Raw genomic sequence first — 72,089 nt, 5'->3', positions numbered from 1 at the left:
GTAAATATTTGGGGGTGAAAAGATCATTTTTGTGGAAAAAATATGATTTTTTATTTTCATGGCTCTACATTATAAACTTCTGTGAAGCAGTTGGGGGTTCAAAGTGCTCACCACACATCTAGATAAGCTCTTTGGGGGTCTAGTTTCCAAAATGGGGTTACCTGTGGGGGTTTTCTACTGTTTAGGTGCATCAGGAGCTCTGCAAATGCAACATGATGCCCGCAGATCATTGCATCAAAGTCTGCATTTTAAAACGTCACTACTTCCCTTCCGAGCCCCAATGTGTGCCCAAACAGTGGTCCCCCCCACACATGGGGTATCAGAGTACTCAGGACAAATTGTACAACAACTTTTGGGTCCAATTTCTCCTGTTACCCTTGGGAAAATAAAAAATTGGGGGCTAAAAAAATCATTTTTGTGAAAAAAAAATATTTTCTATTTTCATGACTCTGCATTATAAACTTCTGTGAAGCAGTTTGGAGTTCAAAGTACTCAACACACATCTAGATAAGTTGCTTTGGGGGTCTGGTTTCCAAAATGGTGTCATTTGTGTGGGGTTTCTACTGTTTAGATACATCAGGGGCTCTGCAAATGCTACATAACGTCCGCAGACCATTCTATCAAAGTCTGCATTCCAAAACGGCGCTCCTTCACTTCCGAGCTCTGCCATGCGCCCAAACAGTAGTCCCCCCATATATGGGGCATCAGCGTACTGAGGACAAATTGCTCAACAACTTTCATTGTCTAATTTCTCCTGTTACCCTTGTGAAAATAAACATTTGGGGGCTAAAAGATCATTTTTGTAGGAAAAATGTGATTTTTTATTTTCACGGCTCTACGTTATAAACTTCTGTGAAGCACCTGGGGGTTTAAAGTGCTCACCACACATCTAGAAAGGTTCCTTAAAGAGTCTAGTTTCCAAAATAGTTTCACTTGTGTTTTTTTTTACTGTTTAGGCACATCAGGGGCTCTCCAAACGCGACATGGCGTCCGATCTCAATTCCAGCCAATTCTGCATTGAAAAAGTCAAACGGTGCTCCTTCTCTTCCAAGCCCTGCCGTGCACCCAAACAGTGGTTTACCCACAAATATGGAGTATCGGCATACTCAGGACAAATTGCTCAACAACTTTCATGGTCAAATTTTTCCTGTTACCCTTGTGAAAATAAACATTTGGGGGCTAAAAGATAATTTTTGTAGAAAAAATGTGATATTTTTATTTTCACGGCTCTACGTTATAAACTTATGTGAAGCACCTGGGGGTTCAAAGTGCTCACCACACATCTAGATAAGTTCCTTAAGGGGTCTAGTTTCCAAAATGGTGTCACTTGTGGGGGTTTCCACTGTTTAGGTACATCAGGGGCTCTCCAAACGCTACATAGTGTCCGATCTTAATTCCAGCCAGTTCTGCATTGAAAAAGTCAAACGGCGCTCCTTCTCTTCCAAGCTCTGCCGTTCGCCTAAACAGTGGTTTACCCCCACGTATCGGAGTATTCAAGAGAAATTGCACAACACATTTTGTGGTTCATTTTCTCTTTTTACACTTGTGAAAATAAAAAAAATTGGTTCTGAAGTAAAATGTTTGCAAAAAAAGTTAAATTTTCATTTTTTCCTTCCACATTGTTTCAGTTCCTGTGAAGCACGTAAAGGCTTAATAAACTTCTTGAATGTGGTTTTGAGCACCTTGAGGGGTGTAGTTTTTAGAATCGTGTCAAGTTTGGGTATTTTCTGTCATGTACATCTCTCAAAGTGACTTTAAATGTGAGATGGTCCCTAAAAAAATGGTTTTGTAAATTTTGTTGTAAAAATGAGAAATCGCAGGTTAATTTTAACCCTTATACCTCCCTAACAAAAAAATGTTGTTTCGAAAATTGTGCTGATGTAAAGTAGACATGTGTGAAATGTTACTTATTAACTATTTTGAGTGACATATCTCTCTGATTTAAGGGCATAAAAATTCAAAGTTTGAAAATTGAAAAATCTTAAAAATTTTCACCATATTTCCATTTTTTTCATAAATAATTGCAAGTAATATCGAAGAAATGTTACCACTAACATGAAGTACAATATATCATGAAAAAACATTCTCAGAAACAGTGGGATCCGTTAAAGCATTCCTGAGTTATAACCTCATAAAGGGACAGTGGTCAGAATTGTAAAAATTGGCTCTGTCATTAAGTACCAAATTGGCTCTGTCACTAAGGGGTTAAGACAATTTTTAGGAAATTTTTTTCCCTAAATCACCCAAGCCTGATTGCAAACTCAGACTCTAAAGCATGTGGAATAATAAAGTATTGCATATACAACGAAATTTGCTAAAAATAGTAATCACCAACACCTAGTATTAATAAGCTTTTGTTACATGGAAAGATTCTGGCACATAATCTATTTATATGTAAGCACAGCTGTAATTTAGGAAATATGAGCAGTTTTTGTCCTGAAGACTATTCTGTCCTTTCAGCAAACAAGATCATGTTATGTGTTTAGATTAATTAAATTTGATTATTTTACTTTTTTCTTAGGAATAGTGCAAAACTATGTTGTTATGTCAACATCTAACCGAACAAATAAGAAAGCCAAACCTCTCATATTGCATGTGTTTCCAAAAAGAATTATGTTTTAGGAAATTATTTCATTGTTTCATGCAGACTGAAACTATCATGTTTAAATAATAATGTAAAGTAACCATAGATACAGTTCTACTTTTGCTTACAAATTTTGCTTAGAAATTGAGTTTAACCCCTCTCTGACCTTAGACGTACTATCCCGTCGAGGTGATCTGGGTCTATCTGACCCTCCATGGGATAGTACGTCATAGCGATCGGCTGCTCACGGGGGGAGCGCAGCTGATCACGGCCAGGTGTCAGCTGACTATCGCAGCTGACATCCGGCATTATGTGCCAGGAATGGTCACAGACCGCCCCCCGCACATTATCCCCCGACACACTGCGATCAAACATGATCTCAGTGTTCCGGCAGTATAGGGAAGCATCGCGCAGGGAGGGGGCTCCCTGCGTGCTTCCCTGAGACCCCAGGAACAACGCGATGTGATTGCGTTGCTCCGAGTGTCTCTTACCTTCTCCTCCCTGCAGCAGGCCCAGATCCAAAATGGCCACGGCATCCGAGTCCTGCAGGGAGGTGGCTTCACAGCGCCTGCTCAGAGCAGGCGCCGGGAAGCCTGGAGCTGTGCACGTCAGATCGCCGATCTGACACAGTGCACAGCAAAGTGTCAGATCAGCGATCTTACACTATAGCATGATGCCCCCCCCTGGGGCAATGTTATAGTGTAAAAAAAAAATTCCCCCCCCAAAAATGCAAATACATATATATATATATATATACTGTATATAAATATATATATATATATATATATATATATATATAGTTCCTATAAATACATTTCTTTATCTAAATAAAAAAAACAATAAAAGTACACATATTTAATATCGCCGCGTCCGTAGCAACCCGACCTATAAAACTGTCCCACTAGTTAACCCCTTCAGTGAACACCGTAAAAAAAAGAGGCAAAAAACAATGCTTTATTATCATACCGCCAAACAAAAAGTGGAATAACATGCTATCAAAAAGACGGATATAAATAACCATGGTACCACTGAAAACCTCATCTTGTCCCGCAAAAAACGAGCTGCCATACAACATCATCAAAGGAAAAATATAAAAGTTATAGTCCTCAGAATAAAGCAATGCAAAATAATTATTTTTTATATCAAATAGTTTTTATCGTATAAAAGCGGCAAAACAAAAAAATGATATAAATGAGGTATTGCTGTAATCGTACTGACCCGAAGAATAAAACTGCTTTACCCATATTACCAAACGCGGAACGGTATAAACGCCTCCCCCAAAAGAAATTAATGAATAGCTGTTTTTTGGTCATTCTTCCTCACAAAAATCAGAATAAAAAGCGAACAAAAAATGTCACGTGCCCGAAAATGTTAACAATAAAAACATCAACTCGTCCCGCAAAAAACAAGACCTCACATGACTCTGTGGACCAAAATATGGAAAAATTATAGCTCTCAAAATGTGGTAACGCAAAAAATATTTTTTGCAATAAAAAGCGTCTTTCAGTGTGTGACGGCTGCCAATCATAAAAATCCGTTAAAAAATCTGCTATAAAAGTAAATAAAACCCCCCTTCATCATCCCCTTAGTTAGCGAAAAATTAAAATATTAAAAAAATGTATTTATTTCCATTTTCCCATTAGGGTTAGGGTTAAGGTTAGGGCTAGTGTTAGGGTTAGGACTAGGGCTAGGGTTAGGGCTAGGGTTAGGGCTAGGGTTAGGGTTGGGGCAAGGGTTAAGGCTACAGTTAGGGTTGGGGCTAAAGTTAGGGTTAGGGTTTGGATTACATTTACGGTTGGGAATAGGGTTGGGATTAGGGTAAGGGGTGTGTCAGGGTTAGGGGTGTGGTTAGGGTTACCATTGGGATTAGGGTTAGGTATGTGTTTGGATTAGGGTTTCAGTTATAATTGGGGGTTTCCACTGTTTAGGCACATCAAGGGCTCTCCAAACGCGACATGGCGTCCGATCTCAATTCCAGCCAATTCTGCGTTGAAAAAGAAAAACAGTGCTCCTTGCCTTCCGAGCGCTCCCGTGCGCCCAAACAGGGGTTTACCCCAACATATGGGGTATCAGCGTACTCAGGACACATTGGACAACAACTTTTGGGGTCCAATTTCTCCTGTTACCCTTGGGAAAATTCAAAACTAGGGGCTAAAAAATAATTTTTGTGGAAAAAAAAGAATTTTTTATTTTCACGGCTCTGCGTTATAAACTGTAGTGAAACACTTGGGGGTTCAAAGTTCTCACAACACATCTAGATAAGTTCCTTGGGGGGTCTACTTTCCAAAATGGTGTCACTTGTGGGGGGTTTCAATGTTTAAGCACATCAGTGGCTCTCCAAACGCAACATGGCGTCCCATCTCAATTCCTGTCAATTTTGCATTGAAAAGTCAAATGGCGCTCCTTCCCTTCCGAGCTCTCCCATGCGCCCAAACAGTGGTTTACCCCCACATATGGGGTATCAGCGTACTCAGGACAAATTGTACAACAACTTTTGGGGTCCATTTTCTCCTGTTACCCTTGGTAAAATAAAACAAATTGGAGCTGAAATAAATTTTGTGTGAAAAAAAGTTAAATGTTCATTTTTATTTAAACATTCCAAAAATTCCTGTGAAACACCTGAAGGGTTAATAAACTTCTTGAAAGTGGTTTTGAGTACCTTGATGGGTGCAGTTTTTAGAATGGTGTCACACTTGGGTATTTTCTATCACATTTCTCCTGAGGCAAATATGTTTTATTTGCAAATTTTCCCCATAGACTTGAATGTAATGAGGAAAACTAACAGGTAAAAAATGCATTTGCTTTTTAAGTGCTTTGCCACAGTAGAAATACATATAATCCTCACATTAATTTATCAATCAAATTTTATTAAAATTAAGTAACAGGTAGTATTCAAAACAAAGCAGCTTTATTTGGAACATGACATAAAAAGAAATGAAATTAAAAAACAGCTGAAAAAATGTGATAAAAGCGGATGTATAAAAAAATCTGATTTTTTTTTTTTAAATCCGCAACATCAAAAGAGCACAGAACACTCATCGTGAGAACTTAGCCCAAAGTTTTTTCACATGGCAATAGCATATTGACACCAAAGAGAAATGTCTATAAATCAGGGAAGAAAGCCATTTACGAAGAGAAGCTCAGATCACTTCACTGACTTTTGATTCCTGGTTGATCTTTTATCTTTTATCCAACATTTTCAGCCTGCAATAGTAATTTCCCAGCAGTGTGTACTTTGTCTCCACAGCGATCAACAGATCACAAGGCCAGCTTACATTTTTAAAAGAGTTTTGTTTTTAGGATAGATCCCCTGAAGTACAGTTATAAAAAACATATTTTCACATTTCTGTACTGTATGTTTGAACTCCATGTTCTAATGATGTTTGAGCAATGGTTGGACTAAAGTTTGTATACGGAATGTGGGCTACAAAAATGTGCCCATATTACACTTGTATCTAGGTATGCACTAGTAGGGTTGAATGCAGACTAGGCTTTCTCAAAAAATACTCACATTATTTGCTATCTGACACTATTTGCAGCATAAGTGAAACCGTTATTCACAGCAATAGTTGTGTTTTTATACATTGTTCAATGAGATGTTAACAAGCAAATGAGTTATATGTGTCTTTTGGAAGCTGGTAGGTCCCAGATTAAACTCACCCTTAGCTGGTAATACTGAGCTTGCTGTCTTCTTTATTTATGTCCCCCTCATGCCTTTCCTTAGCAACAAGTTAGCCACTTTTTCTGGCTTCTTGGCCAGCACCATACTGCAGATGACATGATTAAATAAATCAACCTATTTGCTAAGCCCATTAAAAAGTCCAAGAGCCATTTATCATATTGGTAAAGTAAAATCACAAAGTTAGTGACTTATGCTCACATTTGCATAAGGATTTAATTCACAGCTTGAGAAATAATAGAAACATTTTATATAGGTTCACTATTCCGTATTACTATTTTAACTTTTAGCTCTTTACTTTAACCCCTTAGTGACAGAGACAATTTTGTTCTTAATGACCCGACCAATTTTTACAATTCTGACCACTATCAGTTTATGAGGATATAGCTCTGGAATGCTTCAACGGAACCCACTGATTCTGAGAATTGTTTTTCGTGACATATTGTACTTTATGTTAGTGGTAAAATTTATTCGATATGACTTGTGTTTATTTATGAAAGAAAACGAAATTTGGAAAAAAAATTGAAAATTTAGAAATGTTCAATCTTTTCATTTTTGTGCCCAAAACCACATTCAAGGAGTTTATTAACCCTTCAGGTGCTTCACGAGAACTTAAGCAATGTGGAAGAAAAAAATGAACATTTTATTTTTTTCACAAAAAATGTTATTTGGAGCCAAACTTTTTTATTTTCACAAGGGTATTAGGAGAAAATGGAACACAAAATTTGTTGTGCAATTTCTCCTTAGTATGCTGATACTTTGTATATGAGGGAAAGCCACTGTTTGGGTGCAAGGCAAAGCTCAGAAGGGAGGGAGCACCATTTGACTTTTTGAATGCAAAATTGGTTGGAATCAATGACAGGTGCCATGTCGTGTTTGGAAACCCCTTGATGTACCTAAACAGTGGAAACCCCCCAAATCTAACTTCAACACTAACACAGCACTAACCCCAACCCTAACCCCATCACACCCCTAAAGGTACCTTCACAATAAGCGACTTTACAACGATAACGATAGCGATCCGTGATGTTGCAGCGTCCTGGATAGCGATATCGTTGTGTTTGACACGCAGCAGCGATGAGGATCCCGCTGTGAGATCGCTGGTCGTTGCTGAAAGTCCAGATCTTTATTTCGTCACTGGATCTCCCGCTGACATCGCTGAATCGGTGTGTGTGACACCGATCCAGCGATGTCTTCACTGGTAACCAGGGTAAACATCGGGTTACTAAGCGCAGGGCCGCGCTTAGTAACCCGATGTTTACCCTGGTTACCATTGTAAAAGTAAAAAAAAACACATACTCACATTCCGGTGCCCGCTGTCCACTTCCCTGCACTCCTCCTGCATCCTGTGTAAGTGCCAGCCGTAAAGCAGAGCGGTGACATCACCGCTCTGCTCTGTGGGAGATGCCGGAGATGTTCGGCGCTGACACAGGATGCAGGAGGAGTGCTGGGAAGCGGACGCCGGGCACCGGAATGTGAGTATGTGTTTTTTTTTTTTTACTTTTACTGCGCTTAGTAACCCGATGTTTACCCTGGTTACCAGGGGACTTCGGCATCGTTGGTCGCTGGAGAGCCGTCTGTGTGACAGCTCTCCAGCGACCACACAATGACTAAACAGCGACGCTGCAGCGATCGGCATCGTTGTCTGTATCGCTGCAGCGTCGCTTAGTGTGAAGGTACCTTAAGCCTAATCCCAACCCTAACCATAACTCTAACCACAATCCTATCTCCAATACCACAACCCTAACCCTAGCCCCAACCCTAACCCTAGCCCCAACCCTAACCCTAGCCCCAACCCTAACCCTAGACCCAATCCTATTCCTAGCCCCAATCCTAATCCTAGCCCCAACCCTAACCCTATCTCTAAAATCCAACCCTAACCCTAGCACCAACCCTAATCTTAATGGAAAAATGGAAAGATAAATGTTATTATTTGTATCTAACTAAGGGGGTGATAAAGGGGGGTTTGATTTACTTTTTTTTTTTCATTTTAATCACTGTGATAGGGTCTATCGCAGTGATCAAAATGAACCAATAGGAGAAATCTATTGTTGCCGGGTGCCGACGCCAAGGGCCAGGGGACATCACCGGAGGGGATGCAGGAGGTGCCAGAGGTACCAGGGGCTTGGAGGACCCCATTTCTCTATCCTCTGATGTGCTAGATCATATCAGAATAGAGATAAATATATAGGAAATAAGACTTTTTTGTGGTCGCAACACTTTGGATGGTAAAAACCGACCCGAATCATGTTCTCCGGGGTCTCAGCTACCCCGGGTAACTGAGACCCTGGAGAATTTTCGATGCTTTGGGGCGCTATAACCATATTTCTCAGCACTGTTAAAAAGCAGCACTGAGGAATAATTACGCTTAACTGCCACCGTTAAAAGGCGTATTGGAGGTCGTTAAGGGGTTAAATCTATGTATCTCATATCTTATTTTTATATATACAGTATTTTAATAATACATAGGTCAACATATACACACACCAAACCAAATCCAGTGGATTTCAAAAGGTCTACACACTCCTTTTAAAAAATGGCCACAGTTAGAAGTGGATATGAAAGAGTGGATGACATAAAACAATGGCTTCTCAGTATCTACAAAAAGGATCATATATGAAGCCAAACATCTTGCTGCAGAGAAAAGCATTGAGGACTTCACTGGATCACCATCATGGTGTCACAGATTTATGAAGAGATGTGACCTTGCTATGCGCATGAAAACAATGATCACACAAAAAATGTCTATAGAATATGAAGCCAAGATTGTGTCTTTTCACAAATTTGTACTTGATGCCAGCAAGAAAAAATGATTTTAAATAAGCCAGATTGGGAACATGTATGAAGTACCATTAACCTTTGATGTTCCATCAAGCAAGATGATATGAAAAGTTGGCAAAGCCATAACCGTGAAAACCTCAGGGCATAAGAAAACCCATTAAAAGTTTGTGTTGTCCTGCTGTGCGAATGGTACCAAACTGTCACCAATGCTGATTTTCAAGAAAAAAGAACATGACAAAAGATGCAATCCCAAGAGGAGTTATTGTTCATGTTCATGATAAAGGATGGATGGACGAAAATGGCGTGAAGAAATGGTTAGAAAAAGTGTGGTCTAAACGACCTGGAGGGCTTCTGAAAAAAAGACTCCATTACTGCTTTACCAGTTTAAGGCACATATCACTGAAGCTATAAAATAGAGATGTAAAGAAGAGAAAACCCATCTGGCCATAATTTCTGGGGTGTCTTACCAGCCAGTTACAACCTTTGGACATTTCCATCAACAAGCCATTTAAAGTTTTCATAAGAGAAGAGTGGAACAAATGGATGGCTGCTGGAAATCCTAATCTGGCACTAACTGGCTGAATGAAGAGGCCCACTATCACCCACATTTGTGAGTGGGTGAAAACCGCATGGCAGTCATTTAAAGATGAAACCATTGTAAGCTCCTGCAAAGAATTTGTCTTCAGCAATGCCTTAGATGGCTCTGAAGATGATATCCTATATGAACAGAGGGAAGACAGTGATCCAGTCATTCTGAGGAACTGAGCTTCTTAAACGTGGACAGTAGTGACGAGGAGTTTTTGGGGTTCTCTTATGATTAGAGGAGTTTCCGTACTTAAAGTTTAAAGTAAGTAATAATGATGTTATTGCTGCTGTTGAGCTCTGTCTGCATTTACATTGTTGAAATATTGTTATTTATGTTATTCAATATTTTACCACATTTTTGCTTCAATTTTTTTTTTGCCTATTTTTCACCTCTAAAACTTGGCTGCTTCTCATGGTCTGGTGCGTCTTATAGTCGATAAATATGCAAATTGTCTCTTCAGACAGGAAGAGAGCTAGAACTCTAGTGCCACCTATTGGAAGGAGCATTGCGGCTTTAAGTCTCCTCTACTCGGCATGCTTAGCATGTCGATTTCCGCAAGGAGAAACAATACTTCTTGGATTATAGTCGATAAAAACATGTACATACGGTACCATTACAGTCTCCATGTTCGTTTAATTTCCAAATCCTACTTTATAAAACAAAATCGGCCCATTATTGAAGCTCTGATGATGATATTTCTTGTGGCTCAGTGGTTTTCAACATTACTCCAATAGTTAGGCCGGAGTAAAACTAGCGTATGAATCAGACGAGTGCAATATGATAAAAAATCGCATTGCACTCGGACAAATGTTATTCAATGAGACAATCCAGATCAGTGTTATTTTTCTCAGGTGTATTCGGCATGCGAGCAAAATCACAGCATGCTGCAATGTACACACATATTGAGTGAGACTCCCCAATGCAAAAAAAAAGGACGGCACACACGTATAGTGCGATAAATACACACTCTTCTCCACTAAGCCAGGAAATTGCTTTATTAAAGAACAGGCAGCTTGTCAAGTAGATTGCTTGGCTAACTATATTAAACCCAAATCACGCATCCAGTGTCCTAGTGCAGGAGAAACCCGAAATCTAGGACCCTCACGATGCCAACTATACAAAGCGCAATAAAAAGGATGCAGATGGACATGTACAGTACAGACCAAAAGTTTGGACACACCTTCTCATTTAAAGATTTTTCTATATTTTCATGACTATGAAAATTGTACATTCACACTGAAGGCATCAAAACTATGAATTAACACATGTGGAATTATATACTTAACAAAAAAGTGTGAAACAACTGAAAATATGTCTTATATTCTAGGTTCTTCAAAGTAGCCACTTTTTGCTTTTATTGACTGCTGTGCACACTCTTGGCATTCTCTTGATGAGCTTCAAGAGGTAGTCACCGGGAATAGTTTTCACTTCACAGGTGTGCCCTGTCAGGTTTAATAAATGGGATTTCTTACCTTATAATGGTGTTGGGACCATCAGTTGTGTTGTGCAGCAGTCTGGTGGATACACAGCTGATAGTCCTACTGAATAGACTGTTAGAATTTGTATTATGGCAAGAAAAAAGCAGCTAAGTAAATAAAAACGAGTGGCCATCATTACTTTAAGAAATGAAGGTCAGTCAGTCCGAAAAATTGGGAAAACTTTGAAAGTGTCCCCAAGTGCAGTGGCAAAAACCATCAAGCGCTACAAAGAAACTGGCTCACGTGAGGACCGCCCCAGGAAAGGAAGACCAAGAGTCACCTCTGCTTCTGAGGAAAAGTTTATCTGAGTCACCAGCCTCAGAAATTGCAGGTTAACAGCAGCTCAGATTAGAGACCAGTTCAATGCCACACAGAGTTCTAGCAGCAGACACATCTCTGCAACAACTGTTAAGAGGAGACTTTGTGCAGCAGGCCTTCATGGTAAAATAGCTGCTAGGAAACCACTGCTAAGGACAGGCAACAAGCAAAAGAGACTTGTTTGAGCTAAAGAACACAAGGAATGGACATTAGACCAGTGGAAATCTGTGCTTTGGTCTGATGAGTCCAAACTTGAGATCTTTGGTTCCAACCACCGTGTCTTTGTGCGATGCAGAAAAGGTGAACGGATGGACTCTACATGTCTGGTTTCCACCGTGAAGCATGGAGGAGGAGGTGTGATGGTGTGGGGGTGCTTTGCTGGTTGCACTGTTGGGGATTTATTCAAAATTGAAGGCATTCTGGACCAGCATGGCTACCACAGCATCTTGCAGCGGCATGCTATTCCACCTGGTTTGCATTTAGTTGGACCATTATTTATTTTTCAACAGGACAATGACACCAAACACACCTCCAGGCTGTGTAAGGGCTATTTGACCAAGAAGGAGAGTGATGGGGTGCTATGCCAGATGACCTGGCCTCCACAGTCACCAGACCTGAACCCAATCGTGATGGTTTGGGGTGAACTGGAGCACAGAGTGAAGGCAAAAGGGCCAACAAGTGCTAAGCATCTCTGGGAACTCCTTCAAGATTGTTGGAAGACCATTCCCGGTGACTACCTCTTGAAGCTCATCAAGAGAATGCCAAGAGTGTGCAAAGCAGTCATCAAAGCAAAAGGTGCCTACTTTATAGAACCTAGAATATAAGACATATTTTCAGTTGTTTCAAACTTTTTTGTTAAGTATATAATTTCACATGTGTTTATTCATAGTTTTGATGCCTTCAGTGTGGATGTACAATTTTCATAGTCATGAAAATACAGAAAAATCTTTAAATGAGAAGGTGTCCAAACTTTTGGTCTGTACTGTATATGCTGTCAGATATACCCCAATTATGAGGGCAGTACATGAGAGGTGCAGTAGAAAATAAGTAAGTAAAAAACATAAATATCATGCAATTGTGTCTGTGGATCAACAGAATTTTACACACACACACACACACACACACACACACACACATATATATATATATATATATATATATATGTATATATATATATATATATATATATATATATATATATATATATATACTGCTCAAAAAAATAAGGGGAACACTAAAATACCACATCCTCGATATCACTGAGGGAAATATTTCAGTTACAAATCTTTATTCATTACATAGTGGAATGTGTTGAGAACAATAAAACATAAAAATCTGGTGTTCTGGTACCTTCCCCTCTGCCTTCAAACATGCCACCATCACACCCATCCTCAAAAAAATTAACCTTGACCCACCTGCTATGCCCAGCTATAGCCCCATATCACTGCTCCCATTTGCTTCAAAACACCTTGAGCAGCATGTCCATGCACAACTTTCCTCCCACCTCTCATCTAACTCTCACCTTGACTTCCTCCAGTCCAGTCAGGTAAACAGCATAACACTCTCTCCCGCACCTGAAATCTGCTGCCTCGGGGTAACTCTTGACTCTGCCCTGTCCTTGAAACCGCACGTCCAAACTCTTGCCACCTCCTGTAGCCTCCAACACAAAAATATTGTCAGAATCTGTCCCTTCCTCAGCCCACAATCTACTAAAACTCTTGTGCATGCCCTCATTATCTCCTGCCTCGATTACTGCAACACCCTCCTCTGTGGCCTCCCCGCTAACTCTCGTGCACCTCTCCAGTCTGTCGTCAACTCTACTGCCTGGCTAATCCACCTCTCTACTCGCTACTCCGCTGCTTCTCCCCTCTGCAAATCCCTCCACTGACCCCCAATTCCCCAATGAATCCAGTTCAAACTACTAACACTGATCTGCAAAGTAATCCACAACCTGTCCCCTCCCTATATCTCTGAACTAATCTCCCAATATCTTCCCTCACGTAATCTTCAATCCTCCCAAGACCTCCTACTCTCCTCTACACTTATTCATTCCTCACACAACCACCTCCAAGATTTCTCCCGAATATCCCCCATCCTCTGGAATTCCATGCCTCAACACGTCCGATTATCTACCACCCTCGGATCCTTCAGATGGAACCTGAAAACCAATCTCATCAGGAAAGCCTACAGCCTGCAATAACCATTTTGCCGCCTCACCACCACCCGAGCTGCCACCTCACCACCACTCGAGCTGATGTGTCACCACCACCAGAGCTGCCGCCTCTCCACCACCAGAGCTGCCGCCTCACCATCACCAGAGCTGCCACACCCCGACCTTCTGTCTCTTCCCCATTATCCCATAGAATGTAAGTCCACAAGGACAGGGTCCTCTCACCTCTGTACCAGTCTGTCATTGTACATTTGTTTACTGTAAACGATATCTATAACTCTGTACGTAACCCCTTTCTCATGTACAGCACCATGGAATTAATGGTGCTATATAAATAAATAATAATAATAAAAATGATCAATGTAAATCAAAATGAATATCCCATGGAGGTCTGGATTTGGAATGATACTCAAAATCAAAGTGGAAAATCAAATTACAGGCTGATCCAACTTCAGTGGAAATGCTTCAAGACAAGGAAATTATGTTCAGTTGTGTGTGTGTTACCTCCATGTGCCTGTATTACCTTCCTACAACACCTGGACATGCTCCTGATGAGGCGGCAGATGGTCTCCTGAGGGATCTCCTCCCAGACCTGGACTAAAGCATCCGCCAACTCCAGGACAGTCTGTGGTGAAATGTGATGGTGGATGGGGCGAAACATGATGTCCCAGATGTGTTAAATCAGATTCAGGTCTGGGGAACGGGTGGGCCAGTCCATAGCTTCAATGCCTTCATCTTGCAGGAACTGCTGACACACTCCAGCCACATGAGGTCTGGCATTGTCCTGCATTAGGAGGAACCCAGGGCCGATTGTTGTGAATTCTGCTTTTGGGTTCCCTCCGGTGGTAGTAGGTGGTAATGCAGTTGTCCCTGGGTTGCAGTCCTGATCAGGTGTGTCTGCTGATTGCAGTTCTGACTGGGGTATTTAGGTGTGCAGGATTCATTAGTCCTTGCCAGTTGTCAATTGTTGTTGGGAGGTGTGGACCTCTGCCTGGTTCCTCCTGTCTTTCTGCCAAATCAGCAAGGATAAGTGTCTGGTTTTTTTTTTCCTGTGGCACACATGCGGTGTGCTTCACAATTCAGTGCTATTCTTTGTGTTTTCTTGTCCAGCTTAGATTGTGTCAGTATTTTCTCAGTCTTGCTGGATTCTCTGGAGTGGCAGATATACATTCCATGTCTTTAGTTAGATTGTGGAACTTTTTGTATTATCTGTTGTGGATATTTTTGGAAGGGTTTTAATACTGACCGCCTAGTAATCTGTCCTATCCTTTCCTATTTAGCTAGAGTGGCCTCTTTTGCTAAATCCTGCTTTCTACCTGCGTGTGTCTATTCTTCTCCTACTCACAGTCATTATTCGTGGGGGGCTGCCTATCCTTTGGGGGTCTGCTCTGAGGCAAGATAGCATTCCTATTTCCATCTATAGGGGTATTTAGTCCTCCGGCTGTGTCGAGGTGTCTAGGGTTTGTTAGGCACACCCCACGGCTACTTCTAGTTGCGGTGTTAGTTCAGGATTTGCGGTCAGTACAGGTTCCACCGACTCCAAAGAAAGTTTTCATGTGGCTCCAAGGTCACCGGATCATAACAGTACAACTGGCCAACAACAATTGACAACTGGCAAGGACTAATGAATCCTGCACACCTAAATACCCCAGTCAGAACTGCAGTCAGCAGACACACCTGACCAGGACTGCAACCCACGGACAACTGCATTACCACCTACTACCACCAAAGGGAACCCAAAAGCAGAATTCACAACAGCCGACTGCACCAGCATATGGTCTCACAAGGAGTCTGAGGATCTCATCTCGGTACCTAATGGCAGTCAGGCTACCATTACTGATCCACTGCCAAACCAGTCATGCTGAAGGCATGCAGGCAGCAGATTGCTCCTCATGGCATCTCCAGACTCTGTCACGTCTGTCACATGTGCTCAGTATGAACCTGCTTTCATCTGTGAAGAGAACAGGGCGGCAGTGGGGTGAATTTGCCAATCCTGATGTTCTGTGGCAAATGCCAATTTTCCTGCACAGTGTTGGGCTGTGAGCACAACCCTCATCTGTGAACATTGGGCACTCAGACCATCCTCATGAAATCGGGTTCTAACCATTTGTGCAGACACATGCACATTTGTGGCCTGCTGGAGGTCATTTTGCAGGGCTCTGGCAGTGCTTCTCTTGTTCCTCATTGCACAAAGGCTGAGGTAGTGTGGTCCTGCTGCTGAGTTGTTGCCCTCCTATGGCCCCCTCCACGTCTCCTGATGCTCCTCCTGTTCCTCCTTGCACAAAGGCTGAGGTAGCGGTCCTGCTGTTGGGTTGTTGCCCTCCTACGGCCCCTCCACATCTCCTGGTGCTCCTCCTGTTCCTCCTTGCACGAAGGCTGAGGTAGCGGTCCTGCTGCTGGGTTGTTGCCCTCCTACGGCCCCCTCCACATCTCCTGGTGTACTGGCCTGTCTCCTGGTAGCACCTCCAGCCTCTGGACACTACGCTGACAGGCACAGCAAACCTTCTTGCCACAGCTCACAATGATGTGCCATCCTGGATGAGCTGTGCTACCAGAGCCACTTGTGTGGATTGTAGAGTCCGTCTCATGCTGCCACAAGTGTGAAAACACAACCAACATCCAAAAGTGACCAAAGCATCAGCCAGAAAGCATTGTTACTGAGATGTGGTCTGTGGTCTCCACCAGCAGAACCACTCCTTTATTGAGTGTGTCTTGATAATTGCCAATAATTTCCATCTGTTGTCTATTCCATTTGCACAAATGACAAAGTTAGAGGTAGGTGGAAGGTCCTTAAAGATGATTTCAGGGAATTAGGCTGCAAGCTGAAAGCAAGGACCTCCAACGTGGTATTTTCCGAAATACTGCCTGTACCACGTGCCACGCCAGAGAGGCAACGGGAGATTAGGGAGGTTAATAAGTGGCTCAAGAATTGGTGTAGGAAGGAGGGGTTTGGGTTCCTGCAGAACTGGGCCGTCTTCTCAGTTGGCTACAGGCTCTACGCTAGGGAAGGGCTGCACCTCAATGGGGAAGGGGCAGCTGTGCTGGGGGAGAAAATGGTTAGAAGGTTGGAGGAGTGTTTAAACTAGGGATTGGGGGGAGGGTATTCATTTTATAGGAGGGGAAGATAGTGCAGATAGAGACCTGGGCACAAATAAGGAAGTTGGGGGTGGCGGTGGCATGGGGGGTGGGGTTAGAACAGTTAGTAATTTAAGAAAGAATAGAGGTACAGAGAGTAACATCAAGTGCATGTATACTAATGCCAGAAGCCTCGCCAACAAAATGGATGAATTAGAACAAATGTTGTTGGAGCATAATTATGACATGGTGGGGATATCCGAGACGTGGCTGGATGAGAGCCATGACTGGGCTGTTAACTTGCAGGGCTATAGCCTGTTCAGAAATGACCGTACAGATAAGCGAGGGGGAGGGGTGTGTCTGTATGTAAAATCGTCCTTAAAACCCATCCGGCGTGATAATATAGGTGAATTTAATGAAAATGTAGAGTCCCTGTGGGTGGAGATAAGGGGAGGGGGAAAAAATAATAAATTACTGATAGGGATTTGTTATAAATCTCCAAAAATAATTGAAGCAATGGAGAATATCCTCGTAAAGCAAATAGATGAAGCTGCGACTCAAGGAGAAGTCATTATTATGGGGGACTTCAACTACCCTGAAATAGATTGGGGAACAGAAACCTGCAGTTCCAGCAAAGGTAATCAGTTTTTGACAACTATGAGAGACAATTACCTTTCACAACTGGTTCAGGACCCAACAAGGAGGGGGGCACTGCTAAACCTAATATTAACCAACAGGCCAGACCGCATATCAAATATAAGGGTTGGGGGTCACTTGGGGAATAGTGATCACAAAATAATAAGTTTTCATGTAACCTTTAATAAGATGGGTAGTAGGGGGGCGACAAGGACACTAAACTTCAGGAGGACAAATTTCCAACGGATGAGAGAGGATCTTGGTGCAATTAACTGGGACGATATCCTGAGACACAAAAATACACAAAGAAAATGGGAGACGTTTATTAGCATCCTGGATAGGACCGGTGCACAGTATATACCGTATGGGAATAAACATACTAGAAATAGGAGGAAACCAATATGGCTAAATAGAGCTGTAAGGGGCGCAATAAGGGACAAAAAGAAAGCATTTAGAGAATTAAAGGAAGTAGGTAGTGAGGAGGCATTAAATAAATACAGAAAATTAAATAAATTCTGTAAAAAGCAAATCAAGGCAGCAAAGATTGAGACAGAGAGACTCATTGCCAGAGAGAGTAAAAATAATCCCAAAATATTCTTTAACTATATAAATAGTAAGAAACTAAAAAATGACAGTGTTGGCCCCCTTAAAAATAATCTGGGGGAAATGGTGGATGAGGATGAGGAAAAAGCCAATATGCTAAATGACTTTTTTTCATCAGTATTTACAAAAGAAAATCCCATGGCAGACAAAATGACTAGTGATAAAAATTCCCAATTAAATGTCACCTGCTTAACCCAGCAGGAAGTACAGCGGCGTCTAAAAATAACTAAAATTGACAAATCTCCGGGCCCGGATGGGATACACCCCCGAGTACTGCAGGAACTAAAGGCCCCGTCTCACATAGCGAGATCGCTAGCGAGATCGCTGCTGAGTCACTAGTTTTGTGACGCAACAGCGACCTCAGTAGCGATCTCGCTATGTGTGACACGTACCAGCGATCAGGCCCCTGCTGCGAGATCGCTGGTCGTGTCGGAATGGCCTGGACCTTTTTTTGGTCGTTGAGGTCCCGCTGACATCGCTGAATCGGTGTGTGTGACACCGATCCAGCGATGTCTTCACTGGTAACCAGGGTAAACATCGGGTTACTAAGCGCAGGGCCGCGCTTAGTAACCCGATGTTTACCCTGGTTACCAGCGTAAATGTAAAAAAAAAAAAACAGTACATACTCACCATCTGATGTCCGTCAGGTCCCTTGCTGTCTGCTTCCTGCTCTGACTGAGCGCCGCAAAGTGAAAGTGAAAGCAGATCACAGCGGTGACGTCACCGCTGCGCTCTGCTCTCAGTGTACGGCGGCTCAGTCAGAGCAGGAAGCAGACGACAAGGGACACCGAAAGGCGAGTATGTACTGTTTGTTTTTTTTGGTAACCAGGGTAAACATCGGGTTACTAAGCGCGGCCCTGCGCTTAGTAACCCGATGTTTACCCTGGTTACCCGGGTGCTGCAGGGGGACTTCGGCATCGTTGAAGACAGTTTCAACGATGCCGAAGTCGTTCCCCTGATCGTTGGTCGCTGGAGAGAGCTGTCTGTGTGATAGCTCCCCAGCGACCACACAGCGACTTACCAATGATCACGGCCAGGTCGTATCGCTGGTCGTGATCGCTGGTAAATCGCTATGTGAGACGGGGCCTTAAGTACAGTCATTGATAGACCATTATTTTTAATCTTTAAAGACTCCATAATAACAGGGTCTGTACCACAGGACTGGCGTATAGCAAATGTGGTGCCAATATTCAAAAAAGGGGCAAAAACTGAACTCGGTAATTATAGGCCAGTAAGCTTAACCTCTACTGTGGGTAAAATCCTGGAGGGCATTCTAAGGGATACTATACTGGTGGAGTATCTGAAGAGGAATAACCTTATGACCCAGTATCAGCACGGGTTTACTAGGGACCGTTCATGTCAGACTAATTTGATCAGCTTCTATGAAGAGGTAAGTTCCGGACTGGACCAAGGGAACCCTGTGGACGTAGTGTATATGGACTTTTCCAAAGCTTTTGATACGGTGCCACACAAAAGGTTGTTACATAAAATGAGAGTAATGGGGATAGGGGAAAATATGTGTAAGTGGGTTGAGAGCTGGCTCAGGGATAGGAAACAAAGGGTGGTTATTAATGGAGCACACTCGGACTGGGTTGCGGTTAGCAGTGGGGTACCACAGGGGTCAGTATTGGGCCATCTTCTTTTTAACATATTTATTAATGACCTTGTAGGGGGCATTCAGAGTAGAATTTCAATATTTGCAGATGACACTAAACTCTGCAGGGTAATCAATACAGGGGAGGACAATTTTATATTACAGGATGATTTATGTAAACTAGAAGCTTGGGCTGATAAATGGCAAATGAGCTTTAATGGGGATAAATGTAAGGTCATGCACTTGGGTAGAAGTAATAAGATGTATAACTATGTGCTTAATTCTAAAACTCTGGGCAAAACCGTCAATGAAAAAGACCTGGGTATATGGGTGGATGACAAACTCATATTCAGTGGCCAGTGTCAGGCAGCTGCTACAAAGGCAAATAAAATAATGGGATGTATTAAAAGAGGCATAGATGCTCATGAGGAGAACATAATTTTACCTCTATACAAGTCACTAGTTCGACCACACTTAGAATACTGTGCACAGTTCTGGTCTCCGGTGTATAAGAAAGACATAGCTGAACTGGAGCGGGTGCAGAGAAGAGCGACCAAGGTTATTAGAGGACTGGGGGGTCTGCAATACCAAGATAGGTTATTACACTTGGGGCTATTTAGTTTGGAAAAACGAAGACTAAGGGGTGATCTTATTTTAATGTATAAATATATGAGGGGACAGTACAAAGACCTTTCTGATGATCTTTTTAATCATAGACCTGAGACAGGGACAAGGGGGCATCCTCTACGTCTGGAGGAAAGAAGGTTTAAGCATAATAACAGACGCGGATTCTTTACTGTAAGAGCAGTGAGACTATGGAACTCTCTGCCGTATGATGTTGTAATGAGTGATTCATTAATTAAATTTAAGAGGGGACTGGATACCTTTCTGGAAAAGTATAATGTTACAGGGTATATACACTAGATTCCTTGATAGGGCGTTGATCCAGGGAACTAGTCTGATTGCCGTATGTGGAGTCGGGAAGGAATTTTTTTCCCCATGGTGGAGTTACTCTTTGCCACATGGGTTTTTTTTGCCTTCCTCTGGATCAACATGTTAGGGCATGTTAGGTTAGGCTATGGGTTGAACTAGATGGACTTACAGTCTTCCTTCAACCTTAATAACTATGTAACTATGTAACTATGTAGCATGTGAAATTGATTGTCAAACAGTGTTGCTTCCTAAGTGGACAGTTTGATTTACTTGGAGTTATATTCTGTTTAAGTGTTCCCTTTATTTTTTTAAGCAGTGTATATAGGGTGATCATACTTTGCGGGGACTACTGTGATACCATAATGCTATGTGGAGACAACAAAATTATGTTAGTCAAAATTTAAGGCAGGTTTGGTTACCAACACTTGCAAAACTCTGCGCCTGTTGACAATGCAACCTATCATTAATCAACACCTAAGCAAGGTGTTTACATTATCATCTTTTTTTAACTTTTAAATATACTGCAGCCAAGTGCAAACATCGCACCTACTGAGACAAGTTTGCACATTTTAATTAACACACATGATATTCCGCCTTTAGAATTCATTAATTTTTTCCACAGTTATAACATACAGTTACATATTGTATGTGTTGGTCACTTCTGAAGTAAGATGTTGAAATACTGCTGAAATTATTTTTTCGCAGTGGGTGATGTGACAAGTAGTGTTGAGCGATACTTTCCGATATCGGAAAGTATCGGTATCGGAAAGTATCGGCCGATACCGTAAAAATATCGGATCCAATCCGATACCGATACCCGATCCCAATGCAAGTCAATGGGACGAAAATATCGGAATTAAAATAAACCCTTTATAAACTTGTAGGTTCATTCTACATGAAGGAAAACAACTAAGAATAATGTAGGATGTATTGGGGGACGTGGCGGAGACATTAAAGGCACAGAGGTTTAGCCCAATGTAATAGAATAGCAGGATTTTGGGGTTTTTTTATGACGTTCGGCGGTAGAAAGATTTTGACTATGTTAATTTTTATTTTTATTTTGTCAGATATTGATGTTTCACTACTTCCACGCCCTTCACCTTCTTTTTTACTTCTCCCACACTTTCTTCTTCATTATCCTCATCATCAGCTTCTTTGACATCAACTTCTTCACCTTATTCATCTTCTTCTTCATCTTCTACCTATTATTTTTTTGGTTACATTGTTCATATTCTTTTTATTTTACTATTATCTTCATCATATTCTACTTCTTCATCATATTCTTATTTGTGACAGGCATTCCCGTAGTTGTTATCTATAAAAGTTTGAAGATTACACCTTCCGTTCTGCCTGTCACAAAAGAGTTACATTTGTCCGCGTTCAGTTTGGCCTGCAGCATCAGGCTTTATCCAGGGGCACCACGAGGAGGAACGGACTCACCCCCATACACTGCTTAGTCTTCTTCTGCTTATAATTTAGATAATATTTTTTGCTCTGATATTTAGTGTTATGCTTAATGTTCTTCTGCTCTTTGTTCTGCCGCCTCTTGTTCTTCTGCTTCTCGGTCTTCCAGGTCGTCGTCGTCTCCAGGGTCGTCGTCATCGGGGTGGTCTTCAGGGTCGTCGTCTCCGGGGTCGTCGTCATCGGGCTGGTCTTCGGGGTCATCGTCTCCAGGGTCGTCGTCATCACGGTGGTTGTCGTCTCTGGTGTCGTCGTCATCTTAGGGGTGGTCTTCCGGGTCATCGTGTTTAGTCTCTTGAACTTGGAAATGTAGCAGAAGGTACAAGAAGGCTGAGAAAATGCCGAGAACCAGCTGATGGAACTGGAACTCGGATGGCTACCCGAAGGTCCAAGAGCCAATGGAACTACCGAGGACCAGCTGACGTTACTGGAACCCGGTTACTAAGCAGGAGGTACCCATGCCTGAAAGCACTACCAAGGACCACCTGACGTTGGTGGAACTCGGATACCCAGAGGGAGGCACCTAAGCCAAAGGCTCTGCCCGGAACCAGCTGACGGTACTGGAACCAGGATGGGGAGCAGAAGGTACAAGAGCAAAAGACACTGCCGAGAACCAGCTGACGGTGCTGGAACCCAGATGGGTAGCCGAAGGTCCAAGAGCCAATGGAACTACTGAGGACCAGCTGACGTTACTGGAACCCGGTTACTAAGCAGGAGGTACCCGTGCCTGAAAGCACTACCAAGGACCACCTGACGTTGGTGGAACTCGGATACCCAGAGGGAGGCACCTAAGCCAAAGGCTCTGCCCGGAACCAGCTGACGGTACTGGAACCAGGATGGGGAGCAGAAGGTACAAGAGCAAGTGTCTGCGTGGCTTTTGCAGGACACGATGCCGGCTGCACAGCAGGGGAACAGCTGGCGGTGCTGAACCCCACTGACACATTGGCTGGTGTTTTTCTCTGTGCAGCTAGCAGTACCGGGCCCCAACTGGCGGTGTTGGAGCCCGGGGTCAGCAGGAGGAGGAGATGGAGCAGAGTGTAGGCCGAAGCCTGCACTGGCGGCAGCTTTTGGGTCTGTTGTGCCTGCGTGGCAGTTGCAGGACACGTTGCCGGCTGCACAGCAGGGGAACAGCTGGCGGTGCTGAACCCCACTGACACATTGGCTGGTGTTTTTCTCTGTGCAGCTAGCAGTACCGGGCCCCAACTGGCGGTGTTGGAGCCCAGGGCTCTGCAGGGGGAGCAGAGTGTAGGCCGAAGCCTAATTGAACCAATTTCAAAGGTAACCTTTAACCCCCCCTCAGGGGTTACAAAGTAGAAGAGCCACAGCTTATGCAGCAGTAGTGCTGCACAAGTCAAAGGTTGCTCTTTTAATTTCGCTCCTTGCACACGCTGAATGAAACACGTATAACATTTAGCCCTTTAAACAGTCAAACTGTGTTGGAGGCGCGAGTTCCCTTTGTAATGAGACGCAGCACAGATGTCAAGAATCCCACCTTGGTGCTGGGTGCAGCCTCCTGAGCGTTGTTATTTGCTGTACAGGAGTCTGCGCTGTCGTGTTATCCCGTGGCCTAGCGCTGTTAGCGCTGCCCATGTTCTGGCATCATTTAATGTCGGCCGGTGCGGTTCGCGATGACCATGAATCCCAGCCCCGCAGTGTCTTAACATTGTTAAAACACTGCGGGGCTGGGATGCAGGGCCTGGCGCAGCACATATGTTCGCCTCTCACACTCGGGTCCTTACACCCGCTTCAGACTGTGCGGCGTCATCTGATCCCTTATCGCATGCCACGGCCATGAAGCCGCACAGTCCGCAGAAGGCGGAAGGAGATGAGGGACAGGCAAACTGATGCACTGATCATGCCCGTCAATCACACCCTCGCAGTCCCAATAAATAAGACACCGAGGGGCGTTGTGTGGGTCAGGGCGGCCGCAGAGGCGCAGGCAGCCAAACAATGATGCCAGAAGACAGGCAGCGCTACCAAGGGGGTTGCAGCGTGTCATTACAAAGGAAAGTCACACCACCGGGACGGTTAAATGGTCACACAGAGGACACATTTTAGACGTGTTTTCAGTTCCACATGTGCGAGGAGAATACGTTTATGAGCCACCTTGCACACATGCAGCATTACCGCTGTACAAGGTGGCCTTTAAAACGTACAAACGCCTGGGGGAGGGGGGACAGGTTCCCTTCAATTTCAGTTCTTGTGTCTGCGTGGCTTTTGCAGGACACGATGCCGGCTGCACAGCAGGGGAACAGCTGGCGGTGCTGAACCCCACTGACACATTGGCTGGTGTTTTTCTCTGTGCAGCTAGCAGTACCGGGCCCCAACTGGCGGTGTTGGAGCCCGGGGTCAGCAGGAGGAGGAGATGGAGCAGAGTGTAGGCCGAAGCCTGCACTGGCGGCAGCTTTTGGGTCTGTTGTGCCTGCGTGGCAGTTGCAGGACACGTTGCCGGCTGCACAGCAGGGGAACAGCTGGCGGTGCTGAACCCCACTGACACATTGGCTGGTGTTTTTCTCTGTGCAGCTAGCAGTACCGGGCCCCAACTGGCGGTGTTGGAGCCCAGGGCTCTGCAGGGGGAGCAGAGTGTAGGCCGAAGCCTAATTGAACCAATTTCAAAGGTAACCTTTAACCCCCCCTCAGGGGTTACAAAGTAGAAGAGCCACAGCTTATGCAGCAGTAGTGCTGCACAAGTCAAAGGTTGCTCTTTTAATTTCGCTCCTTGCACACGCTGAATGAAACTCGTATAACATTTAGCCCTTTAAACAGTCAAACTGTGTTGGAGGCGCGAGTTCCCTTTGTAATGAGACGCAGCACAGATGTCAAGAATCCCACCTTGGTGCTGGGTGCAGCCTCCTGAGCGTTGTTATTTGCTGTACAGGAGTCTGCGCTGTCGTGTTATCCCGTGGCCTAGCGCTGTTAGCGCTGCCCATGTTCTGGCATCATTTAATGTCGGCCGGTGCGGTTCGCGATGACCATGAATCCCAGCCCCGCAGTGTCTTAACATTGTTAAAACACTGCGGGGCTGGGATGCAGGGCCTGGCGCAGCACATATGTTCGCCTCTCACACTCGGGTCCTTACACCCGCTTCAGACTGTGCGGCGTCATCTGATCCCTTATCGCATGCCACGGCCATGAAGCCGCACAGTCCGCAGAAGGCGGAAGGAGATGAGGGACAGGCGAACTGATGCACTGATCATGCCCGTCAATCACACCCTCGCAGTCCCAATAAATAAGACACCGAGGGGCGTTGTGTGGGTCAGGGCGGCCGCAGAGGCGCAGGCAGCCAAACAATGATGCCAGAAGACGGGCAGCGCTACCAAGGGGGTTGCAGCGTGTCATTACAAAGGAAAGTCACACCACCGGGACGGTTAAATGGTCACACAGAGGACACATTTTAGACGTGTTTTCAGTTCCACATGTGCGAGGAGAATACGTTTATGAGCCACCTTGCACACATGCAGCATTACCGCTGTACAAGGTGGCCTTTAAAACGTACAAACGCCTGGGGGAGGGGGGACAGGTTCCCTTCAATTTCAGTTCTTGTGTCTGCGTGGCTTTTGCAGGACACGATGCCGGCTGCACAGCAGGGGAACAGCTGGCGGTGCTGAACCCCACTGACACATTGGCTGGTGTTTTTCTCTGTGCAGCTAGCAGTACCGGGCCCCAACTGGCGGTGTTGGAGCCCGGGGTCAGCAGGAGGAGGAGATGGAGCAGAGTGTAGGCCGAAGCCTGCACTGGCGGCAGCTTTTGGGTCTGTTGTGCCTGCGTGGCAGTTGCAGGACACGTTGCCGGCTGCACAGCAGGGGAACAGCTGGCGGTGCTGAACCCCACTGACACATTGGCTGGTGTTTTTCTCTGTGCAGCTAGCAGTACCGGGCCCCAACTGGCGGTGTTGGAGCCCAGGGCTCTGCAGGGGGAGCAGAGTGTAGGCCGAAGCCTAATTGAACCAATTTCAAAGGTAACCTTTAACCCCCCCTCAGGGGTTACAAAGTAGAAGAGCCACAGCTTATGCAGCAGTAGTGCTACACAAGTCAAAGGTTGCTCTTTTAATTTCGCTCCTTGCACACGCTGAATGAAACACGTATAACATTTAGCCCTTTAAACAGTCAAACTGTGTTGGAGGCGCGAGTTCCCTTTGTAATGAGACGCAGCACAGATGTCAAGAATCCCACCTTGGTGCTGGGTGCAGCCTCCTGAGCGTTGTTATTTGCTGTACAGGAGTCTGCGCTGTCGTGTTATCCCGTGGCCTAGCGCTGTTAGCGCTGCCCATGTTCTGGCATCATTTAATGTCGGCCGGTGCGGTTCGCGATGACCATGAATCCCAGCCCCGCAGTGTCTTAACATTGTTAAAACACTGCGGGGCTGGGATGCAGGGCCTGGCGCAGCACATATGTTCGCCTCTCACACTCGGGTCCTTACACCCGCTTCAGACTGTGCGGCGTCATCTGATCCCTTATCGCATGCCACGGCCATGAAGCCGCACAGTCCGCAGAAGGCGGAAGGAGATGAGGGACAGGCGAACTGATGCACTGATCATGCCCGTCAATCACACCCTCGCAGTCCCAATAAATAAGACACCGAGGGGCGTTGTGTGGGTCAGGGCGGCCGCAGAGGCGCAGGCAGCCAAACAATGATGCCAGAAGACGGGCAGCGCTACCAAGGGGGTTGCAGCGTGTCATTACAAAGGAAAGTTACACCACCGGGACGGTTAAATGGTCACACAGAGGACACATTTTAGACGTGTTTTCAGTTCCACATGTGCGAGGAGAATACGTTTATGAGCCACCTTGCACACATGCAGCATTACCGCTGTACAAGGTGGCCTTTAAAACGTACAAACGCCTGGGGGAGGGGGGACAGGTTCCCTTCAATTTCAGTTCTTGTGTCTGCGTGGCTTTTGCAGGACACGATGCCGGCTGCACAGCAGGGGAACAGCTGGCGGTGCTGAACCCCACTGACACATTGGCTGGTGTTTTTCTCTGTGCAGCTAGCAGTACCGGGCCCCAACTGGCGGTGTTGGAGCCCGGGGTCAGCAGGAGGAGGAGATGGAGCAGAGTGTAGGCCGAAGCCTGCACTGGCGGCAGCTTTTGGGTCTGTTGTGCCTGCGTGGCAGTTGCAGGACACGTTGCCGGCTGCACAGCAGGGGAACAGCTGGCGGTGCTGAACCCCACTGACACATTGGCTGGTGTTTTTCTCTGTGCAGCTAGCAGTACCGGGCCCCAACTGGCGGTGTTGGAGCCCAGGGCTCTGCAGGGGGAGCAGAGTGTAGGCCGAAGCCTAATTGAACCAATTTCAAAGGTAACCTTTAACCCCCCCTCAGGGGTTACAAAGTAGAAGAGCCACAGCTTATGCAGCAGTAGTGCTGCACAAGTCAAAGGTTGCTCTTTTAATTTCGCTCCTTGCACACGCTGAATGAAACACGTATAACATTTAGCCCTTTAAACAGTCAAACTGTGTTGGAGGCGCGAGTTCCCTTTGTAATGAGACGCAGCACAGATGTCAAGAATCCCACCTTGGTGCTGGGTGCAGCCTCCTGAGCGTTGTTATTTGCTGTACAGGAGTCTGCGCTGTCGTGTTATCCCGTGGCCTAGCGCTGTTAGCGCTGCCCATGTTCTGGCATCATTTAATGTCGGCCGGTGCGGTTCGCGATGACCATGAATCCCAGCCCCGCAGTGTCTTAACATTGTTAAAACACTGCGGGGCTGGGATGCAGGGCCTGGCGCAGCACATATGTTCGCCTCTCACACTCGGGTCCTTACACCCGCTTCAGACTGTGCGGCGTCATCTGATCCCTTATCGCATGCCACGGCCATGAAGCCGCACAGTCCGCAGAAGGCGGAAGGAGATGAGGGACAGGCGAACTGATGCACTGATCATGCCCGTCAATCACACCCTCGCAGTCCCAATAAATAAGACACCGAGGGGCGTTGTGTGGGTCAGGGCGGCCGCAGAGGCGCAGGCAGCCAAACAATGATGCCAGAAGACGGGCAGCGCTACCAAGGGGGTTGCAGCGTGTCATTACAAAGGAAAGTCACACCACCGGGACGGTTAAATGGTCACACAGAGGACACATTTTAGACGTGTTTTCAGTTCCACATGTGCGAGGAGAATACGTTTATGAGCCACCTTGCACACATGCAGCATTACCGCTGTACAAGGTGGCCTTTAAAACGTACAAACGCCTGGGGGAGGGGGGACAGGTTCCCTTCAATTTCAGTTCTTGTGTCTGCGTGGCTTTTGCAGGACACGATGCCGGCTGCACAGCAGGGGAACAGCTGGCGGTGCTGAACCCCACTGACACATTGGCTGGTGTTTTTCTCTGTGCAGCTAGCAGTACCGGGCCCCAACTGGCGGTGTTGGAGCCCGGGGTCAGCAGGAGGAGGAGATGGAGCAGAGTGTAGGCCGAAGCCTGCACTGGCGGCAGCTTTTGGGTCTGTTGTGCCTGCGTGGCAGTTGCAGGACACGTTGCCGGCTGCACAGCAGGGGAACAGCTGGCGGTGCTGAACCCCACTGACACATTGGCTGGTGTTTTTCTCTGTGCAGCTAGCAGTACCGGGCCCCAACTGGCGGTGTTGGAGCCCAGGGCTCTGCAGGGGGAGCAGAGTGTAGGCCGAAGCCTAATTGAACCAATTTCAAAGGTAACCTTTAACCCCCCCTCAGGGGTTACAAAGTAGAAGAGCCACAGCTTATGCAGCAGTAGTGCTACACAAGTCAAAGGTTGCTCTTTTAATTTCGCTCCTTGCACACGCTGAATGAAACACGTATAACATTTAGCCCTTTAAACAGTCAAACTGTGTTGGAGGCGCGAGTTCCCTTTGTAATGAGACGCAGCACAGATGTCAAGAATCCCACCTTGGTGCTGGGTGCAGCCTCCTGAGCGTTGTTATTTGCTGTACAGGAGTCTGCGCTGTCGTGTTATCCCGTGGCCTAGCGCTGTTAGCGCTGCCCATGTTCTGGCATCATTTAATGTCGGCCGGTGCGGTTCGCGATGACCATGAATCCCAGCCCCGCAGTGTCTTAACATTGTTAAAACACTGCGGGGCTGGGATGCAGGGCCTGGCGCAGCACATATGTTCGCCTCTCACACTCGGGTCCTTACACCCGCTTCAGACTGTGCGGCGTCATCTGATCCCTTATCGCATGCCACGGCCATGAAGCCGCACAGTCCGCAGAAGGCGGAAGGAGATGAGGGACAGGCGAACTGATGCACTGATCATGCCCGTCAATCACACCCTCGCAGTCCCAATAAATAAGACACCGAGGGGCGTTGTGTGGGTCAGGGCGGCCGCAGAGGCGCAGGCAGCCAAACAATGATGCCAGAAGACGGGCAGCGCTACCAAGGGGGTTGCAGCGTGTCATTACAAAGGAAAGTCACACCACCGGGACGGTTAAATGGTCACACAGAGGACACATTTTAGACGTGTTTTCAGTTCCACATGTGCGAGGAGAATACGTTTATGAGCCACCTTGCACACATGCAGCATTACCGCTGTACAAGGTGGCCTTTAAAACGTACAAACGCCTGGGGGAGGGGGGACAGGTTCCCTTCAATTTCAGTTCTTGTGTCTGCGTGGCTTTTGCAGGACACGATGCCGGCTGCACAGCAGGGGAACAGCTGGCGGTGCTGAACCCCACTGACACATTGGCTGGTGTTTTTCTCTGTGCAGCTAGCAGTACCGGGCCCCAACTGGCGGTGTTGGAGCCTGGGGTCAGCAGGAGGAGGAGATGGAGCAGAGTGTAGGCCGAAGCCTGCACTGGCGGCAGCTTTTGGGTCTGTTGTGCCTGCGTGGCAGTTGCAGGACACGTTGCCGGCTGCACAGCAGGGGAACAGCTGGCGGTGCTGAACCCCACTGACACTTTGGCTGGTGTTTTTCTCTGTGCAGCTAGCAGTACCGGGCCCCAACTGGCGGTGTTGTAGCCCAGGGCTCTGCAGGGGGAGCAGAGTGTAGGCCGAAGCCTAATTGAACCAATTTCAAAGGTAACCTTTAACCCCCCCTCAGGGGTTACAAAGTAGAAGAGCCACAGCTTATGCAGCAGTAGTGCTGCACAAGTCAAAGGTTGCTCTTTTAATTTCGCTCCTTGCACACGCTGAATGAAACACGTATAACATTTAGCCCTTTAAACAGTCAAACTGTGTTGGAGGCGCGAGTTCCCTTTGTAATGAGACGCAGCACAGATGTCAAGAATCCCACCTTGGTGCTGGGTGCAGCCTCCTGAGCGTTGTTATTTGCTGTACAGGAGTCTGCGCTGTCGTGTTATCCCGTGGCCTAGCGCTGTTAGCGCTGCCCATGTTCTGGCATCATTTAATGTCAGCCGGTGCGGTTCGCGATGACCATGAATCCCAGCCCCGCAGTGTCTTAACATTGTTAAAACACTGTGGGGCTGGGATGCAGGGCCTGGCGCAGCACATATGTTCGCCTCTCACACTCGGGTCCTTACACCCGCTTCAGACTGTGCGGCGTCATCTGATCCCTTATCGCATGCCACGGCCATGAAGACGCACAGTCCGCAGAAGGCGGAAGGAGATGAGGGACAGGCGAACTGATGCACTGATCATGCCCGTCAATCACACCCTCGCAGTCCCAATAAATAAGACACCGAGGGGCGTTGTGTGGGTCAGGGCGGCCGCAGAGGCGCAGGCAGCCAAACAATGATGCCAGAAGACGGGCAGCGCTACCAAGGGGGTTGCAGCGTGTCATTACAAAGGAAAGTCACACCACCGGGACGGTTAAATGGTCACACAGAGGACACATTTTAGACGTGTTTTCAGTTCCACATGTGCGAGGAGAATACGTTTATGAGCCACCTTGCACACATGCAGCATTACCGCTGTACAAGGTGGCCTTTAAAACGTACAAACGCCTGGGGGAGGGGGGACAGGTTCCCTTCAATTTCAGTTCTTGTGTCTGCGTGGCTTTTGCAGGACACGATGCCGGCTGCACAGCAGGGGAACAGCTGGCGGTGCTGAACCCCACTGACACATTGGCTGGTGTTTTTCTCTGTGCAGCTAGCAGTACCGGGCCCCAACTGGCGGTGTTGGAGCCCGGGGTCAGCAGGAGGAGGAGATGGAGCAGAGTGTAGGCCGAAGCCTGCACTGGCGGCAGCTTTTGGGTCTGTTGTGCCTGCGTGGCAGTTGCAGGACACGTTGCCGGCTGCACAGCAGGGGAACAGCTGGCGGTGCTGAACCCCACTGACACATTGGCTGGTGTTTTTCTCTGTGCAGCTAGCAGTACCGGGCCCCAACTGGCGGTGTTGTAGCCCAGGGCTCTGCAGGGGGAGCAGAGTGTAGGCCGAAGCCTAATTGAACCAATTTCAAAGGTAACCTTTAACCCCCCCTCAGGGGTTACAAAGTAGAAGAGCCACAGCTTATGCAGCAGTAGTGCTGCACAAGTCAAAGGTTGCTCTTTTAATTTCGCTCCTTGCACACGCTGAATGAAACACGTATAACATTTAGCCCTTTAAACAGTCAAACTGTGTTGGAGGCGCGAGTTCCCTTTGTAATGAGACGCAGCACAGATGTCAAGAATCCCACCTTGGTGCTGGGTGCAGCCTCCTGAGCGTTGTTATTTGCTGTACAGGAGTCTGCGCTGTCGTGTTATCCCGTGGCCTAGCGCTGTTAGCGCTGCCCATGTTCTGGCATCATTTAATGTCGGCCGGTGCGGTTCGCGATGACCATGAATCCCAGCCCCGCAGTGTCTTAACATTGTTAAAACACTGCGGGGCTGGGATGCAGGGCCTGGCGCAGCACATATGTTCGCCTCTCACACTCGGGTCCTTACACCCGCTTCAGACTGTGCGGCGTCATCTGATCCCTTATCGCATGCCACGGCCATGAAGCCGCACAGTCCGCAGAAGGCGGAAGGAGATGAGGGACAGGCGAACTGATGCACTGATCATGCCCGTCAATCACACCCTCGCAGTCCCAATAAATAAGACACCGAGGGGCGTTGTGTGGGTCAGGGCGGCCGCAGAGGCGCAGGCAGCCAAACAATGATGCCAGAAGACGGGCAGCGCTACCAAGGGGGTTGCAGCGTGTCATTACAAAGGAAAGTCACACCACCGGGACGGTTAAATGGTCACACAGAGGACACATTTTAGACGTGTTTTCAGTTCCACATGTGCGAGGAGAATACGTTTATGAGCCACCTTGCACACATGCAGCATTACCGCTGTACAAGGTGGCCTTTAAAACGTACAAACACCTGGGGGAGGGGGGACAGGTTCCCTTCAATTTCAGTTCTTGTGTCTGCGTGGCTTTTGCAGGACACGATGCCGGCTGCACAGCAGGGGAACAGCTGGCGGTGCTGAACCCCACTGACACATTGGCTGGTGTTTTTCTCTGTGCAGCTAGCAGTACCGGGCCCCAACTGGCGGTGTTGGAGCCCGGGGTCAGCAGGAGGAGGAGATGGAGCAGAGTGTAGGCCGAAGCCTGCACTGGCGGCAGCTTTTGGGTCTGTTGTGCCTGCTTGGCAGTTGCAGGACACGTTGCCGGCTGCACAGCAGGGGAACAGCTGGCGGTGCTGAACCCCACTGACACATTGGCTGGTGTTTTTCTCTGTGCAGCTAGCACATCTGGGCCCCAACTGGCGGTGTTAGAGCCCAGGGTCAGCAGGAGGAGCAGGGGGAGCGGAGTGTAGGCCGAAGCCTGCACTGGAGCAAGTTGAAAGGAAACCTTTAACCCCCCCCCCCCAGGCGTTTGTAGCTGGAAGAGCCATCGTGTACACCACTAATGCTGGAAAAGGTAAACTTAGCCCTTTTAATTATGGTCCTTGCAGATGCTGAACCTAACACTTATGAAATGTGTCCCCTCACAGCGTTCAACCGTCCGGTAGGTGGAACTTTCCTTTGTCATGTGACGCAGCACAGCCGTCATTTTTACCCCCTTGGCGCCGTGCGCCGCCTCCTCAGCGTTGTTTGAATCTGTCCCGGAGCCTGCGCTGTTAGGTTACCCCTTGGCCATGCACACATTTTGCGCTGCCCGTCTTCTGACATCATTTGCTGTCAGGCTGGCTGCGCCTGTGTGGGTGCGCTGTCCGAGATTCAGCCTCGCGGTGTCGTCTAATGTAATCCCACCGCGGGCCTGGGATCCGTGGCCATGCGCAGTGCATATCCTCACCTCTCACTCCCCTCCCTACGGCTTCTTCAGACTGTGCGGTGTCACGGCCGTGGCATGCTATTAGGGATCAGCTGACACCGAACAGTCTTTAGAAGCCGTAGGGAGGGGAGTGAGAGGCGAGGATATGCACTGCGCATGGCCACGGATCCCAGGCCCGCAGTGGGATAACATTACACGACACTGCGAGGCTGAATCTCGGACAGCGCACCCACACAGGCGCAGCCAGCCTGACAGCAAATGATGTCAGAAGACGGGCAGCGCAAAATGTGTGCATGGCCAAGGGGTAACCTAACAGCGCAGGCTCCGGGACAGATTCAAACAACGCTGAGGAGGCGGCGCACGGCGCCAAGGGGGTAAAATTGACGGCTGTGCTGCGTCACATGACAAAGGAAAGTTCCACCTACCGGACGGTTGAACGCTGTGAGGGAACACATTTCATAAGTGTTAGGTTCAGCATCTGCAAGGAGCACCACGAAAAGAGGCACTTTTTCCCTTTGCATCATTACTGCTGCACAAGGTGGCTCCTTCAGTAACAAACACCTGGGGGGGGGGACAGGTTCCCTTAAATTTAACTTGTTGTGCCTGCGTGGCGGTCGCAGTACACGTTGCCGTATACACAGCAGGGGAACAGCTGGCGGTGCTGAACCCCACTAACACATTGGCGAGGTGTTTGGCTCTGTGCGTACAGCACTTCTGGACGGCAACTGGCGGTGTTGGAGCCCAGGGACAGGTGGAGGAGGAGGAGGTTGGAGGAGGTTGGAGGGATTGCCACACACACAGCAGGGGAACAGCTGACGTTACTGAACCCCAATAACAGAGGAGGGACTGTTGACTGTGCGTACAGCACTTCTGGACGGCAACTGGCAGTGTTGGAGCCCAGGGACAGGTGGAGGAGGAGGAGGTTGGAGGAGGTTGGAGGGATTGCCACACACACAGCAGGGGAACAGCTGACGTTACTGAACCCCAATAACAGAGGAGGGACTGTTGACTGTGCGTACAGCACTTCTGGACGGCAACTGGCGGTGTTGGAGCCCAGGGACAGGTGGAGGAGGAGGAGGTTGGAGGAGGTAGGAGGGATTGCCACACACACAGCAGGGGAACAGCTGACGTTACTGAACCCCAATAACAGAGGAGCGACTGTTGACTGTGCGTACAGCACTTCTGGACGGCAACTGGCGGTGTTGGAGCCCAGGGACAGGTGGAGGAGGAGGAGGTTGGAGGAGGTAGGAGGGATTGCCACACACACAGCAGGGGAACAGCTGACGTTACTGAACCCCAATAACAGAGGAGCGACTGTTGACTGTGCGTACAGCACTTCTGGACGGCAACTGGCGGTGTTGGAGCCCAGGGACAGGTGGAGGAGGAGGAGGTTGGAGGAGGTAGGAGGGATTGCCACACACACAGCAGGGGAACAGCTGACGTTACTGAACCCCAATAACAGAGGAGCGACTGTTGACTGTGCGTACAGCACTTCTGGACGGCAACTGGCGGTGTTGGAGCCCAGGGACAGGTGGAGGAGGAGGAGGTTGGAGGAGGTAGGAGGGATTGCCACACACACAGCAGGGGAACAGCTGACGTTACTGAACCCCAATAACAGAGGAGGGACTGTTGACTGTGCGTACAGCACTTCTGGACGGCAACTGGCGGTGTTGGAGCCCAGGGACAGGTGGAGGAGGAGGAGGTTGGAGGAGGTAGGAGGGATTGCCACACACACAGCAGGGGAACAGCTGACGTTACTGAACCCCAATAACAGAGGAGCGACTGTTGACTGTGCGTACAGCACTTCTGGACGGCAACTGGCGGTGTTGGAGCCCAGGGACAGGTGGAGGAGGAGGAGGTTGGAGGAGGTAGGAGGGATTGCCACACACACAGCAGGGGAACAGCTGACGTTACTGAACCCCAATAACAGAGGAGCGACTGTTGACTGTGCGTACAGCACTTCTGGACGGCAACTGGCGGTGTTGGAGCCCAGGGACAGGTGGAGGAGGAGGAGGTTGGAGGAGGTAGGAGGGATTGCCACACACACAGCAGGGGAACAGCTGACGTTACTGAACCCCAATAACAGAGGAGCGACTGTTGACTGTGCGTACAGCACTTCTGGATGGCAACTGGCGGTGTTGGAGCCCAGGGACAGGTGGAGGAGGAGGAGGTTGGAGGAGGTAGGAGGGATTGCCACACACACAGCAGGGGAACAGCTGACGTTACTGAACCCCAATAACAGAGGAGGGACTGTTGACTGTGCGTACAGCACTTCTGGACGGCAACTGGCGGTGTTGGAGCCCAGGGACAGGTGGAGGAGGAGGAGGTTGGAGGAGGTAGGAGGGATTGCCACACACACAGCAGGGGAACAGCTGACGTTACTGAACCCCAATAACAGAGGAGGGACTGTTGACTGTGCGTACAGCACTTCTGGACGGCAACTGGCAGTGTTGGAGCCCAGGGACAGGTGGAGGAGGAGGAGGTTGGAGGAGGTTGGAGGGATTGCCACACACACAGCAGGGGAACAGCTGACGTTACTGAACCCCAATAACAGAGGAGGGACTGTTGACTGTGCGTACAGCACTTCTGGACGGCAACTGGCGGTGTTGGAGCCCAGGGACAGGTGGAGGAGGAGGAGGTTGGAGGAGGTAGGAGGGATTGCCACACACACAGCAGGGGAACAGCTGACGTTACTGAACCCCAATAACAGAGGAGCGACTGTTGACTGTGCGTACAGCACTTCTGGACGGCAACTGGCGGTGTTGGAGCCCAGGGACAGGTGGAGGAGGAGGAGGTTGGAGGAGGTAGGAGGGATTGCCACACACACAGCAGGGGAACAGCTGACGTTACTGAACCCCAATAACAGAGGAGCGACTGTTGACTGTGCGTACAGCACTTCTGGACGGCAACTGGCGGTGTTGGAGCCCAGGGACAGGTGGAGGAGGAGGAGGTTGGAGGAGGTAGGAGGGATTGCCACACACACAGCAGGGGAACAGCTGACGTTACTGAACCCCAATAACAGAGGAGCGACTGTTGACTGTGCGTACAGCACTTCTGGACGGCAACTGGCGGTGTTGGAGCCCAGGGACAGGTGGAGGAGGAGGAGGTTGGAGGAGGTAGGAGGGATTGCCACACACACAGCAGGGGAACAGCTGACGTTACTGAACCCCAATAACAGAGGAGGGACTGTTGACTGTGCGTACAGCACTTCTGGACGGCAACTGGCGGTGTTGGAGCCCAGGGACAGGTGGAGGAGGAGGAGGTTGGAGGAGGTAGGAGGGATTGCCACACACACAGCAGGGGAACAGCTGACGTTACTGAACCCCAATAACAGAGGAGCGACTGTTGACTGTGCGTACAGCACTTCTGGACGGCAACTGGCGGTGTTGGAGCCCAGGGACAGGTGGAGGAGGAGGAGGTTGGAGGAGGTAGGAGGGATTGCCACACACACAGCAGGGGAACAGCTGACGTTACTGAACCCCAATAACAGAGGAGCGACTGTTGACTGTGCGTACAGCACTTCTGGACGGCAACTGGCGGTGTTGGAGCCCAGGGACAGGTGGAGGAGGAGGAGGTTGGAGGAGGTAGGAGGGATTGCCACACACACAGCAGGGGAACAGCTGACGTTACTGAACCCCAATAACAGAGGAGCGACTGTTGACTGTGCGTACAGCACTTCTGGATGGCAACTGGCGGTGTTGGAGCCCAGGGACAGGTGGAGGAGGAGGAGGTTGGAGGAGGTAGGAGGGATTGCCACACACACAGCAGGGGAACAGCTGACGTTACTGAACCCCAATAACAGAGGAGGGACTGTTGACTGTGCGTACAGCACTTCTGGACGGCAACTGGCGGTGTTGGAGCCCAGGGACAGGTGGAGGAGGAGGAGGTTGGAGGAGGTAGGAGGGATTGCCACACACACAGCAGGGGAACAGCTGACGTTACTGAACCCCAATAACAGAGGAGGGACTGTTGACTGTGCGTACAGCACTTCTGGACGGCAACTGGCGGTGTTGGAGCCCAGGGACAGGTGGAGGAGGAGGAGGTTGGAGGAGGTAGGAGGGATTGCCACACACACAGCAGGGGAACAGCTGACGTTACTGAACCCCAATAACAGAGGAGGGACTGTTGACTGTGCGTACAGCACTTCTGGACGGCAACTGGCGGTGTTGGAGCCCAGGGACAGGTGGAGGAGGAGGAGGTTGGAGGAGGTAGGAGGGATTGCCACACACACAGCAGGGGAACAGCTGACGTTACTGAACCCCAATAACAGAGGAGCGACTGTTGACTGTGCGTACAGCACTTCTGGACGGCAACTGGCGGTGTTGGAGCCCAGGGACAGGTGGAAAAGCAGAGGAACACAATGTAGGCCGAAGCCTGAGAAAGTCGAAAGGGAACCTTTAACCCCCCCCAAGGCGTTTGTAGCTGAAAGAGCCAGCTTGTGCAGCACAAAAGATGCAAAAGGAAAAGGTGGCTCTTTTCATCATGCTCCTTGCAAACACAGAACTAAACACTTATAAAATGTGTCCCCTGCAACCGTAAAACCGTCCTGGAGGTGGGACTTTCCTTCGTAATGTGACGCAGCACAACCGTCATTCCTACCCCCCCGGCGCCGCGCACCGGCTCCTCAGCGTTGTTTGATTCCGTCCCGGAGCCTGCGCTGTTATGTTATCCCGTGGCCAGGCACACTTAGCGCTGCCCATCTTCTGGCATCATTTGGTGTCAGGATGGCTGCGCCTGTGCGGCCGCGCTGGCCGAGAGCCCGCCTCGCAGTGTCTTCTGATTTAATCCCACTGGGGGCCTGGGATCCATGGACATGCGCAGTGCATATCCTCGCCTCTCACTCCCCTCCCTACGGCTTCTTAAGACTGTGCGGTGTCACGGCCGTGGCATGCTATTAGGGACCAGCTGACACCGAACAGTCTGAAGAAGCCATAGGGAGATGAGTGAGAGGTGGAGGTTCAGATATGCACTGCGCATGTCCATGGATCCCAGGCCCCCAGTGGGATTAAATCAGAAGACACTGCGAGGCGGGATCTCTGCCAGTGCGGCCGCACAGGCGCAGCCATCCTGACACCAAATGATGCCAGAAGACGGGCAGCGCTAAGTGTGCCTGGCCACGGGATAACATAACAGCGCAGGCTCCGGGACGGAATCAAACAACGCTGAGGAGCCGGTGCGCGGCGCCGGGGGGGTAGGAATGACGGCTGTGCTGCGTCACATTACGAAGGAAAGTCCCACCTCCAGGACGGTGTTACGGTATCAGTGGACACATTTTATAAGTGTTAAGTTCTGCGTGTGCAAGGTGCTAAACAAAAATAGCTACCTTTTCCTTGTGCAGCATTACTGCTGCACAAGGTGGCTCTTTCAGTAACAAACGCCTTGGGGGGGGGGGACAGATTCCCTTACATTTCAGTTGTTGTGTCAGCGTGGCGGTCGCATGACACATTGCCGGCTACACAGCTGGGGATCAGCTGACGTTACTGAAACCCAATAACACTGGGTCGTATGTTTTGACTGTGCAGACGGCACTTCTGAGCCTCAACTGGCGGTGTTGGAGCCCAGGAATTTAAGTTCAGGTGGTAGAAAGATGAACACAACAGGAGACCTGGATAACGTATACAGTGACCTAATTATTTAATCAGGAGGAGGAGTGGCAAATTCCTGCGAGATCCAGGCCTTGTTCATTTTCAGGAAAGTAAGCCGGTCAACGTTATCGGAGGATAGTCGCATGCGACGGTCAGTTAGTACACCACCTGCAGCACTAAAGACACGTTCCGATAATACACTGGCCGCAGGGCAAGACAGCACCTCCAATGCATACTGGCTTAGCTCTGGCCATGTATCCAGCTTTGAGACCCAAAACTTGAAAGGGGAAGAGCCGTCTGGGAGTACAGCAAGAGGGCAAGACATGTAGTCTGTCACCATCTGACGGAACCGTTGCCTCCTGCTGACTGGAGCCGTCTGTGATGGTGTAGACTTTTGTGGGGGGCACAGAAAACTGTGCCACAGTTGGGCCATACTGGTCTTGCCTTGGGCAGAGGCACTGCTTCTGCTCCCTCTTTGTGCAGAGCCTCCACCACTGCCTGGACGCACTGAGCTGCTTTGGAATGCACTAGCAGAACTTCTCTCAGTTGGAATGGAGAAGATGATGGAATTGACCAGTGTGTCTTGGTACTCCCGCATTTTTCGCTCCCGGTTCAACGGTGTGATGAGGCTTTCTACGTTGTCCCGGTAGCGAGGATCGAGGAGGGTGAACACCCAATAATCAGACATGTTGAGAATGTGGGCGATGCGGCGGTCGTTTCTCAGGCACTGCAGCATGTAATCCACCATGTGCTGCAGACTGCCAACTGCCCAAGAAACGCTGTCCCCTGCTGGAGGCGTGATCTCTGCCTGCTCGTCATCACCCCACCCTCGCTGTACACACTGAGTACTTGACAATTCGGTAACTCCCTCCTCTGGACGGACGTCTTCCTCCTCCATTGACTCCTCCTCATCCTCCTCACAAACTGTCCCCTGCCTACGCGTTTGTGAGGAACCACGTGGCGCTGACTGTCCAGAAGATGATGGAAATGGTGAATCCTCATCCTCCACCTCTTCCACAACATCATCCCTTAGCGCTTGCAGTGATTTTTCAAGCAGGCAGATAAGGGGGACAGTCATGCTGACTAGTGCATCATCTGCACTCGCCATCCGCGTGGAATAATCAAAGGGACGCAAAACCTGGCAGACGTCATTCATAGTGGCCCACTCTGTGGTTGTGAAGTCTGTACGGCGCTGACTGCGACTTTTTTGCGCCTGAAGCAGCTGGTACTCCATTACAGCTTGCTGCTGCTCACACAACCGCTCCAACATATGTAACGTGGAATTCCACCTGGTAGGTAGGTCACATATGATGCGATGTTCCGGCAGGCGGTGTCGGCGCTGCAGAGCCGCAATGCGCGCTTTTGCCGTGCTGGAACGCCGCAAGTGAGCACACGCTAGGCGGACCTTGTGCAGCAGTGCATCAAGATCCGGATAGTCCCTCAAAAAGCTCTGCACGACCAAATTGAGCACATGTGCCAGACATGGGATGTGAGTGAGGTTGCCGAGGCCCAGAGCTGCCACCAGATTTCGGCCATTATCACACACTACCATGCCTGGCTGGAGATTCGCTGGCACAAACCACACATCGCTCTCCTGCTTGATGGCATTCCAGAGCTCCTGCGCTGTGTGGCTACGATTCCCCAAAAAAATTAATTTCAACACGGCCTGTTGACGTTTGGCCACGGCTGTGCTCATGTCGGTCGTAACAGGTACACGTTCATCACGGGTCCATGTGGAGGTGGACTGTGACGGCTCCTGCAGCGATGATTCTGAGGAACTGGTGTAAGAGGAGGAGTCAATGCGTACAGAATGGATTCCTGCAATCCTTGGAGTGGGCAGGACACGTCCTGCGCCACTCGCACGGTCTGTACCCGGCTCAACGACATTAACCCAATGGGCAGTGAGGGAAAGGTATCGCCCCTGTCCATGTTGACTGGTCCACGCATCGGTGGTGAGGTGGACCTTGCTACTGACGGCGTTCAGTAGCGCGTGTTTTATGTGTCCCTCCACATGCTTGTGCAGGGCAGGGACGGCTTGCCTGCTGAAGTAAAAGCGGCTGGGCACATTGTACTGTGGGACTGCCAATGACATCAAGTCACGGAAGCTGTCAGTCTCCACCAGCCTGAATGACAGCATTTCCAGTGACAGAAGTTTGGCAATGCCTGCAGTCAGAGCCTGTGCTCGTGGGTGGTTTGACGAGAAAGGCCGCCTTTTCTCCCATGCCTGTACTACCGATGGCTGTAGACTGGGCTGGGAGTGTGTGGATGACTGGGAAAGTGGTGCTGCGGGTGGAATTACAGCGGGTCTCTGGACAACAGGGCCAGAAGTTCTTCCACGGCGATCCTGGGAGGAAGCCGAACCAGCTGCGTGTGAGCTAGAGGAAGAGGCAACACGAGCTGAAGAGGTGGTAGCTGCCGCTGTTGGTTGGCCTACCTCTTCAGTGTGTTTTTCTAACTCCGCCGGGTGCCTGTTGCGCACATGTTTCCACATGTTGGAGGTATTGAGGTTGCTGACATTTCGACCTCTTTTGACTTTTTGATGACACACGTTGCATCTGACATAGCAAATGTCATCTGCAACTGTGTCAAAAAAGGACCAGGCACTGCAAGTCTTGGGAGCGCCCTTTTTGGCTTTTGGAAGAGACATGCTCCTAACGGGTGCCAAAGCGGAGGCTGCAGGATCCGCAGTCTTCCCCCTCCCTCTCCCTCTTTGGGCCGTACGGGGAATCTCTTCCTCAGAGCTGCTCCCACCACCTTCCTGTCCCTCACGCCAAGATGGGTCGAGGACCTCATCATCTACACTACCCTCTGCCCCCAACTGCTCCTCCTGGGTAGTCTCAGCAGCAGAGCACGCACCAGTAAGTGGCACCTGAGTGTCATCATCAGCTGATGCGGCCTGCGATGTGGTGACCGGAGCCACTGGCCCACCCGCCTCTTCAGAGGAAGACAGAAAAAGCTGTTGGGCATCACTGCACCCTGCCTCTTCTTCCATTTCTCCAATGCTGCTTGGCTGGCCCCCTGTTTCCAAGCCAAGAGATTCAGAGAACAGAAGTAGAGACGGCTCCTGTCCTGGGCTCTCTGTCTGCCTGGGCAATTTGGCAGGTGGTGAAGAGACAGATGGCTGCTCTCCAGTGCTCTGTGTCTGAGAGGATGTGGCACTAATGGAAGTTGATGCATTAGCTGCCATCCATCCGACAACAGCTTCAATTTGTTCTTGACGCAGCAGCGGTGTACGGCGCTCTGACACAAAGCTGCGCATGAACGACTGTTGCCTGGTGAAAGTGGGTGCTGATGAGTCACCGGTGCCCGCAGCAGGCACAGAATCCCCACGTCCCCTCCCTGCTCCGCGCCCACGCCCACGCCCACGTGCCTTACTCACTGCCTTCTTCATCTTGGTTGACTGATAAAGATAAGCAGAAAAGTACTAACGGATTTGTGTGCTTATTCCTGAGCAACTCCTCCTAACAGGTATAAGAAACACTAATTTTCTAAAGTGTGGACTAGACTTTAATATGAGCTAATGTGGCCTACACAAATGTAAAGTGGTGTAACTGGTGTGTTTGGTGAACTTTATTATTTATTTCTTTTTTGGGGGCTGAACTGACAACAGATAGAGCTGCAGTCACACGGAGACCGTGCAGACAGACGTAAACGGCGCTGCAAGGCCCAAAAACCCTCCTCTACGTTATCCTATGTAGTGTTTTTCCACAAGTTAGCTGGAGACGGGTGGAAAGACACTAATAGGATTTTTTTAAATAAATTAGCAGCAACCTACACTACTTGAAAAAAAAAGAAAATTGATTTGGCGGTATGACGCAGTGAACAACCCTGAGCAGGAAACAACCAGGCTATGGCTGCTCACAGACTACAGGGCGAGCTGCAATCACACGGAGACCGTGCAGACAGCCGTAAACGGCGCTGCAAGGCCCAAAAACCCTCCTCTACTTTATCCTATGTAGTGTTTTTCCACAAATTAGCTGGAGACGGGTGGAAAGACACTAATAGGATTTTTTTAAATAAATTAGCAGCAGACTACACTACTTGAAAAAAAATTAAAATTGATTTGGCGGTATGACGCAGTGAACAACCCTGAGCTGGAGACAACCAGGCTATGGCTGCTCACAGACTACAGGGCGAGCTGCAATCACACGGAGACCGTGCAGACAGCCGTAAACGGCGCTGCAAGGCCCAAAAACCCTCCTCTACTTTATCCTATGTAGTGTTTTTCCACAAATTAGCTGGAGACGGGTGGAAAGACACTAATAGGATTTTTTTAAATAAATTAGCAGCAGACTACACTACTTGAAAAAAAATTAAAATTGATTTGGCGGTATGACGCAGTGAACAACCCTGAGCTGGAGACAACCAGGCTATGGCTGCTCACAGACTACAGGGCGAGCTGCAGTCACACGGAGACCGTGCAGACAGCCGTAAACGGCGCTGCAAGGCCCAAAAACCCTCCTCTACTTTATCCTATGTAGTGTTTTTCCACAAATTAGCTGGAGACGGGTGGAAAGACACTAATAGGATTTTTTTGAATAAATTAGCAGCAGACTACACTACTTGAAAAAAAAAAAAAAAAAAAAAAGAACAGTATGAGGCAATGAACCACCCTCCCTGAACTGAATACAACCAGCTATGGATGGCCTATGTGGCTGCACTCAGACTAGAGAGTGGGCTGCACTCACACACACACACAGACCTTGCAGATCGCTGTGAAAACAGCGCTACAAGGCAAAAGCAAGGTGAATAGTAGGTGAACACAGCGGTTGCTAAATTAGCCTTTGGAAAGCACAAAGAAGCAAATCGCTATCTCTAAACTGTCCCTCAGTCAGCAAACAGCGTCCTGTCACTAACTGAATTCACAGCAGAGTGATCGCAAAATGGCGCCAGCGACTTTTAAACTGCAGCATGACATCATTTCAGCAGCCAATCACAGCCTTGCCAGTAGTTTCATGCCCTCCATGCTAAACAGGATGTGCCCACACTTGGAATCATTCTCATTGGCTGAATTTCTGCATTTTGAATCTTGGAACTTCCGATTCCGGTATCCGATACGCGGCAAGTATCGGAATCCCGGTATCGGAATTCCGATACCGCAAGTATCGGCCGATACCCGATACTTGCGGTATCGGAATGCTCAACACTAGTGACAAGACGGTGGCGCAGCTGCTGGGATCAACATAGCTGGGACTGGCAGCAGTGTGCCAGGAGTGGTGCGAAAGTGCATTTATTTTCACAGCTTGAATTTCCTTGCTCCCATTATGGTTCTCCATCCATAACTGCATGCTTGTTTTCTACCTTTAAAATTGACCTTTTTTATGTTACTGTGTAGTAACCCAGATGAGGAGGAACGCGGATGTAGCAGCAGTCCTAAGCTCCCCTTGAATATGTCCCCACAGGCTTCAGCCATCCCACGATAATCCCGGTGCAGAAAGGAGTTCCCCACCACCGGTAACAAGCGCCAAGTACACATTGGAGTTTTACAATACTTATAGCACACTGCTAATGATGATGCGCACTATATATTCCCCACAAAGTGAAGTTGCGTGCCATATTTGCATTGCAGATTGTCACTGATTCCTGCACAGCACCAAACAATCCAAGACTGGTTTTTAACTTCTTGGAGAGATGGTAGATGTCCCAAGTAGCCAATACCATGTTCCACAAAAAGGGCCCACAACCCAACAGTGCCCAAATAAACCCTCCCTTGACCCCTAATAAAGCCTAATCCACCTTACAGGGGCCAAATAATCCACCAAATCAAACACAACAAATCAGTCATGCTATAACTTCGCCAACATCACCACTTTCTTACCAAAATTTGTAAATATATTCAGGATTCCTATCCTTTCTTATTATTTTACTGTAATAATCTTTGTAAGTAATAATTTGGCATATGTTTTCAATATGCCTGTTTTTTACAAAATTATCTTTATTTAGAACAAAGTTTTTGTTAAATTTAAGTGCTTTTTATTATACAAAATATGCCATAAGCTACAGAAATTGAGAGTCTACTTATTAACATAAACAGGCATCATATGGTTTGGCATTAACATTTTAATACACAAAAAAGGAAACACAAGATATTATAACTCAGACACTGCATAGTCTTGCCAAGGAGTAGATCCCTCTGGTTGATGCAAAATAATGTGTAAATATGTCCCGAATTTTAACCCCTTTCTGACCTCGGACGGGATAGTACGTCCGAGGTCAGATCCCCCTCTTTGATGCAGGGCTCTGGCGGTGAGCCGGCATCAAAGCCGGGACATGTCAGCTGTTTTGAACAGCTGACATGTGCCCGCAATAACGGCGGGTGAAATCGCGATTCACCCGCCGCTATTAACTAGTTAAATGCAGACAGCGGCATTTAACCAGCGCTTCCGGCCGGGCGGCCGGAAATGAGCGCATCGCTGACCCCCGTCACATGATTGGCGGTCAGCGATGCTTTGCAGAGTTATCATAGAGGTCCTTGAGACCTCTATGGTTACTGATCCCAGATAGCTGTGAGCGCCACCCTGTGGTCGGCGCTCATAGCTCACCTGCATTTCTGCTGCATAGCAGCGATCTGATGATCACTGCTATGTAGCAGAGGCGATCGAGTTGTGCCAGCTTCTAGCCTCCCATGGAGGCTATTGAAGCATGGCAAAAGTAAAATAAAAAAGGAAAAAAATGTGAAAAAATTAAAATAAATATAAAAGTTTAAATCACCCCCCTTTCGCCCCATTCAAAATAAATCAATAAAAGAAAAATCAAACCTACACATGTTTGGTATCGCCGCGTTCAGAATCGCCAGATCTACCAATGAAAAAAAAGCATTAACCTGATCGTTAAACAGTGTGGCGAGAAAAAAAATTGAAACTCCAGAATTACGTTTTTTTGGTCGCCGTGACATTGCATTAAAATGCTATAACGGGCGACCAAAAGAACGTATCTGCACCGAAATGGTAAAATTAAAAACGCCAGCTCGGCATGCAAAAAATAAGCCGTCAACCAATCCCAGATCATGGAAAATGGAGACGCTACGGGTATCGGAAAATGGCACTTTTTTTTTTTTTTAGCAAAGTTTGGAATTTTTTTTCACTACTTAGATAAAAAATAACCTAGTCATGCTAGGTGTCTATGAACTCGTAATGACCCGGAGAATCATAATGGCAGGTCAGTTTTAGTATTTAGTGAACCTAGCAAAAAAGCCAAACAAAAAACAAGTGTGGGATTGCACTTTTTTGCAATTTCACCGCACTTGGAATTTTTTTCCCGTTTTCTAGTACACGACATGCTAAAACCAATGGTGTCGTTCAAAAGTAAAACTTGTTTTGCCATATTGACGGAAAAATAAAAAAGTTATGGCTCTGGGAAGGAGGGGAGCGAAAAACGAATATGGAAAAATGGAAAATCCCAAGGTCATTAAAGGGTTAAGACCAGAGGGCTGACAACGTGGATTCTCAATATGTGTTCTTTGTCTGGCATTATTACGGTTTTCTCCATATTCATCATTTGGTGGACATTAATGAATCCTAGTGAAATTGTGAAGGAAGACACAGGCCTTAATCACAGTATTCACATTAGCCTCACTTAATTGGAGGACCGACATCTTGACCCTCCATTTTGCACAGAAGATCCCAATGGCACACTCCACCTATTGCCTTGGGCGTGATAGGTGATTATAAAAAATTCACCGCCTGTGGTCCAGGACTCTCCATGAATATGGCCTCATTATATTGTGGCTTACGAACACGAATGTCCTTGCCGTCGAGGAATCCAATGCAGTTGGTGTTAGGTGTCAAGTTCCCGCTGCTACACAGGGGGAATCTCGAGCCAGATCCGCTGCGGTCTCCCATTCTTCTCCAGCCGCAGTGGAACCTGCTCAGTGGAGACGTCAGTCCCAGCGTCTGGCTCAGGCAGATACAGTGCGCTTGGTTACTGCTGGTCTTCCAGGCTCAGCCTTTGTAACCAGCAATGTTCTGTGGCGAGCAGATGCTCCTGGGACTAAGTCCTGCTTTTCCTCTACTGAGCATGCCCAAGGGATGACCTATCATTGGAGGTCGGGGGTCACATGCTCAGGTCCTGAAGCAGTTTCTATTGGACCACTAGGAAGGTCCTGGAGAGCTTTCTCTATAAAAGGTTCGCATGGCCATGCACTAGTATTAACTTATGTTCATGAGTGTTTGAGCTTATCTACTATGTCAGCATGTGCTCTGGGTCGGCTGTAAGCCCTTAGAATTCCGGTACCTCTGGAGAGGAGTTTGTGTGAATTTAGTGCTGGTGTATAGCCACTAGAATTTTGGCTCCTCCGGAGAGGAGTTTGTTTGTGTGAATTTAGGGCTGGCGCATAGCCACTAGAATTCCGGCACCTCCGGAGAGGAGTTGTTTGAGTGCTGTTGCTGACTGTATGACCACTGTATGCTACCTGCTCCTTTAGTGAGCTTTGATCCTTTGTGAGGTTAACAGAGCACAACATCAGCTATAATCCTGGCGACTCTGTGAAGCAACAGAGTTTGCTCCTGTACAGATTGGGTGACGAAACCCGTGTCTATTCAGGTGTTGTACCGCCATATAGTTCCACCATTTACTAGCAGCAGGTTCAACTCCTAACCCCTACATAGAAAAAATTGCACGAACGGGATCACAATCAAGCACAATAGTTTTTATTACACAAAACATATAAAATCAAATCCTAACAATCTCCATTTGGCCAGTGCACATGCCCGTTGTTAACGAGTTGCTAAGCATCACTGATGGCGTCTATATCGCACTCACCTTTTGGTATGGGCAAGGACCTGCCCACATGATCGTGGGCGATCTACCTGTCCGACCACATGACGATGACGCACTCGATGATGCAGATGCCTCAAACTCCAACCGGGCATGCGCCGATATAGGGCCAATGCTAAATGTCATTTTAATGACACAATTTGATTGGGTGGCTTTGGTACTTCTACTGCTACAAGACCTGATGATGCCACTCCCCCGGAAGAAGGCACGCACGCCGAAACACACATAAGGGTGGTGGTGCTGCAGGTCTGAGGTAAATATGCTGCACAAGTGGTTATAATTCCCTTAATGTTTTCCCCTGTGTTGTTGTTGGATGCTTTTTTACCAGCATAGTGTATTTTGCTCCACTTTATTGGACTTGCTATGCACATGTGATATGGTTAATTAAGGGTATCAGTACTATTACATGCATGTTTGTAGCCTCTGACCTGTGGCTCCCTCGTAGTTGTCATTCATCAGAGTATCCCACAGATTGTTAGGATTTATTTTTATATGTGTTTTGTATAATAAAAACTATTGTGCTTGATTTTGATCCTGTTCGTGCAATTTTTTCTATGTAGGGGTTATTTGATATTTTTGCATGGGATTTGCTTTATAGTAATCTCCTGTATGGGCACAGGTGCTAATTGTGGGCACATTGTGAATTGTTTATCAATATTGGTTTGCGCAGGTTCAACTCCTGCACGGTGGACCCCTGGCTGCAAACGCACCTGTACTATCTCTATATTTACTCTGTGCGTTCCGCCAGCCCTAACAGTTGGGAAACTGGCAGGTTTTCTCAAAGCCACAGGCTTTCCACAGCCAGTCTTCTTGTTTGGGCTCTTGTATAACTGAATTCTGAAGGCGGGCCCAGATCTCTGTACAAGTTGAATGTACCATGCCTGAGATGGTAGAGTTCCCAATAAGAAACTTCAAATGAAGTACCGCATAGGAGACACCGGTGGATGGGAACCTAGAATATGACTACAACATATAAGTGACAATATGTAGTTTTATTTTGAAAATACGCTTAGAGGGTACACATTGTCCAATCAGATTACTAATAAATATAGTGCATGAGTCTTTGAATTCAACAACAGTAAAAAAACACAGAATTATTATTAACATCAACACTCGTAACTAGTGTTGAGCATTCCGATACCGCAAGTATCGGGTATCGGCCGATATATGCGGTATCGGAATTCCGATACCGAGTTCCGATACTTTTGCGATATCGGGAATCGGTATCGGGATCCATATTAATGTGTAAAATAAAGAATAAAAATAAAAAAATATTGATATACTCACCCCTCCGACGGAGCCTGGACCTTACCGATGTAACTGGCAGCCTCCGCTCCTAAGAATGAGCGAGTGAAAGACCTTCGATGACGTCGCGGCTTGTGATTGGTCGTGTGAACGGTCACATGAGCGGTCACGCAACCAATCACAAGCCGCGACATCAGCCGCGACGTCATCGAAGGTCCTAAACTCCTCATTCTTAGGAACAGAGGCTGCCGGTTAACAGCGGTAAGGTCCAGGGGCCGCCGGACGGGTGAGTATATCCATATTTATTATTTTAATTTTTTATTTTTTACATTGATATGGATCCCAGGGCCTGAAGGAGAGTTTCCTCTCCTTCAGACCCTGGGGACCATCCAGGATACCTTCCGATACTTGAGTCCCATTGACTTGTATTGGTATCGGGTATCGGTATCGGCGATATCCGATATTTTTCGGGTATCGGCCGATACTATCCGATACCGATACTTTCAAGTATCGGAAGGTATCGCTCAACACTACTCGTAACATTTTCAGTGTAGGTCAACATAACTCTAATCAAAAATATGTATGTAGCATTAAAATAATGGAAAATTGTGTGCTATGTAATAAACACACATTCACAACATAATGTTGAAATTTATATAGCTACTGTTTGTCATTTGCATAGCTAAAATTTAGCAAAACAAACAAAGTAACACTTGGATATCACTATTACATGCTGTGGAAAATTCAAGTTTGATTCACATCAGGGATTGCTAATGTCCAAATGTTGGCAAATATATGAAACCAAGATGGTATAAACATTAGCACAAGATTTTCTTACAACATATGGATGGAAAGTGTTTGAAAACGAGCATTACATTTAATATACAGTAAATATAGTTGCAATACATACCTTAAAGTAAGTAACAGAAGCTCCTGTGGCTAAATATAGTTCCATATTTTTGTGTCCTTGAATGTTATCCCAGTTTGCACTGACTCCAAAAGTACATCAAAAGTAGAAATGCTCATCTGACAGTAGTCATAAAACTTGTAAGGATGGCAGCGTAGTGCACCATGGAAATGTCCATAGACCATGCACCATGGAGAAGGTGAAAATGTCCTTCAGTGGCTCTTCACCTAAAAAAGCGGATGCACCCACATTCATCTCTGTCTCTCAAATCCACAATAACTGGGTAAGGCTCCATAAAACGTTGAGACCAGACCCAATGTAAAAGAACTCACTCAGTTGTCTTTAAGGTAAGCCTCTCAGATATGTTTTTAACAAACAAGGAAAACAAAAACACCAGCAAGGGGTCTATTGGAAAAATTTATGGCGACATTTTCCTGTGCGCCCAATGTATGGCCTTGTTGATTAGCTTTTCAGACCATTGAGACAGTTAAGTTAATCGGACATGACATTGGAAAAAGATGTGTGAAATGTAAGGCCATACGGATGACATACGGATACATGGCTGAGAGAGTATTGCATAATCGTATTGCAATCGCATTACACACGGATGACCATATGGACAACACTTATGCAATTGCAACACTCAGCACTGAGAATCGGAACAATGTTTTGCACGTTTAATGTGATTCCAGACTTAAAGTGTAACTGTCATTTCAGTAGAATGCCTGCTTCTATCTCCTTTTTCTTCCTCCACTCTCCCATTTCCACAGAACATTATGAGAACCAACTCCTACCTCAATAATATGAAAATCTGTATTCACTGAATACAGTTTTTACCACTGAATACAGGGTTTACAGAGGGAAAGATTTGTCCAAAATGAGAAAAAAGCTATTTTTTCAGATGTATTACAAAGCTTCTCGTACAGATGGACGTATAAGAATGTTGTATCAATATAGCATTGTTATTTGAAACTAAAGGGTTTTGTTTTTTGTGTTTTGAATCTCAACTTTAGCACGATAAATGCCGTATAAAATATCACAACTGAAAAAAATTGCAGTATTACAATGCCAGCAAAATGTGCTGACTTCAGATAGACATATAAGACTGCAGTATCTATATAAGAATGAGATTTTTTTTAAACAAACCTTTTTTTTGGGGGGGGCTAACATGATAAATGTTGTATATAATGTCACAGCTCTGTAAAATGGCTGTATTACAATGGCAGCCAAATTTGCACACAACAGAAAGACATATCAGACTGCAGTAGAAATATAGAAAAGCGATTCTTTAGCAATTTATTTTTTAGGGGGATTTTGAGGTCCAACTGTAGCATGCTATATGGCATAAAATTTCACAGCTAAAAAAAGGCTGTATTACTATGCAAGGCAAATTTGCACAGCTCAGATAGACGTATCAGACTGCAGTATAAATATAGCAATGTGATTTTTTTTAACAAACAATTTCTTTTGGGGTGAACTGTAGCACGGTAAAAATTTCACTGATGAAAAAATGCAGTGTTACAATGACAGCAAAATTTACACACTTCACCCGGATGTATAAGACTGCAGTATCAATATAGTAATGCTATTGTAACCAAACATTTTTTGGGGGTGTTGAGGCCCAATAATAGCACAATAAATTTCACTGCAGAAAAAAAATGCAGTATTACAATGCCAGCAATATGTGCCAACGTCAGATGGACATATAAGACTGCAATATCAATATAGCAATGCATTTTTTTTGTAACAAACAATTTCTTTTCTGGGAGGTTTTGATGCACTACTATACAATGCTAAATGCTGTATGAAATTTCACTGCGCAAAAAAATTTCAGTATTACAATGCCATGCAAATATGCCCAATTGAGCTGAACATACTGTATGAGACCGCAGTATCAATATAGAAATGCTATTGAGACCCAAGCAAGTCTGGCTGTATGTTTTTGACGCACAACTGCCACAGTAAAAATGGTGTATAATATTTTCTTGTTCAGAACAATTTACAGGATTAAGAGCAAAAAGAATAATATTAGCCCTGAAAATAAGTTTTGGTATCAGTTGCAGGCTGCAGCATAAAGGACTTGTAATTCACCCTATCTATGTCTTATGCGATCCATTCAGCAGAATCTCTCTTTAAGTGCTGCTAACAGCAGTATTAATATTAATTAGATTTAGCCCTAAGAAGGACTGTTGTTGTACTTCACTGAAATATAAGTGTGGATAAATCCTTGGCTAATACACAGCTACACTGTCCCTCTCTCACCGGCACCTCTCTCTACGCTGCCTGTACCCAGGGTACAGTGTGCCAAGCATGGAATTACGGGTCTTATATAGACCTGATCATGCTTTGCGGCCAGCCAATCACAGTAATACCAAAATTGCTACAGCATTACAATGACTGTCAGGCAATTCCCGCATGTTTATTGGCTGTCTACAAAGTGCCAAACATGCGGGGCAGGGACTCAAACTCCCACTCAAACATTAAAAAAATACTTGCCGAGTAAAGAGCATTCCAAGCCCACTGACGCTCAAGCGAGTTACAAGCAGTAACGAGCACGCTGGCTAATCACTAGGGTTGAGCAAAATGGGTCGGCCATTTTCAGAAGTCGCTAACTTTTGGCAAAGTCGGGTTTCATGAAACCCGACCCAACCCCTGTGTGGGGTCGGCCATGAGGTCGGCGATCTTCTGAATCTGGTATCGGAATTCCGATACCGAGTTCCGATATGTTTGCGATATCGGGAATCGGTATCGGAATCCATATTTAAGTGTAAAATAAAGAATAAAAAAAAAATAAATATTCATATACTCACCCTCGGACGTGCCCTGGTACTAACCGGCAGCCTTCCTTCCTAAGAATGAGCGCGTGAATGACCTGCGGTGACGTCGCGGCTTGTGATTGGTCGCGTGAGGGGTCACATGGGCGGTCACGCGACCAATCACAAGCCGCGACGTCATCTAAGGTCCTTCACGCGCTCATTCTTAGGAAGGAAGGCTGCCGGAAAGAAGCAGGGCGCGTCCGAGGGTGAGTATATACCTAATAGGAATATACTCACCCTCGGATGCGCCCTGCTTCTTTCCGGCAGCCTTCCTTCCTAAGAATGAGCGCGTGAAGGACCTTAGATGACATCGCGGCTTGTGATTGGTCGCGTGACCGCCCATGTGACCGCTCACGCGACCAATCACAAGCCGCGACGTCACCGCAGGTCATTCACGCGCTCATTCTTAGGAAGGAAGGCTGCCGGTTAGTACCAGGGCGCGTCCGAGGGTGAGTATATCAATATTTTTTATTTTGATTCTTTATTTTACACATTAATATGGATCCCAGGGCCTGAAGGAGAGTTTCCTCTCCTTCAGACCCTGGGAACCATAGTATCCCATTGCACTGCATTGGGTTTCGTGTTTCGGCCGACCCCGACCCCGACTTTTTTATAGGATCGGCCGATTTCACTCGACCCGACTTTCTCAAAAGTCGGGTTTTGTGAAACCCGACCCAATCCTATAAAAATAAAAGTCGCTCAACCCTACTTATCACTAGTATTCATCCCTTTTGCTATGAAGTTTCTAAAAATTTCTGACGCAAGCAATTACCTTCTTATGTCACATGCTTATTGAAAGGAAGTCCTCCTTTGTGCATATAGCATCATATAGTCTGTCAGTATATGCACACCTTTTCTTAAAGACCACAGAGGCTGCAACACCATTAAGCAAGAGGCACTACTAACCAAGCAACACCACAAAGACCAAGGAAATTTTGAATCAGGTCAGTGACAAAGTTGTTGAGAAGTCAGGGTTGGGTTATAAAAAAAAATCTCAAAACTCTGATGATTCCCTGAACACCATCAAATCCATTATCATCAAATGGAATGAACATGGAATCACAACAAACCTCTTAGTGTGAGCGAGGAGGGCACTAATCATAGAGGCAGCACAAAGACCAAAGGTAACAATGAAGGAGTAAAAGTTCCCAAACAGAGACTGAAGCATCTGTCCATACGACCACAATAAGCCGTACACTCCATTGAGGTGACCTTAATGGAAGAATAGGCAGAAAAAAAAACTTATTTACACACAGATATTGTAAAGTTCGCTTTGAGTTTGCCAAAAGACATGTGGGAGACTCCACAAATGTATGGAGGAAGGTGTTGTGGTCAGATGAGACGAAAATTTAACTTTTTCGCCATCAAGGTAAATGCTACGTCTAGTTCCAATCCAACCTAGCAAATCATCCCAAGAACAGCATCTCCACAGTGAAACATGGTGGTGGCAGCATCATGCTGCGGGGATTTTTTTGGGCAGCAGGAGCAAGGAAAATGGTATGAGTCAAGGGGAAGGATGGTGTGAACTACAGGGATATTCTTGAGCAAAACTTGTTTCGGTCTGTCAGTAATTTCAGACTGAGATGGAGGTTCACCTTCCAACAACACAATGACCCAAAGCATACTGTTAAAGCAACACTTGAGCGGTTTAAGGGAAAATGTGTAAAGGTACCTTCACACGAAACGACATTATAACGATATCGCTAGCAATCCGTGACGTTGCAGCGTCCTCGCTAGCGATATCGTTTCGTTTGACACGCAGCAGCGATCAGGATCCTGCTGTGATGTCGCTGGTCGCTGAATAAAGTCCAGAACTTTATTTGGTCGTCCGATCGCTGTGTATCGTTGTGTTTGAAAGCAAAAGCAACGATACCAGCGATATTTTACACTGGTAACCAGGGTAAACATCGGGTTACTAAGCGCAGGGCCGCGCTTAGTTACCCAATGTTTACCCTGGTTACTAGGGTAAAATGTAAAAAAAACAAACAGCACATACTCACATTGCGTCCCCTGCAGTCTGCTTCCTCCTCTGACTCAGCGCCGCAAAGTGAAAGTGAAAGCAGCACAGCGGTGACGTCACCGCTCTGCTCTCACTGTACGGCGCTCAGTCAGTCAGGAAGTGGACGCAGGGGGACGTGAATGTAAGTATGTGCTGTTTGTTTTTTTTAGATTTTACGCTGGTAACCAGGGTAAACATCGGGTTACTAAGCGCGGCCCTGCGCTTAGTTACCCGATGTTTACCCTGGTTACCAGGGGACCTCGGCATAGTTGATCGCTGGAGAGCGGTCTGTGTGACAGCTCTCCAGCGACCAAACAGCGACGCTGCAGCGATCGACATCGTTGTCGCTATCGCTGCAGCGTCGCTTCGTGTGAAGGTACCTTAAATGTTTTGGAGTGGCCTAGTCTAAGTCCAGACCTTAATCCAAATGAGAATACGCAGTCAGATTTGAAGATTGCTGTTCACCAGAGGAAACCATCTAACTTGGAGGAGGTAAAGAAGTTTTTCCTCGAGGAATATGCAAAAATCCTAGTGACAAGATGTGAAAAGCTCACAGAGGCTTATATAAAGCTACTTGCAGCTGTAATTGCTGCAAAAAGGAGCCTGTAGAAAGCGCTGACTTTAGGGGGAGAATAGTTATGCAATCTGAAGTTTTCAGTTATTTTGTTCTATTTGCTTTTTGCTTCACACTGAAAAGAAAACCAAATGTTCACAGTTGCACACATGTTCTTGTCAAGAACTCATGCAAACCCTCAAAAAAAAAAATAGATTCAGAAATTTTAATGAATATTGTAAGGTTATATGTTACTATACAAAATTTAAACAAATATCAAAATCCAGTGTAGAATCTTTGTATAGAGTCATAAAATGCTTTGAAAAACATAGAATTATAGGCTGACCAATTGCCTCTAATAGCCATTTACGTTACAGGCACTACTTTCCATATGTAGCACAATCTGTGCTAGTAATTTTCAGAAATGGCAAAAAGATGTATCCAACTCAGTCAATTCCTTGCTACCTTAGAATCCATAGAAAAGATGAATCTGCCCTAGAAATAGCTAGTCAGCATGAGTAATCTATATAAATAACCAAGGTTTGTTTGCTTTAAAAGAAATGATTGCCGGCAACACCCCAATAACCAACCCACTCATCCATCCACCTACACATAGTCTATTACATACTGTACATGTATTGTATACAAAACAGACGATGATGGATAAATAGACAGCAGGAACCTGAGACGTGGATATAATATGTTTACAGAACTGGGTTTACTTAGGAAGAAGCCATGCACCGAGTTTCTTACCCCATGGAAGGTGTGGAGGTGGCTTCTGGGCTGTTGTTACCGCTCTACGTGATTTTCTAAACCTGTGAAATAAAACAGGACTCCAAATTTTCATAACTTTTGCTCTACATGTGTTATTCAGCAGAAGATTTCCTTCCATGCCATGATTATATGAAAACATTCCCATGAAAGGCTTCCCTGTTACTTGCCAGCATATTAATAGAAAATGTAAGTCACACAGTATGAATATTAATTAAAGACTTAAGACGGAATAAGTGTGACATAAGTAATGTGCAGTGCATACAAGGCCATGTGTTGGAGCAAGGGAGAAAAATACATTTCTATATTCTTTTTTCCTTTATATAACATCACTGTAAATTATATGCAACTAAACTTTATGCAAAATAAATCTGATCATTTCCAAATGCTTATATAGTGGAAATTATTAGAACTACTCCAAAGCACATATTTAGAAAAAGAAGAACAGGGCAATTTTACACTAAATAGTAGTAAAAAGAGGCCCCAAAACCTACAAAGAGGACAACCCACTCCATATTAATCATACAAACAGGAGAAATGGGAGTATAACAGGTATATAAATTTTATTGCACATATCAGATATAAATATACAATCAGTAAGGCACATATAAAATAGTGATATGTAAACAAAGTACACAATACAAAGTGCAGGAAACGATGGAAAGGCGGGAAACTGGTATCCACCCGGTGTGCGGGAGCACAGAAAATACCAAACAGTCTGAAGTGACAGACTGAAGATACACCACGTTGTAGGTTATAGCCCTAATAGTGTAAGTAATAGACCCCCGACGTACGTTTCGCTTAGTTCATGTTGCCGCTTTATCCCCTTGATAAAGCGGCAACATGAACTAAGCGAAACGTACGTCGGGGGTCGTTCTATCCTGGTTCTGGTCCGGAGTGCGGTGGAGCCTATTCTATTTGTGGTAAGCCCCAGTATTCATTATTAGTGACGGTATGTCACTCTATTACATACACTATTATGGCTATAGCCTACAACGTGGTGTATCTTCAGTCTGTCACTTCAGACTGTTTGGTATTTTCTGTGCTCCCGCACACCGGGTGGATACCAGTTTCCCGCCTTTCCATCCTTTCCTGCACTTTGTATTGTGTACTTTGTTTACATATCACTATTTTATATGTGCCTTACTGATTGTATATTTATATCTGATATGTGCAATAAAATTTATATACCCGTTATTCTCCCATTTCTCCTGTTTATAGTGGAAATTATGTACGAATTGGAAATGTAATTACTTTTCATCAATGTTACCCTATACAATAAGCGCTAGAATAAAATATTTAACATAATGTCATAGAAACAGGATTTGCAAAGAAAAAACAAAAGCCCTGATTTATGAAGTCCAGGGTTTTTCTGTACGGTCTTGATGAAGAGGTGAAGTGCACCTCATTTGTGAGCCTCTTAATGAATCAGGAGTGTCCAATGAGAGGCATGCTGGAGTAAGGTTTGTGGAGTCCCTGCTGGAGTAAGCTTTGTGGCGTAGAAAGCACCACTTGTCATTAATTTGACGAGTGGCGGTCGCTATGCCCTGTCCCAGCCATGCCCACTTTGTCAGAGTTAGGCGAGAATGGCAAAAGTCACAAAATTTTAGCACTGTCTCGATCTGCATCAAAATTTTGCGACTGTTCAAAATTTTTTAGTTTAGAATGTTGGTATAAAAGCTTTTGATGAATCGATTACTGTTTAGTTAATTTACTTTCAGCACTTGGCAAATTGGATATGTAAATTAGTCCCCTACCAAGGGAAGAAAGTTGTCTTTCTTTTCTGGCCACCTTATAAGTCAATGTCGCAATACTGTATTGAGCTTTGACATATGACTTCAGCCAAAGTAGAAAATTCTCCAGTGACAAATAGCACACACAATCTGGAGTCTATCTTGCTTATATCAAGATTCTGTGGTAAAAAACTGAGTAAGTAAATAATATATTTTGTACAATCCTTGGGGATGCATTAAAAATAACTTTCTACCCCATGTGAAGAGATCAATAAAAAATAATAATTGGAGGCCCTGTTACATATTCTGCATTGTGGCCCAGGAACTTGTCATGTCAAAAAATGCAATTAACCTGCAGATGACAGGATAATCTGCAGGTTAATAATATTTTGACACCATGTGACCGCCACACTGAAAGCCAGGAAGCTCTGTTCCTTCCAACAGTTTCGAGCTTTCAGTCATCGAGGTGCGGCTGGCACCAGTCACCACTCAGTACATAGTGTAACCACATTCCCTGACTCAGACTGACAGCACTGATGCACTACACTCTGGATCAGGCTGAACTGTAGTCATTGCTAAACTTTACATGGTCTCCTTAAACTTACACTTTTCATCCACATGCCTCCACTTTTTCACAGAGGAGAACACAGATGTTTCCCACAAAAAAATGACATGTGGCTTTATCTACTATACTGCGAATCAGTATTTCCATAATGGCATTATTTCAAAGAAAGAATACAGCGCCTAAGGGATTTAGCATAATGTATCAGAGGGGTGCACAACCTGCAGCCCTGGGGACACATGTGGTCTTATATGCCCTATGAACAGAAAAATCCTTGTCTGACAGGTTAAGTACATGTGAGCAGCCACGCACAGAAGACTAGTGGCAAGTAGCTGGGATCAGGGACTGCCAAGTACTAATGAAGCGCAGTGTAGATATCTTTGGATGCTTCCTAAATCAGGAGAACGGGGTCTTCTAATCCATTTTTCTAGCCATAATGGTGTATGTGAATTAGACTTGTGGTCATGTCTGTGGCTCCACTGTAGTTTATGATTATTCTGAAACGTTAGGCAGTAAGAACAGTAACATGATATAGGGTATAGAGCCATGTGCATGAGTGACGTCTTCCTCCTTAGGACCTATCCATACAGGTTTTTAAGAGGATTTAGAAGAATATTTTACTGCAAATCTCCATAAAAATGCTTAAACTACTCTTTGAATAATTGGGAAATATTCAAAATAATGTGTAAAAAAACAGCACTGTGTGCACTTAAAAGGGTTTTTCCATGAATAAAGTTAATTTTAATCCACATTTTAATCAATAGATCTTTGAATAATAATAATAAGTTCCACAATTGAATGTGTTAAAAAATGTTCCTGTCTTGAGATAATCTGAGGTAATCTTATAAATGTGCCCCTGCTGTGTACTGTGTAATGGCTGTGCCTGACTGTGCAGGAACACGGTTTGATCATACCACAGCTCCTGTGCAGGGCGGAGCAAAATAGTATACAGACAGAACAGCAGGAGATCATAGCTGATTCTTTCAGGTAAAATGTTGCTTAAAAACAGGCTGCAAAATGTTTTGACTCACAAAAAGAATCGGTTGTCTCCTGCTGTCCTGTCTGTATACTCTCTTTTTCTCACTCCCCTACCCAGGAGCTGTGGTGTGATCAGATCATGTTCCTGCATGGTCACACACAGCCATTACACAGTACACAGCAGGGGCACATTTATAATATTATCTCAGCACAGGAACATTTATTTAACACATCCAATTGTAGAACTGATTTTAATCCAAGATCTATTAATTAAAATGTACTTTGTTCATGGGAAAAACCTTTAGGAAGCTTTTCCCATTCAAATCATTTGGAAACTTAGGCCGGAGTCAAACTACAATATAACACAGCCGAGTGCTATGTGATAAAACATCACATAGCACTCGGCCCAGTGTTATTCTATAGGGAAGCTCAGATCTGCAATAATTATTAGAACAATTGCAGCATGCTGCGATTGGTAGCGAGACTCGTCTCACACGCACCTATACAAGTCTACAGTTGTGAGTGAAACATCGCACTGCACTCAGATATCACCCGAGTGCAGTGCGATTCCCGCTGATGCAGGCAGCAGACGAGATGGAGAAATTACTTTCTCTGTCTCCTCCACAGCTGTGCTCTGATTCTGTCATGCGAGTGGATTGGAGCACAGCATCATGACACTCGGATCATACTCACAGCAGAGCAGGAGCCAAGAGTCGTTAGCATTTCGCATCGGATGCCATACACTGGTGTGACTCCAGCCTTATTCAAAGAGTATTTGATGCAATTTTTGAATGGATTTAGGAGCGGAATCTATTTCTAAATCCTCCTAGAACAACTCTGTGTGAATGCACCATGAGGCTACATTTCCATGAGGAGTATTTGGTAAGTTTTTGATGTTGCAGATTTTCTGCAGCATTCCCGCACTTATTAGATAAATTAGGCTACTTGTTTGTTTTTGTTCTTTTCATTTTGGTTTTGAGTGTAGTTTCTTTCATGCATTTTAATTACTTTTTGATAGTGCAGTTTTTGTCTGTTTTTGCTACGTCATGCATTAAATAAAGCATTACTTTGCTTACTAAAACAAAAAGTTATTGATGCAGTCATGTGTGGATTACGTATGCTTTAGACCTTTGGATTTTCCACATCTAAAGTACAGTAATTCTATGGGGAAAATCTGCGCATACTCGCAAAATAAATTAACATATTGCGGATTTGAAAAACACACCTCAGGTCAGTTTATACTGTGAAAAAAAGCACAGTGGGCATGAGATTTCGATGACTGCCATCCTCATTGCCGGAGCTGTAAGATGCTAATTTTTTATGCAATGAAAATACATAGCATAAAAAGCTCACAAAAAACTAATTACTGATTGACAGAGGTAAGATTCCTCTACGTCGAATATATATCAGTCATTTATGGTATATACTTTCGATATGCCATAAGGTAATACCCTTTTGATTTTTACTGCTGCGCCCAAGATTGATTCAGTATGACATTGTGGCCCTTGGACCAGAAAGGGTTGTGCACCCCAAGTGTAACACATGGAGTGGTTATATTTCCATATTATGACACTCTGTGAGTCATTCTGCATATTTCCAGGTATGCTTAGGTTGCTTCCTCTGGCATATTTATAACATATCAACAGGATAGGCCATACATGTGTAATAGATGTGGGTCCCACTGCTGGGAGATACATCTGCCTGAAAACTAAGCTCTGCAGTGTTCTGTCAAGTATGGAGGTGACTGTTATGACCCCAATGGCGAGGGTCTCAGAGGAACGTGGAAGTCTGCAGAATACAAAAATCCAGCTCATAGGGCAGTGGTAACTGGGTTGACCATATATCTACTCCTAAAGCCAACACTAGAAGTAGCCGGGGATCATTCCTACGTTGATTCTAGATGACACGCGCCAGCCGGAGAATCTAGCTACCCCTAGTAGAGGAAAACAAAGACCTTTCTTGCCTCCAGAGAAGGGGACCCCAAAGCTGGATAGAAGCCCCCCACAAATAATGACGGTGAGGTAAGAGGAAATGACAAACACAGAAATGAACCAGGTTTAGCACAGAGAGGCCCGCTTACTGATAGCAGAATAAAGAAAGGTAACTTATATGGTCAACAAAAACCCTATCAAAATCCACACTGGAAATTCAAGAACCCCCGAACCGTCTAACGGTCCGGGGGGAGAACACCAGCCCCCTAGAGCTTCCAGCAAAGGTCAGGATATAGATTTGGAACAAGCTGGACAAAAATACAAAACCAAAACAAATAGCAAAAAGCAAAAGGCAGACTTAGCTGATATAACTGGAACCAGGATCAGTAGACAAGAGCACAGCAGACTAGCTCTGATAACTACGTTGCCAGGCATTGAACTGAAGGTCCAGGGAGCTTATATAGCAACACCCCTAACTAACGACCCAGGTGCGGATAAAAGGAAAGACAGAAAAACCAGAGTCAAAAAACTAGTAACCACTAGAGGGAGCAAAAAGCAAATTCACAACAGTACCCCCCCCTTAGTGAGGGGTCACCGAACCCTCACCACGACCACCAGGGCGATCAGGATGAGCGGCATGAAAGGCACGAACTAAATCGGCCGCATGAACATCAGAGGCGACCACCCAGGAATTATCCTCCTGACCATAGCCCTTCCACTTGACCAGGTACTGAAGCCTCCGCCTGGAGAGGCGAGAATCCAAGATCTTCTCCACCACGTACTCCAACTCGCCCTCAACCAACACCGGAGCAGGAGGCTCAGCAGAAGGAACTACAGGCACAATGTACCGCCGCAACAAGGACCTATGAAATACATTGTGAATAGCAAACGACACAGGAAGATCCAGACGAAAAGATACAGGATTAAGGATTTCCAATATCTTGTAAGGCCCAATAAAACGAGGTTTAAATTTGGGAGAGGAGACCTTCATAGGAACAAAGCGGGAAGAAAGCCACACCAAATCCCCAACGCGTAGTCGGGGACCCACACCGCGGCGGCGGTTGGCAAAGCGCTGAGCCTTCTCCTGTGACAACTTCAAGTTGTCCACCACATGATTCCAGATCTGCTGCAACCTATCCACCACAGAATCCACCCCAGGACAGTCAGAAGGCTCCACATGACCCGAAGAAAAGCGAGGATGGAAACCAGAGTTGCAGAAAAAAGGCGAAACCAAGGTGGCGGAACTAGCCCGATTATTAAGGGCAAACTCAGCCAACGGCAAGAATGTCACCCAATCGTCCTGATCAGCAGAGACAAAACACCTCAAATAAGCCTCCAAAGTCTGATTGGTTCGCTCCGTCTGTCCATTAGTCTGAGGATGGAAAGCAGACGAAAACGACAAATCAATGCCCATCCTACTACAAAAGGATCGCCAGAACCTGGAAACGAACTGGGATCCTCTGTCTGACACAATATTCTCAGGGATGCCGTGCAAACGAACCACGTTCTGGAAAAACACAGGAACCAGATCGGAAGAGGAAGGCAGCTTAGGCAAAGGAACCAAATGGACCATCTTGGAGAAGCGATCACATATCACCCAGATAACGGACATGCCCTGAGATAGCGGAAGATCAGAAATGAAATCCATGGAGATATGTGTCCAAGGTCTCTTCGGGACAGGCAAGGGCAAGAGCAAACCGCTGGCACGAGAACAGCAAGGCTTAGCTCGAGCACAAGTCCCACAGGACTGCACAAATGACCGCACATCTCTTGACAAGGAAGGCCACCAAAAGGACCTGGCCACCAGATCTCTGGTGCCAAAAATTCCCGGGTGACCTGCCAACACCGAGGAATGAACCTCGGAAATGACTCTGCTGGTCCACTTATCCGGAACAAACAGTCTGTCAGGTGGACAAGACTCAGGCCTATCAGCCTGAAATCTCTGCAACACACGTCGCAGATCCGGAGAAATAGCTGACAAGATAACTCCATCTTTAAGAATACCAACAGGATCAGCGACTCCAGGAGCATCAGGCACAAAGCTCCTAGAAAGAGCATCGGCCTTCACATTCTTTGAACCTGGTAAATACGAGACAACAAAATCAAAGCGGGAGAAAAACAATGACCAGCGGGCCTGTCTCGGATTAAGGCGTTTAGCAGACTCGAGATACATCAGATTTTTGTGATCAGTCAAGACCACCACACGATGCTTAGCACCCTCGAGCCAATGACGCCACTCCTCAAATGCCCATTTCATGGCCAACAACTCCCGATTGCCCACATCATAATTTCGCTCGGCAGGCGAAAACTTCCTAGAGAAAAAGGCACAAGGCTTCATAACAGAGCAACCAGGGCCTCTCTGCGACAAAACGGCCCCTGCCCCAATCTCCGAAGCATCCACCTCAACCTGAAAGGGAAGTGAGACGTCAGGCTGGCACAAAACAGGCGCCGAAGTAAACCGGCGTTTCAACTCCTGGAAAGCCTCCACGGCAGCAGGAGCCCAGTTAGCTACATCGGAGCCCTTCTTGGTCATATCCGTCAAAGGTTTCACAATGCTAGAAAAATTAGCGATAAAACGACGGTAGAAGTTAGCGAAGCCCAAGAACTTCTGAAGACTCTTAACTGACGAGGGCTGAGTCCAATCAAGAATAGCTCGGACCTTGACTGGGTCCATCTCCACAGCAGAAGGGGAAAAAATGAACCCCAAAAAGGGAACCTTCTGTACACCAAAGAGACACTTTGAGCCCTTGACAAACAAAGAATTTTCACGCAAAATTTTAAAGACCAACCTGACCTGCTCCACATGCGAATCCCAATTATCAGAAAAAACCAAAATGTCATCCAGATAAACAATCAAAAATTTATCCAGATACTTCCGGAAAATGTCATGCATAAAGGACTGAAAAACTGAAGGCGCATTGGAGAGCCCAAAAGGCATCACCAAGTACTCAAAATGACCTTCGGGCGTATTGAATGCGGTTTTCCATTCATCACCTTGCTTAATGCGCACAAGGTTGTACGCACCACGAAGGTCTATCTTGGTGAACCACTTGGCACCCTTAATCCGGGCAAACAAGTCAGACAACAGCGGTAAAGGATACTGAAATTTGACAGTGATCTTATTTAAAAGCCGATAATCAATACAAGGTCTCAAAGATCCGTCCTTTTTTGCCACAAAAAAGAATCCCGCACCAAGAGGGGAAGAAGACGGACGAATATGTCCTTTTTCCAGAGACTCCTTGATATATGAACGCATAGCGGTATGTTCAGGTACCGACAGATTAAACAGTCTTCCCTTAGGAAATTTACTGCCTGGGATCAAATCTATAGCACAGTCACAGTCCCTATGAGGAGGCAGTGCACTGGACTCAGACTCACTGAAGACATCCTGATAATCAGACAAATACTCCGGAACTTCCGAAGGCGTAGAAGAAGCAATAGACACAGGCAGGGAATCCTCATGAATACCACGACAGCCCCAACTTGAGACTGACATAGCCTTCCAGTCCAGGACTGGATTATGGGTCTGTAACCATGGCAGCCCTAAAACGACCAAATCATGCATTTTATGTAAAACCAGGAAACGTATCACCTCGCGGTGTTCAGGAGTCATGCACATGGTAACCTGAGTCCAATACTGCGGTTTATTTGCTGCCAATGGTGTAGCATCAATACCCCTAAGAGGAATAGGATTTTCTAATGGTTCAAGAGTAAATCCACAGCGCTTAGCAAATGAGAGATCCATGAGACTCAGGGCAGCACCTGAATCTACAAACGCCATGACAGGATAAGATGACAGTGAGCAAATCAAAGTTACAGACAGAATAAATTTAGGTTGCAAATTACCAACGGTGACAGGACTAACAACCTTAGCTATACGTTTAGAGCATGCTGAGATAACATGTGTAGAATCACCACAGTAGTAGCACAAGCCATTCCGGCGTCTATGAATTTTCCGCTCATTTCTAGTCAGGATTCTATCACATTGCATTAAATCAGGTGTCTGTTCAGACAACACCATGAGGGAATTTGCGGTTTTTCTATCACATTGCACCGAATTAGGTGTCTGTTCAGACAACACCATGAGGGAATTTGCGGTTTTGCGCTCCCGCAACCGCCGGTCAATTTGAATAGCCAGTGCCATAGTATCATTCAGACCTGTGGGAATGGGAAAACCCACCATAACATTCTTAATGGCTTCAGAAAGGCCATTTCTAAAATTAGCGGCCAGTGCACACTCGTTCCAATGTGTCAGCACGGACCATTTCCGAAATTTTTGGCAATACACTTCAGCCTCGTCCTGCCCCTGAGACATAGACAGCAAGGCCTTTTCTGCCTCAATCTCAAGATTGGGTTCCTCATAAAGTAAACCGAGCGCCAGAAAAAACGCATCAAGATCAGCCAATGCCGGATCTCCTGGCGCCAGCGAAAAAGCCCAATCCTGAGGGTCGCCCCGTAAGAACGAAATAACAATCTTTACTTGCTGAGCCGAATCTCCTGATGAACAGGGTCTCAGGGACAAAAACAATTTACAATTATTCACGAAATTCCTAAACTTAAACCTGTCTCCGGAAAACAGTTCAGGAATCGGTATTTTAGGTTCTGACCTAGGATTTCTGATAACATAGTCTTGTATGCCCTGCACACGAGTAGCCAGCTGGTCCACACTTGTAATCAAGGTCTGGACATTCATGTCTGCAGCAAGCATAGCCACTCTGAGGTAAAGGGGAAGGAGAAAAAAAAAACTCAGAATCTTCTTTCTTATAATCCCTCTTCTGCAATGCATTAAACATTTAATACTGGCCTGGCAAACTGTTATGACCCCAATGGCGAGGGTCTCAGAGGAACGTGGAAGTCTGCAGAATACAAAAATCCAGCTCATAGGGCAGTGGTAACTGGGTTGACCATATATCTACTCCTAACGCCAACACTAGAAGTAGCCGGGGATCATTCCTACGTTGATTCTAGATGACACGCGCCAGCCGGAGAATCTAGCTACCCCTAGTAGAGGAAAACAAAGACCTTTCTTGCCTCCAGAGAAGGGGACCCCAAAGCTGGATAGAAGCCCCCCACAAATAATGACGGTGAGGTAAGAGGAAATGACAAACACAGAAATGAACCAGGTTTAGCACAGAGAGGCCCGCTTACTGATAGCAGAATAAAGAAAGGTAACTTATATGGTCAACAAAAACCCTATCAAAATCCACACTGGAAATTCAAGAACCCCCGAACCGTCTAACGGTCCGGGGGGAGAACACCAGCCCCCTAGAGCTTCCAGCAAAGGTCAGGATATAGATTTGGAACAAGCTGGACAAAAATACAAAACCAAAACAAATAGCAAAAAGCAAAAGGCAGACTTAGCTGATATAACTGGAACCAGGATCAGTAGACAAGAGCACAGCAGACTAGCTCTGATAACTACGTTGCCAGGCATTGAATTGAAGGTCCAGGGAGCTTATATAGCAACACCCCTAACTAACGACCCAGGTGCGGATAAAAGGAAAGACAGAAAAACCAGAGTCAAAAAACTAGTAACCACTAGAGGGAGCAAAAAGCAAATTCACAACAGGTGACCATACATGTTTAAAGGGACCAGGGTGGTAGCCATGGCAACAGGGGTTTGCGTTCCCTCACCCTGGTGCCTCACAGGTGAAATTGAAAGTTCCTTCAGCTGCACATGCAGCATAACAGGTACAGTTTCTGCCATTCTGGCTTCAGGGTTCTAAGTTCCAAGAATCACTGCGGAGTCACAGCACTTTGCAAACATTTCAACTTTACTGGAAACACAGGCACATGTTGCTTCAGCAGCACAGTTCATACAAAGTTTCATATCCTGCTCTCCCAGGCTTCCAGGCGAACTTCAATACTCCTATGAGCTCTCCTTCCATTCTCTCAGTAATCCCAGCTGCATCTGTGGACAATTTCTGTCCCATTTGTCCTTTCTGCATCATCAGCTCCTTATAATCACCTTGTCCGGCTTTCATAGGAAAAGGTGCCAGGAACACTATTATAGCTGCTCCCGTCCCGATCATAGACCCCAGATTTTTCCTGGAGATAGTTCCACTGAGCTGCGCCCGTTCACGTTGTCCTATGGCCTGAGGCCCCTCTCCTCCATAGCAGATCTGTCTTCACAGCCTGAGGCTGTCCCATAAACAGTATGCTCCCTACCCTTGGGCAAGATGCCCGGGCTACTCTGGCTTCTACCAGGAAATGCTTCTCCTATTACCCTGCTCTGTGCTGCTCTGCTCTGTAGCCCCTCCCAACTGCTTAACCCCTGTGCTGCCTGTATCTCACGAACCTATTCTATACTATTACCTTGCTCTAATGTGTCCCTTTAAGCTAACCCCACTATTATCCTATACTAACCTCTATCCTATCTTATCCCTAATCCTAGACATATTGAATACACCACATTACAATGCATGACACACATTAGTGAACAATGGGGGGACAGCACATTACATTAGCATCACAGTATATACATTACATGTGCATAGCAACCAAAGGATGGGAGGCAAGTGCTGTACTGAGTCACCCCCTTACACATGTGTGACTTTCATCATTCATTTCTATGGGAGTGCGAAAACTTGCCAAGCAACTGTGCAAGTAAGAACTTGCGAAGTGCACGATCATGCTACGCCAGTCCTGCAGGAGAAAAAATGCACCAAATTCATTAAAAGAAGCACGCTACTTTATAAATTTGGCTCCTCTCCTAAGTGACATGCACCTCTGAGTGCTGCGCCCGACATGCTACCAGTCAGAGACTGTAGTAACATTTGTTGAGTACAAAAGCTGACACTTTTAATAAATTGCACCACTGGGTGGATTTTTTTGCTATTTTTTCAAAGCTTTTATGCCACTTTTGTGTTATAGAAGCTTTGGTGAATTGGCCCAAAAGAGTTTAAGAAGTGAAACTTTACATACCGTAATTAATTTTCTTTCATTCAAATTGACATTGTATACTTACAAGACATTACGTGCTAAATGATGATCCGTAGACTGAAGCACCATATTCTGCATGCTATGCACTATGCCTTTGTCATTTTTTCCATAATTCTTAGGATTATAAACGCTGTATTGATTAGAGTATAAAGATAAACCAATCTTATTATTTATGGAAAAATATTGCTGGATGCAGCAAATCTTAATGTTATAAAGCTGATGCATGTTCTAAGACAGCGGTCAATAACGGTTTAGTAAACTTCATTATTGATGGACTGTCTGGCTGAAGCGGCAATGTAATTGTTTTATTGAACAAAAAAATTCATATTATTCTGCTAGTAAATAATACAGCACTATTTGACATTTTTTTTATCTCAGTGCAGAAGAATTCAGGAAAGATTCCTTGGAAACAAAATCAGTGCACTTTGTGTATTTTAGTGAGGCGTATTGTACAGCTGTCAGATCACACCATACTATGGCTTGTTTGCTTGGTTTCTAGGTTACATACAATAATCTAAAGCTGAGTGCTAGGCCAGGAGATTGTTACAAACAGAAGAGAATTTCAATATTGTTTTTTCTCATGGAGGACTACGATGCACAAAGCAGTGAGGATTTTTTAACTCAGTGTTCACATTGTGTGAATAGTAAAATAATCCTTGATAGATAACTACAGAATTTAATTCAATCTCTCAGGATGATGGAATTGGTCAAAGAAAGTAAACTCACTAAGATTATTGATGTTACCCAAATGCATCGAATGAAGAATGTGGCCACTGTTTGACTGCAGTCATCATATGCTGACCGGAAGAATCATCAGTGCATCAGTGGATCTGCAGAGAAAAGAAAGAGAAGGAAGGAAAGGGAAGGAAGGAGAGAGAAGGAAGAAAAGGAAGGGAAAGAAGGAACCAAAAAGAAAGAAAAGGAAGGAACGGTAGAAAAAAAAGGATGGAAGAAAGCGAAGGAAGGAAATGAAAGAATGGAAGGAAATGTAAGAAGGAAGGGAAGAAAGAGAAGGAAAGGTAGGACATGAAGTAAAGAAGGAAGAAGGGAAGAAAAAAGGGAAGAAAGAAGGGAAGGTAGGGAATACAGGAAGGGAAGGAAGAAAAAGAAGGAAGGAAGGAGGGAAGGAAAGGAGGAAGGGAAGCAAGAAAATGAAGAAAGGGAAGGAAAGGAGGGAAGGAAAGGTAGGAGGGAAGGAAGGGAATACAGGAAGAGAAGGAGGGAAAAGAAGGCAGGAAGGAAGGAGGGAAGGAAGGGAGGGAGGAAAGGAAGGAAGAAAATGAAGAAAGGGAAGGAAGAAAAGGAGGGAAGGAAAGCTTGGAAGGAAGGGAAGGAAATAAGGAATTTTAGAAAAAAGGAGAAAAGGAAGAAAACAGGATGAGATGAAGGAAGGTAGGGAGGGAAGTGTAGGACGAGAAGGAAGGTAGGAAGGGAAGGGTAGGATGAGAAGGAAGGAAGGATGGAGGGAGAGAAGGAAGGGAAGAAAAGAAATAAGGAATGAAAGGAAGAAGGGGAAGGAAGGAAAGGTAGGAATGAATGAGAAGGAAGGAAGAAAGGGTAGGAAGGGAAGTAAGGGTAGGATGGAAGGAAGAAAATGAATGGAAGGGAATATGGCAAAGAAGGACGGAAGAAAAGGAAGGAAGGATATGAAGAGAAAAAATGAAGGGAAGGAATGGAAGAGGGTGTAGAAAGGGAAGAGAAGAAGGATGGAAAGGTAGGAAGGGGAGTAAAGAAGGGTGGGAAGGAAGGAGAAGGTGGGAGAATGGAAAGAAAGAAAGAAAAAAAGAAAGAAAGAAAGAAAGAAAGAGAAAGAAAAAGAAAGAAAGAAAGAAGGAAAGAAAGAGAAAAAAAGGGAAGTACGGAATGGAGGAAATGGAAGGAAGGAAAGGAAGAGGAATAAGGAATTGAAGAGCGGGAAGGAAGGGAATCTAGCAAGGGAAGGAAGGTAGGACTGTAGGGAAGGTAGCCTTTAAATATATGAATGATGCTAGTTACAAGAGCATTTAAAATATATAATAAGGCCCTGTCATTAACATTCATTAACATTCACATGCTACCTGTTAATAAATTCACAGTTAACATCAGCCATTCTCGTGGTATGACAAACTCATCATTTAATGTCTCTTGATCATGGGAACTTTCAGAGTTTGATCTCTGATGATCACTACTTTTTCTTGATTTATTCAGAGCAAGAAGGAAAGAAACCTGTTGGCTTTAAGCATCAGGTAATTATTCCACATTATATTAGATATGTTTTGTGTTTTTATTAAACTTATACACAGTGTATTTAAAATTGTGTTTGCACAGGAGCACTGATCTTCCTGGATTTCAATGCTCTAAGCTATTTTAAGTAACTACTCTTCCACCCCAACACTCCCTAAGGATGTGCATCGCAAAGCAGGGATCAGTGTATGAGGCAGCAGGAACAAATTACTTTTTTACCATGAACTGAGGTCAGCAGAAATCTCTGTGATTGTCATCTGGCATTTCTGATCATACTAGTTATTGATGCCCTTTTTACTTTTTGTACTTTATTGTACTTTATTCTGCTGAGCTACACAAGACCCATAACCAACAATACTAAAGAGCTAAACTCATTTAGACATTGAGAATCACAAGGTGAGTAGGAAAACCTACAGAGTACATTTGCCCATTAAAAAGATTGTTATTATTATAAATATAAAATATACATAAGAAAAAGAAAAACACTAGAAAAAGGATGTTGCTAGATACACATGCAGGGGAACATAAGCATATGCAAACATGCATGGTCTAGTATAAATATTTTACAATCCCCTAGAGATGCTGGAATTAAATGGTTGAAGCCTTCCAAGGTATGTAAACAGCAGAGGGGAAACTCAAAGAGCCATATTTAAACTTACATGTAAATTTCACCAGCTGCCTGCAGCGTTTCCATCGCCCAAACATATGTTTCGATTTTGACCGCCCCCCATTCTGGTTCAAATTCCCTAGCCACACGCAACCATCAGCCCGGAAACTGCACATGGGACGTACTAGGACATTAGAACATGACAATGATCCAAAACACAAGGCCAAGTTGACCTGTTATTGGCTACAGCAGAACAAAGTGAAGGTTCCGGAGTGGCCATCTCAGTCTCCTGACCTCAATATCATTGAGCCACTCTGGGGAGATCTCAAGCACGCAGTTCATGCTAGACAGCCCAGGAATTTACCAGAACTGGAGGCATTTTGCCAAGAAGAGTGGGAAGCTTTACCATCTGAGAAAATATAGAACCTCATCCACAACTATCACAAAAGATTTCAAGCTGTCATTGATGTTAGAGAGGGCAATACAATACACAGTATTAAGAAATGGCGTATGTGAACTTTTGATCAGGGTCATTTGGATGCTTTGGGTTGTCATTATGATTTAAAAGAGAAAACACAGTAGTTTGACAATAAATGGCTTCACCCAACCACTAACCATGAGTGGAGAAAAAGTTTTGGTGTTATCATTTATATTCTCTGAAAAAAGACCAAGAAAGCAAAAATTCTGCTGGGGTATGTAAACTTTTGAGCACATAGTAACTTCATCACAAATTACATTTACAATTTACTGGTGCTCATAGGTCATGGCTCATATTTATGAAGTTATTTATTTAAACACTAGACATTTGATGTACTGTATATACTGCTCTGGAAAAAATTAAGAGACCACCACATCAAAACTCTGTCATGGGCAGCCCAATCTCCAGAATTTAACCCCATTGAAAATCTCTGGAATGTAATCAAGAGGATGACGGATAGTCACAGGCCATCAAACAAAGAAGAACTTTTAAAATTTTTGCGCCAGAAGCAGTGTGAAAGACTGGTGGAAAGCATGCCAAGACGCATGAAAGCTGTGATTAAAAGTTATCCCACAAATGTTGATTTCTGAACTCTTCCTGAGTTAAAACATTAGTATTGTTGTTTCTAACTGATTATGAACTTGTTTTCTTTGCATTATTTGAGGTCTGAAAGCAATGGGCTTTTTTATAATTTTGACCATTTCTCCTTTTCAGAAAAAAATACAAAATGTATTGCTTGGAAATTCGGAGACATGTTGTCAGAAGTTTATGGAATAAATGAACAATTTACATTTTACTCAAAAATATACCTATAAAGAGAAAAATCAGACAATAAATATATAAATAGCCTCATAAATATGAGCCGTGACTTATGAGCACCGGTAAATTGTATGAATCAACATAAGAAAAAAGGAGGTCATATATGCTAAGGACAAGTTGAAAAGCACCTATAGCATATATAAAAAATGCTCATAAAGACAATCACTCAGGA

This window comes from Ranitomeya variabilis, chromosome 5 (genome assembly GCF_051348905.1).
Source record: "Ranitomeya variabilis isolate aRanVar5 chromosome 5, aRanVar5.hap1, whole genome shotgun sequence".
In the NCBI taxonomy this organism is placed as follows: domain Eukaryota; kingdom Metazoa; phylum Chordata; class Amphibia; order Anura; family Dendrobatidae; genus Ranitomeya; species Ranitomeya variabilis.
The sequence above is the reverse complement of the archived record's forward strand: the minus strand, read 5'-3'. Positions refer to the sequence as shown.